The sequence below is a fragment of the Rhinopithecus roxellana genome, chromosome 14 (genome assembly GCF_007565055.1).
Source record: "Rhinopithecus roxellana isolate Shanxi Qingling chromosome 14, ASM756505v1, whole genome shotgun sequence".
Taxonomy (NCBI): domain Eukaryota; kingdom Metazoa; phylum Chordata; class Mammalia; order Primates; family Cercopithecidae; genus Rhinopithecus; species Rhinopithecus roxellana.
The window spans coordinates 111,953,168-112,025,256 of NC_044562.1; positions in this window are offsets into that span (position 1 = coordinate 111,953,168).

The window sequence follows — 72,089 nt, forward strand, 5'->3', positions numbered from 1 at the left end:
CGTTTTTATCTGAGGATATTTCCTGTTTCACCATGGGCCCTTATGGGCTACCAAATCTCACTTTGCAGATTCCACGAAAAGAGTGTTAACAAACTGCTTCCTGAGAACTCAGCTGTAACGCTGTGAGAGGAATTCACAGATCACAAAGAAGTTTTTCAGATAGCTTCTTTCACATTTTGAACTGATCATATTTCTTTTATCAGCGTAGGCCTCAAGGAGATCCAAAGAAGTCTTTCTCAGTTTCTTCAAAAACAGTGATAATGGACTGCTGCATGAAACATAAGTGTAACTCTGTGAGATGTATCCACACATCACTAAGAAGTTTCAACGAAAGCTTCTTCATAGTTTTCATCTGAGGATATTTCCTTTGTCACCTCAAGCTACATTGCGTTCCAAGTATCCCATTGCAGATTTCCAGAAAACTGTGTCAGCAAACAGAACACTGAAGGGAAACGTGTAACTCTGGGAGTTGAATTCACACATCGAAATGCAGTTTCTCAGAAGGCTTCTATCCAGTTTTGATCTGAGGATATTTCCTTTTTCACCGTAGCCTTCAATGCGCTCCTATATATCACTTTGCAGAACACAAGATAACAGAGTTAGCACACTGTTCCAAGTTTGAAGGGTGGAACTCTGTGTGATGAAGTCACACATCAGAAAGCAATTTCTGAGTAAGCTTCGCTCCAGTTATTATCTGAGGATATTTCCTTTTTCACCATGGGCCTCTGTGGGCTCCCAAATCTCACTTTGCAGATTCCACGAAAAGAGGGTTAGCAAACTGCTTCCTGAGAACTAAGCTGTAACTCTGTGAATGAAATTCACAGATCACAAAGAAGTTACTCAGAAAGCTTCTTTCACGTTTTGAACTGATGGTATTTCCTTTATCAGCGTAGGCCTCAATGTGATCCAATGAAGTCCTCTCAGGTTCCTCAAAAACAGTGATAAACGACTGCTGCAGGAAATATAAGTGTAACTCTGTGAGATGAATTCACACATCATCAAGAGGTTTCCAACAAAGCTTCTTTCTAGTTTTCATCTGAGGATATTTCCTTTGTCACCACAAGCATCATTGCGTTCACAAATATCCCAAAGCAGATTTCCAGAAAACTGTGATAGCAAACTGAACACTGAAGAGAAACGTGTAACTCTGGGAGTTGCATTCACACATCAAAATGCAGTTTCTCAGAAGGCTTCTTTCCAGTTTTGATCTGAGGATATTTCCTTTTTCACCATAGCCTGCAATGACCTCCCAAATATCCCTTTGCAGAACACAAGATAACAGAGTTATCAAACTGTTCCAAGAAGGGAAGGTTGGATCTCTGTGTGATGAAGTCACACATCAGAAAGCAGTCTCTAAGTAAGCTACACTCTAGTTATTATTTGAGGATATTTCCTTTTTCACCATGGGCCCCTATGGGCTCCCAAGTCTCACTTTGAAGATTCCACGAAAAGAGTGTTAGCAAACTGCTTCCTGAGAAGTCAGCTACACCTCTGTGAGAGAAATTCACAGATCAATAAGAAGTTTCTCAGAAAGCTTCTTTCACTTTTTGAACTGATGATATTTCCTTTATCAGCGTAGGAATCAATGCGATCCAAAGAAGTTCTCTGTTTCGTCAAAAAGAGTGATAATGGATTGCTGCGTCAAACATAAGTGTAACTCTCTGAGATGAATTCACAGGTCACCAAGAAGTTTCTAACAAAGCTTCTTTCTAGTTTTCATCTCAGGATATTTCCTTTGTCACCGCAAGCTTCATTGCATTCACAAGTATCCCAATGCAAATTTCCAGAAAACTGTGTTAGCAAACTGAACACTGCAGAGAAACGTGTAACTCTGTGAGTTGCATACACACATCAAAATGCAGTTTCTCACAAGGCTTCTTTCCACTTTTGATCTGAGGACATTTCCTTTTTCACCATAGCCCACAATGAGCTCCCAAATATCACTTTGCAGAACACAAGATAACAGAGTTAGCAAACTGTTCCAAGAAAGGAAGGGTGGAACTCTGTGTGATGAAGTCACACTTCAGAAAGCAATCTCTCAGTAAGTTTCTCTCCACTGATTATCTGAGGATATTTCCTTTTCACTATGGGCCCCGAGGTGCTTCCAAATCTCACTTTGCAGATTCCACGAAAAGAGTCTTATCAAACTGCTTCCTGAGAACTCAGCTGTAACTACGTGAGAGGAATTCACAGATCACAAAGAAGTTTCTCAGAAAGCTTTTTTCACGTTTTGAACTGATGATATTTCCTTTATTAGCTTAGGCCTCAATGTGGTCCATAGAAGTCCTTCTCAGGTTCCTCAGAAACAGTGATAATGGACTGCCTCATGAAACCGAAGTGTAACACTCTGAGATGAATACACACATCACAAAGAACTTTCTTACAAAGCTTCGTTATAGTTTTCATCTGAGGATATTTCCTTTGTCACCGCAAGCTGCACTGTGTTCAAAAGTATCAAATTGAAGATTTCCCGAACACTGTGTTAGCACACTGAACAGTGAAGAGAAACGTGTAACTCTGTGAGTTGCTTTCACACATCGAATTGCAGTATCTCAGAAGACTTCTTTTCAGTTTTGATCTGAGGATATTTCCTTTTTCACCATTGCCCTCAATGAGCTCCCAAATATCACTTTGCAGAACACAATATAACAGAGTAAGCAAACTGTTCCAAGAAGGGAAGGGTGGACCTCTGTGTGATGAAGTCACACATCAGAAAGCATTCTCTCAGGAAGCTTCTCTCCAGTTATTATCTGACGATATTTCCTTTTTCACCATGGGCCCCTATGGGCTCCGAAATCTCACTTTGCAGATTCCACGAAAAGAGTGTTAACAAACTGCTTCCTGAGAACTCAGCTGTAACTCTGTGGGAGGAATTCACAGATCACAAGGAAGTTTCTCAGAAAGCTTCTTTCACGTTTAGAACAGATGATATTTCCTTTATCACCGTAAGCCTCAATGCGATCCAAAGAAGTCCTTCTCAGGTTCCTCAAAAACAGTGATAATGGACTGCTGCATGAAACATAAGTGTAACTCTGTGAGATGAATTCACACATCACCAAGAAGTTTCTAACAAATCTTCTTACTACTTTCATCTGAGGATATTTCCTTTGTCACCGTAAGCTTCATTGTGTTCACAAGTATCCCAATGCAGATTTCCAGAAAACTGTTTTAGCAAACTGAACACAGCACAGAAACGTGTACCTCTGTGAGTAGCATTCACGCATCGAAATGCAGTTTCTGAGAAGGCTTCTTTCCAGTTTCGATCTGAGGCTATTTCCTCTTTCTCCATAGCCCTCAATGAGCTCGGAAATATCACTTTGCAGAACTCAAGATAACAGAGTTAGGAAACTGTTCAAGAATCGAAGGGTGGAACTCTGTGTCATGAAGTCACACACCAGAAAGCAATCTCTGTAACCTTCTCTCCAGTTATTATCTGAGGATATTTCCTTTTTCCCCATGGGCCCCTTTGGGCTCCCAAATATCACTTTGCAGATTCTACGAAAAGAGTTTTAGCAAACTGCTTCCTGAGAACTGAGCTGTAACACTGTGATAGGAATTCACAGATCACAAAGAAGTTTCTCAGAAAGCTTCTTTCTGGTTTGGAACTGATGATATTTCCTTTATCTCTGTAGGCCTCAATGCGATCCAAATAATTCCTCTCAAGTTCCTCAAAAACAGTGATAATGGACTGCTGCCTGAAACTTACAGTAACTCTGTGAGATGAATTCACACATAAACAAGAAGTTTACAACAAAGGTTCTCTCTAGTTTTCATCTGAGGATATTTCCTTTGTCACCGCAAGCTTCATTGCGTTCAGAAGTATCCCACTGCAGATTTCCAGAAAACTGTGTTAGTAAACTGAACACTGAAGAGAAATGTGTAACTCTGTGAGTTGCATTCACACATCGAAATGCAGTTTCACAGAAGGCTTCTATCCAGTTTTCATCTGAAGATGTTTTCTTTTTCACTATAGCCCTCAGTGAGCTAATCAAATATCACTTTGCAGAACACAAGATACCAGAGTTATCAAACTGTTCCAAGAATGGAAGGGTGGAACTCTGTGTGATGAAGTCACACATCAGAAAGCAATCTCTTAGTAAGCTTCTCTCTTTTTATTATATGAGGATATTTCCTTTTTCACCATTGGCCCCTTTCGGCACCCAAATCTCACATTGTATATTCCAAGAAAAAGTGTTAGCAAACTGCTTACTGAGAACTAAGCTGTAACTCTGTGAATGGAATTCACAAATCACAAAGAAGTTTCTCAGAAAGCTTCTTTCAAGGTTTGAAGTGATATTTCCATTATCAGCATAGGCCTCATTGCTATCCAAAGAAGTCCTTCTCAGGGCCCTCAAAAACAATGATAATGGAATACTGCATGAAACATAAGTGTAACTCTGTGAGATGAATTCACACATCACCAAGAAGTTTCTAACAAAGCTTCTTTCTAGTTTTCATCTGGGGATTTGTCCTTTGTCACCGCAAGCGTCATTGCGTTCACAGGAATTCCAATACAGATTTCCAGAAAACTGTGTTAGCAATCTGAACACTGAAGAGAAACTTGTAACATTGTGAGTTGCATTCACACATAGAAATGCAGTTTCTAAGAAGGCTTCTTTCCAGTTTTGATGTGAGGATATTTCCTTTTCACTATAGCCCTCAATGAACTCCCAAATATCACTTTGCAGAACACAACATAACAGAGTTAGGAAAATGATCCAAGAAGGGAAGGGTGGAACTCAGTGTGATAAAGTCACACACCAGAAAGCAATCTCTCAGTAAGCTTCTCTCCAGCTATTATCTGAGGATATTTCCTTTTTCACCATTGGCCCATATGGGCTCCCAAATCTCACTTTGCAGATTCCACGAAAAGAGTGTTAGCAACCTGCTTCCTGAGAACTCAGCTGTAACGCTGTGAGAGGAAATCACAAATCACAAAGAAGTTTCTCAGAAAGCTTATTTCACGTTTCGAACTGATGATATTTCCTGTGTCAGTGTAGGCCTCAATGCGAACTAAAGAAGTCCTCTCAGATTCCTCAAAAAAGGTGATAATGGACTGCTTCATGAAATATAACTGTAACTCTGTGAGATGAAATCACACATCACCAAGAGGTTTCTAACAAAGCTTCTTTGCAGTTTTCATCTGAGGATATTTCCTTTGTCACCGCAAGCTTCATTGAGTTCACAAGTATCCCAATGCAGATTTCCAGAAAACTGTGTTAGCAAACTGAACACTGAAGAGAAACGTGTAACTCTGGGAGTTGCATTCACACATCGAAATGCAGACTCACAGAAGGCTTCTTTCCAGTTTTGATCTGAGGATATTTCCGTTTTCACCATAGCCTGCAATGCGCTCCTAAATATCACTTTGCAGAACACAAGATAACAGCGTTAGCCAACAGTTCCAAGAAGGGAAGGGTGGAATTCTGTGTGATGAATTCACACATCAGAAAGCAATATCTCAGTAACCTTACCTCTATTTATTATCTGAGGATATTTCCTTTTTCTCCATGGGCCCCTACGGCTCCCACATCTCACCTTGTAGATTACATGAAAAGAGTGTTAGCAAACTGCTTCCTGAGAACAAAGCTGTAACTCTGTGAATGGAATTCACAGATCACAAAGAAGTTTCTCAGAAAACTTCTTTCACGTTTTGAACTGATGATATTTCCTTAATCAGCGTAGGCCTCAATGTGATTCAAAGAAGTCCTTCTCAGGTTCCTGAAAAACAGTGATAATGGACTGCTGCATGAAACATAATTGTAACTCGGTGAGATGAATTCACACTTCACCAAGAGGTTTCTAACAAAGCTTCTTTCTAGTTTTCATCTGTGGATATTTCCATTGTCACCGTAAGCTTCTTTGCGTTCACAAGTATCTCAATGTAGATTTCCAGAAAACTGTGTTAGCATACTGAACACTGAAGAGAAACCTGTAACTCTGTGAGTTGCATTCACACATCGAAATGCAGTTTCTCAGAAGGCTTCTTTCCAGTTTTGATCTGAGGATAATTCCTTTTTCACCTTAGCCCTCAATGAGCTGCCAAATATCACTTTGCAGAATACAAGATAACAGAGTTAGCAATCTGTTAAAAGAAGGGAAGGGTGGAATTCTGTGTGATGAAGTCACACATCAGAAAGCAATCTTTTCAGGAAACTTCTCTCTAGTTATTATTTGAGGATATATCCATTTTCACCATGGGCTCTATGGGCTCCCACATATCACTTTGCAGATTCCACGAAAAGAGTGTTAGCAAACTGCTTCCTGAGAACTAAGCTGTAACTCTGTGAGAGGAATTCACAGATCACAAAGAAGTTTCTCAGAAAGCTTCTTTCAGATTTTGAACTGATGATATTTCCTTTATCAGCGTAGGTCTCAATGGGATTCAAAGAATTCCTTCTCAGGTTCCGTAAATACAGTGATAATGGACTGCTGCATGAAACATAAGTGTCACTCTGTGAGATGAATTCACATATCACTAAGAAGTATCTACCAAAGCTTCTTTCTAGTTTACATCTCAGATTATTTTCTTTGACACCGTAAGCTTCGTTGCGTTCAGAAATATCCCATTGCAGATTTCCGGAAAACTGTGTTAGCAAACTGAACACTGAAGAGAAACGTGGAACTCTGTGAGCTGCATTCACACAGCGAATTGGAGTTTCTCAGAGGGTTCTTTCCAGATTTGATCTGAGGATATTTCCTTTTTCACCTTTGCCCAAAATGAGCTCCCAAATATCACTTTGCAGAACTCAAGGTAACAGAGTTAGCAAACTGTTCCAAGAAGCGAAGGGTACAACTCTGTGTGATGAAGTCACACATCAGAAAGCAATCTCTCAGTAATCTTCTCTCTAGTTATTATCTGAGCATATTTCCTTTTTCACCATGGTCACCTTTGGGCTCACAAATCTCACTCTGCAGATTCCACGAAAAGAGCGTGTAAGAAAACTGAACACGAAGAGAAACGTGTAACTCTGTGAGTTGCATTTAGACATGGAAATGCGGTTTCTCGGAAGGCTTCTTTCCAGTGTTGATCTGAGGATATCTCCTTTTTCACCCTAGCCTTCAATACGCTCCTAAATATCACTTTAGAAACAAAGATAAAAGATTTAGCACACTGTTCCAAGAAGGGAAGGGTGGAACTATGTGTGATGAAGTCACACATCAGAAAGCAAAATTTCAGTAAGCTTCTCTCTTGTTGTTATCTGAGGATATTTCCTTTATCACCATGGGCCCCTATGGGCTACCAAATCTCACTTTGCAGATTCCACGAAATGAGTGTTAGCAAACTGCTTCCTGAGAACTCAGCTGTAACTCTGTGAGAGGAATTCAACGATCACAAAGAAGCTTCTCAGAAAGCTTCTTTCACATTTTGAACTGATATTTCCTTTTCAGCGTAGGCATCAATGCGATCCAAAGAAGTCCTTCTCGGGTTCCTCAAAAACAGTGATAATGGACTGCTGCATGAAATATAAGTGTAACTTTGTGAGATGAATTCACACATCACCAAGAAGTTTCTACGAAAGCTTCTTTCTCGTTTTCATCTGAGGACATTTCCTTTGTCACCGTAAGCTTCATTGCTTTCAGAAGTATCCCATTACAAATTTTCAGAAAACGGTGTTAGCAAACTGAACACTGAAGAGAAACATGTAACTCTGTGATTTGCATTCACACATAGAAATGCAGTTTCTGAGAAGTCTTCTTTCCAGTTTTGATCTGAGGATATTTCCTTTTTCACCATAGCCCTCAAAGAGCTCCCAAATATCACTTTGCAGAACACAAGATAATAGAGTTATCAAACTGTTCCAAGAAGGGAAGGGTGGAACTCTCTGTGATGAATTCACACATCAGAAAACAATCTCTCAGTAAGCTTCTCTAAAGTTATTATCTGAGGATATTTAATTTTTCAACTTGGGCCCCTATGGGCTCCCAAATCTCACTTTGCAGATTCCACGAAAGGAGTGTTCGGAAACTGCTTCCTGAGAACTAAGCTGTAACTCTGTAAATGGAATTCACCGATCACAACGAAGTTTCTCAGAAAGCTTCTTTCACGTTTTGAACTGATGATATTTCCTTTATCAGCGTAGGCCTCAATGCGATTCAAAGAAGTCCTTCCTAGGTTCCTCAAAAACAGTGATAATGGAATGCTGCATGAAACATAAGTGTAACTCTGTGAGATGAATTCACACATCACCAAGAAGTTTCTAAGAAAGCGTCTTTCTAGTTTTCATCTGAGGATATTTCCTTTCACTCCACAAGCTTCATTGCGTTCAGAAGTATCCCACTACAGATTTCCAGAAAACTGTGTCAGCAAACGAACACTGAAGAGAAACGTGTAACTCTGGGAGTTGCATTCACACATGGAAATTCAGTTTCACAGAAAGCTTCTTTCCAGTTTTTATCTGAGGACATTTCCTTTTACCCCTTAGGCCTCAATGAGCTCCCAAATATCACTTTGCAGAACACAAGATAACAGAGTTAGCAAACTGCTCCAAGAAGGGAAGGGTGGAACCCAGTGTGATGAAGTCACACATCAGAAAGCAATCTCTCAGCAAGCTTCTCTCTAGTTATTATCTCAGGATACTTCCTTTTTCTCCATGGGCCATGGGCTCCCAAATATCACTTTGCAGATTCCACATAAAGAGGGTTAGGAAACTGCTTCCTAAGAACTCAGCTGTAACACTGTGAGAGGAATTTACATATCACAAAGAAGTTTCTCAGAAAGCATCTTTCACGTTTTGAACTGGTGATATTCCCTTTGTCAGCGTAGGCCTCCGTGTCATCCATAGAAGTCCTTCTCAGTTTCCTCAAAAACAGTGATAATGGACTGCTGTATGAAACAAAAGTGTAACTCTGTGAGTTGCATTCACACATGGAAATGCAGCTACTAAGAAGGCTTCTTTCCAGTTTTGATCTGAGGATATTTCCTTTTTTACCATAGCCCTCAGTGGGCTCCCAAATACCACTTTGCAGAAACGAAGATAACAGAGTTAGCAAACTGTTCCAAGAAGGGAAGGGTGGAACTCTGTGTGATGAAGTCACACACCAGAAAGCAATATCTCAGTAAGCTTCTCTCCAGTTATTATCTGAGGATATATCCTTTTTTACCGTGGGCCCCTGAGGGCTCCCAAATCTCACTTTGCAGATTCCACGAAAAGAGTGTTAGCAAACTGCTTCCTGAAAACTAAGCTGAACCTCTGTGGGAGGAATTCACAGATCAAAAAGATGTTTCCCAGAAAGCTTCTTTCACGTTTTGAACTGGTGATATTTCCTTTCTCAGCGTAGGCATCAATGCGATCCAAAGGTGTCCTTCTGAGGTTCCTGAAAAACCGTGATAATGGACTGCTGCATGAAACGTAAGTGTAACTCTGTGAGATGAATTCATACATCACGAAGAAATTTCTAACAAAGCTTCTTTCTAGTTTTCATCTGAGAATATTTCCTTTGTCACCGTAAGCTTCATTGCGTTCAGAAGTAACCCATTGCAGATATCCTGAAAACTGTGTTAGCAAACGGAACACTGAAGAGAAACGTCTAACTCTGTGAGTTGCATTCACACATCGAAATGCAGTTCCTCAGAAGGCTTCTTTCCACTTTTGATCTGAGGATATTTCCTTTTTCAACATAGCCCTCAAATAGCTTCCAAATATCACTTTGCAGAACACAAGATAACAGAGGTAGCAAACTGTTCCAAGAAGGGATGCGTGGAATTCTGTGTGATGAAGTCACACATCAGAAAGCAATCTCTCAGTAAGCTTCTCTCTAGTTATTGTCTCAGGATATTTCCTTTATCACCATGGGCCCCTATGGGCTCCCAAATCTCACTTTGCAGATTCCACGAAAAGAGTGTTTGCAAACTGCTTCCTGAGAAGTAAGCTGTAACTCTTAGAGGAATTCACAGATCACAAAGAAGTTTCTCAGAAAGCTTCTTTTACGTTTTGAAATGATGATATTTCCTTTATCAGCGTAGGCCTCAATACGATCCAAAGGTGTCCTTCTCAGGTTCCTCAAAAACAGTGATAATGGACTGCTTCATGAAACGGAAGTGTAATTCTGTGAGATGAATTCACACATCACCAAGAAGTTTCTAAAGAACTTCTTTCTAATTTTCATCTGAGGATATTTCCTTTGTCACTGTAAGCTTCATTGCGTTCAGAAATATCCCATTGCAGATTTCCAGAAAACTGTGTCAGAAAACTGAACACGGAAGAGAAACTTGTAACTCTGTGAGTTGCATTCACGCATCGATATGCAATTTCACAGAAGGCTTCTTTCCGATTGTGATCTGAGGGTATTTCTTTCTTCACCATAGCCCTCTATGGGCTCCCAAAAATAAACTTTGCAGAACACAAGATAACAGAGATAGCAAACTGTTCCAAGAAGGGAAGGGTGGAACTCTGTGTGATTAAGTCACACATCTGGAAGCAAACTCTCAGCAAACTTCTCTCTAGTTATTATCTGAGGATATCTCCTTTTTCATCATGGGCCCCTACGGGCTCGCAAATCTCACTTTGCAGATTCCACGAAAAGAGTGTTAGCAAACTGCTTCCTAAGAACTAAGCTGAAACTCTGTGAGAGGAATTCACGGATCACAAAGAAGTTCCTCAGAAAGCTTCTTTCACGTTTTGAACTGATGATAGTTCCCTTATCAACCTCGGCCTCTATGCGATCCAGAGAAGCCTTTCTAAGGTTCCTCAAAAACAGTGATAATGGACTGCTGTATGAAATATAAGTGTAATTTTGTGAGATGAATTCACACATCACCAAGAAGTTTCTAACAAGGCTTCTTTCTAGTTTTCATCTGAGGATATTTCCTTTGTCACCGCAAGCTTCACTGAGTTCAGAAGTATCCCATTGCAGATTTCCAGAAAACTGTGTTAGCAAACTGAACACTGAAGAGAAACGTGTAGCTAGGTGAGATGCATTCACACAGCGAAATGCAGTTTCTCAGAAGGCTTCATTCCAGGTTCGATCTGAGGATATTTCCTTTTTCACCATAGCCCTCAGTGAGCTCCCAAACATCACTTTGCAGAACACAAGATAACAGAGTTAGCAAACTGTTCCAAGAAGGGTAGGGTGGAACTCTATGTGATGAAGTCACACAGCAGTAAGCAATCTCTCACTAAGCTTCTCTACAGTTATTATCTGAGGATATTTCCTTTTCCACCATGGGCCCCTATGAGCTCCCATATCTCACTTTGCAGATTCCAAGAAAAGAGTGTTAGCAAACTGCTACCTGAGAACTAAGTTGTAACTCTGTGAGAGGAATTCACAGATCACAAAGAAGTTTCTCAGAAAGGTTCTTTCACGTTTTAAACTGATGATATTTCCTTTATCAGCGTAGGCCTCAATGCGATCCAAAGAAGTCCTTCTCTGGTTCCTCAAAAACAGTGATAATTGACTGCTGCATGAAACATAAATGTAACACTGTGAGATGAATTCACACATCACCAAGAAGTTTCTAACAAAGCTTCCTTCAAGTTTTCATCTGAGGAGATTTCCTTTGTCAACGCAAGCTTCATTGTGTTCACAAGTACCCCATTGCAGATTTCCAGAAAACTGTGTTAGCAAACTGAACACGGAAGAGAAACGTGTAATTCTGTGAGTTGCATTCATGCATCGATATGCAATTTCACATAAGGCTTCTTTCCGGTTGTGATCTGAGGATATTTCTTTTTTCACCATAGCCCTCAATGAGCTCCCAAACATCACTTTGCAGAACACAAGATAACAGAGTTAGCAAACTTTCCAAGAAGCAAGGGTGGAACTCTGTGTGAATAAGTCACTCATCAGAAAGCAATCGCTCATTAAGCTACTCTCCAGTTATTATCTGAGGATATATTCTTTTTCACCATGGGCCCCTATGGGCTCCCAAATCTCACTTTGCATATTCCACGAAAAGAGTGTTAGCAAACTGCTTCCTGAGAACTAAGCTGTAACTCTGTGAGAGAAATTCACAGATCACCTAAAAGTTTCTCAGAAAAATTCTTTCACGTTTTGAACTGATGATATTTACTTTATCAGCGTAGTCCTCAATGCGATCCAAAAAAGTCCATCTCAGGTTCCTCAAAAAAATTGATAATGACTGCTGCATGAAACATAAGTGTAACTCTGTGAGATGAATTCACACATCACCACGAGGTTTCTCAGAAAGCTTCTTTCTAGTTTTCATCTGAGGATATTTCCTTTGTCACCGCAGGCTTCATTGCCTTCACAGGAATCCCATTGCAGATTTCCAGAAAACTGTGTCAGAAAACTGAACACTGAAGGGAAACGTGTCACTCTGGGAGTTGATTTCACACATTGAAAAGCAGTTTCTCAGAAGTCTTCTTTCCAGTTTTGATCAGAGGATATTTCCTTTTTCACCATAGCCATCAAAGCGCTCCTAAATATCACTTTGCAGAACACATGATAACAGATTTAGCAAACTGTTCCAAGAAGGGAAGGGTGGAACTCTGTGTGATGAAGTCACACACCAGAAAGCAACCTCTCAGTAAGCTTCTCTCCACTTATTATCTGAGTATACTACCTGTTTCACCATGGGCCCCTATGGGTTACAAAATCTCAGTTTGCCGAGTCCACGAAAAGAGTGTTAGCCAACTGCTTCCTGAGAACTCAGCTGAGCGCTGTGAGAGGAATTCACAGATCACAAAGACGTTTTTCAGAAAGCTTCTTTCACGTTTTGAACTGATGATATTTCCTTTATCAGCGTAGGCCTCAAGGCGATCCAAAGAATTCCTTCTCAGGTTCCTCAAAAACAGTGATAATGGACTGTTTCGTGAAACATAAGTGTAACTCTGTGAGATGAATTCTCACATCACTAAGAAGTTTCTAAAAAAGTTTCTTTCTAGTTTTCATCTGAGGATATTTCCTTTGTCACCGCAAGCTTCATTGCGTTCACAAGTATCCCAATGCAGATTTCCAGAAAACTGTGTTAGCAAACAGAACCCTGAAGAGAAACGTGTAACTCTGTGAGTTGCATTCAGACATCGAAATGCAGTTTCCTAGAAGGTTTCTTTCCAGTTGATCTGAGGATATTTCCTTTTTCACCGTAGCCCTCAATGATCTCCCAAATATCACTTTGCAGAACACAAGATAACAGAGTTAGCAAACTCTTCCAAGAAGGGAAGGGTGGATCTCTGTGTTATTAAGTGACCCATCAGGAAGCAATCTCTCAGGAAGCTCCTCTCTAGTTATTATCTGAGGACACTTCATGTTTCACCATGGGCCCCTATGGGCTCCCAAATCTCACTTTGCAGATTACACGAAAAGACTCTTAGCAAACTGCTTCCTGAGAAGTAAGCTGTAACTCTGTGAATGGAATTCAGGAATCACATAGAAGTTACTCAGAAAGCTTCTTTCACGTTTGGAACCGAAGATACTTCCTTTAACCACGTAGGCCTCAATGCAATCGAAAGAAGTCCTTCTCAGGTTCCTCAAAAACTGTGATAATGGACTGCTGCATGAAACATAAGTGTAACTCTGTAAGATGAATTAACTCATCACCAAGAAGTTTCTAACAAAGCTTCTTTCTAGTTTTCATCTGAGGATATTTCGTTTTTAACCTCAAGCTTCATTGCGTTCACAAGTATCCCAATGCAGATTTCCAGAAAACTGTGTTAGCAAACTGAACACTGAAGAGAAACGTGTAACTCTGTGAGTTGCATTCACACATCGAAATGCAGGTTCTCAGAAAGCTTCTTTCCACTTTTGATCTGAGGATATTTCCTTTTTCACCATAGCCCTCAATGAGCTCCCAAATATCACTTTGCAGAACACAAGATAACAGAGTTAGCAAACCCTTCCAAGAAGGGAAGGTTGGAACTCTGTGTGATGAAGTCACACACCAGAAAGCAATCTCTCAGTGAGTTTCTCTCCAGTTATTATCTGAGCATATTACCTTTTTCACAATGGGCCCCTATAGGCTCTCAAATCTCACTTTGCAGATTCCACGAAAAGAGTGTTAGCAAACTGCTTCCTGAGAACTCAGCTGCAAATCTGTGAGAGCAATTCACAGATCACAAAGAAGTTTCTCAGAAAGCTTCTTTCACGTTTTGAACTGATGATATTTCCTTTATCAGCGTAGGTCTCAATGCGATTCAAAGTAGTCCACTCCAGTTCCTCAAAAACAGTGATAAGGGACTGCTGCATGAAACATAAGTGTGACTCTCTGATATGAATTCACACATCACCAAGAAGTTTCTACGAAAGCTTCTTTCTAGTTTTCATCTGAGGATATTTCCTTTTTCACTGTAAACTTCATTGTGTTCAGAAATATCCAACTGCAGATTTCCAGAAAACTGTGTTAGCAAACTGAACACTGAAGAGAAACGTGTAACTCTGTGATTTGCATTCACACATCGAAATGCAGTTTCACAAAGCCTTCCTTCCAGTTTTGATCTGAGGATATTTCATTTTTCACCGTAGCCCACTATGAGCTCCCAAATATCACTTTGTAGAAAACAAGATAACAGAGTCAGGAAACTGTTCCAAGAATGGAAGGGTGGAACTCTGTGTGATGGAGTCACACAACAGAAAGCAATCTCTCAGTAAGCTTCTCTCTAGTTATGATCTGAGGAAATTTCCTGTGTCACCCTGGGCCTCTATGGGCTCCCAAATATCACTTTGCAGATTCCACGAAAAGAGTGTTAGCAAACTGCTCCCTGAGAACTCAGCTGTAACTCCATGAGAGGAATTCACAAATCACAAAGAAGTTTCTCAGAAAGCTGCTTTCACGTTTTGAACTGATGATAATTCCTTTATCACTGTAGGCCTCAATGTGATCCAAAGAAGTCCTTCTCAGGTTACTCAAAAACAGTGATAATGGACTGCAGCATGAAACATAAGTGTCACTCTGTGAGATGAATTCACACATCACCAAGAAGTTTCTAAGAAAGCTTCTTTCTAATGTCCATCTCAGGATATTTCCTTTGTCACTGCAAGCTTCATTGCGTTCAGGAGTATCACATTGCAGATTTCCAGAAAACCGTGTTATCAAACTGAACACTGAAGAGAAACGTGTAATTCTGGGAGTTGAATTCACACATCGAAATGCAGTTTCTCAGAAGGCTTCATTCCATTTTCGATATGAGGTTATTTCCTTTTTTACCATAGCCCTCAATGAACTCCCAAATATCACTTGGAAGAACACAAGATAACAGAGTTAGCAAACTGTTATAAGAAGGGAAGGTTGGAACTCTGTGTGATGAAGTCGCACTTCAGAAAGCAATCTCTCAGTTAGCTTCTCTCCAGTTATTATCTGAGGACATTTCCTTTTTCACCATGGGCCCGTATGGGCTCCCAAATTTCTCTTTGCAGATTCCACGAAAAGAATGTTAGATAAGTTGCTTCCTGAGAACTTGGCTGTAACTCTGTGAGAGGAATTCACAGATCACAAAGAAGTTTCTCAGAAAGCGTCTTTCACGTTTGGAACCGATGATATTTCCTTTATCAGCGTAGGCCTCAATGCGATCCAAACTAGTCCTTCTCAGGTTCCGCAAAAACAGTGATAATGGACTGCTGCATGAAACAGAAGTGTAACTCTGTGACATGAATTCACACTTAACCAAGACGTTTCCAACAAAGCTTCTTTCTAATTTTCATCTGAGGATATTTCCTAAGTCACCGCAAGCTTCATTGCGTTCAAGAAATATCCCATTTTGCAGATTTCCAGGAAAGTGTGTTAGCAAACTGAACACTGAAGACAAACCTGTAACTCCGGGAACTGAATTCACACATCGAAATGCAGTTTCTCAGAAGGCTTCTTACCAGTTTTGATCTGAGGATATTTACTTTTACACCACAGCCTTCAATGCGCTCCTAAATGTAACTTTGCGTAACACAAGATAACAGAGTTAGTAAACTGTCCAAAGAAGGGAAGGTTGGAAATCTGAGTTATGAAGTCACACATCAGAAAGCAATCTCTCAGTAGGCTTCTCTCTAATTATTATCTGAGGATATTTCCTTTTTCACCATGGGCCCCTATTAGCTCCCAAATCTCACTTTGCAGATTCCAGGAAAAGAGTGTTAGCAAACTGCTTCCTGAGAACTAAGCTGTAACTCTGTGGAATTCACAGATCACAAACAAGATTCTCAGAAAGCTTCTTTCACGTTTTGAACTGAAGATATTTCCTTTATCAGCGCAGGCCTCAATGCGGTAAAAGAAGTCCTTCTCAGTTTACTCAAAAACAGTGATAATGGACTGCTGCATGAAACATAAGTGTAACTCTGTGAGATGAATTCACACATCACCAAGAAGTTTCTACGAAAGCTTCTTTCTATTTTTCATCTGAGGATATTTCCTTTGTCACCGCAAGATTCATTGCGTTCAGAAGTATCCCATTGCAGATTTCCAGAAATTGTTTTAGCAAACCGAACACTGAAGATAAACGTGTACCTGTTGGAGTTGCAGTCGCACATCGAAATGCAGTTTCTCAGAAGTCTTCTTTCCAGTTTTGATCTGAGGATATTTCCTTTTTCACCATAGCCTTCAATGCGCTTCTGAATATCACTTTGCAGAACACAAGATAACAGAGATAGCAAACTGTTCCAAGAAGGGAAGGGTGGAATTCTGTGTGATGAAGTCACTCATCAGAAAGCAATCTCTCAGTAAGCTTCTCTCTAGTTATTCTCTGAGGATATTTCTTTTTTCACCATGGGCCACTATGGGCTCCCAAATCTCACTTTGCAGATTCCATGAAAAAAGGTTTAGCAAACTGCTTCCTGAGAACTCAGCTGTAACCCTGTGAGAGGAATTCACAGAACACAAAGAAGTTTCTCAGAAAGCTTCTTTCACGTTTTGAGAAGATGATATTTCCTTTATCAGCGTAGGCCTCCATGCAATCCAAAAAATTCCTTCTCAGGTTCCTCAAGAACAGTGATAATGGACCGCTGCATGAAACATAAGTGTATCTCTGTGAGATGAATTCACACATCTCCAAGAACTTTCTAACAAAACTTCTTCCTAGTTTTCATCTGAGGATATTTCCTTTGTCACCGCAAGCTTCATTGCGTTCACAAGTATTCCATTGCAGATTTCCAGAAAACTGTGTTAGCAAACTGAACACTGAAGAGAAACGTGTAACTCTGTGAGTTGCATTCACACATCGAAATTCAGTTTCACAGAATGCTTCTTTCCAGTTTTGATCTGAGGATATTTCCTTTTGCACCATAACGCCCAATGAGCTCCCATATATCACTTTGCAGAACACAAGATAACAGAGTTAGCAAAATGTTCCAAGAAGGCCAAGGTTGAACCCTCTGTGATGAAGTGACACATCAGAAAACAATCTCTAAGCAAACTTCTATCTAGTTGTTATCTGAGGATATTTCCTTTTTCATCATGGGCCCGTATGGGCTCCCAAATAACACTTTGCAGATTCCACAAAAAGGGTGTTAGCAAACTGCTACCAGAGAAATCAGCTGGAACCTCTGTGAGAGGAATTCACAGATAACAAAGAAGATTCTCAGAAAGCTTCTTTCAGGTTTTGAAAAGATATTTCCTTTAAGCCCGTAGGCCTCCATGCGATCCAACATTTCCTTCTCAGGTTCCTCAAAAACAGTGATAATGGACTGCTACATGAAACATAAGTGTTACTCTGTGAGTTGAATTCACACATCAGCAAGATATTTCTAACAAAGCTTCTTTCTAGTTTTCATCTGAGGATATTTCCTTTGTCACCGCAAGCTTCATTGCATTCACAAGTATTAGAATGCAGATTTCCAGAAAAATGTGTTAGCAAACTGAACACTGAAGAGAAACGTGTAACTCTGTGAGTTGCATTCACACATAGAAATACAGTTTCACAGAAGGCTTCTTTCCAATTTTGACCTGAGGATATTTCCTTTTTCACCATAACGCTCAATGAGCTCCCAAATATCAATTTACAGAACATAAGATAACAGAGTTAACAAACTGTTCCAAGAAGGGAAATGTGGAACTCCGTGTGATGAAGTGACACGTCAGAAAGCAATCTTTCAGCAAATTTCTCTCTAGTTATTATCTGAGGATATTTCCTTTTTCACCATGGGCCCCTATGGGCTCCCATGTCTCACTTTTCAGATTCCACGAAAAGAGTGTTAGCAAACTGCTTCCTGACAACTGAGCTGGAACTCTGTGATAGGAATTCTAAGATCAGAAAGAAGATTCTCAGAAAGCTTCTTTCACGTTTTGAACTGATGATATTTCATTTATCAGCGTAGGCCTCAATGCGATACATAGAAGTCTTTCTCAGGTTCATCAAAAACAGTGATCATGGACTGCTGCATGAAACATAAGTGTAACTCTGTGAGATGAATTCACACATCACCAAGAAGTTTCTACGAAACTTCTTTCTATTTTTCATCTCAGGATATTTTTTTTTGTCACCACAACCTTCATTGCGCTCAGAAGTATCCCACTGCAGATTTCCAGAAATTGTTTTAGCAAACTGAACACTGAAGAGAAACGTGTAACTCTGGGAGTTGCAGTCGCACATCGAAATGCAGTTTCTCAGAAGGCTTCTTTCCAGTTTTGATCTGAGGATATTTCCTTCTTCACCGTAGCCTTCAATGCGCTCCTAAATATCACTTTGCAAACACAAAATAACAGAGATAGCAAACTGTTCCAAGAAGGGAAGAGTGGAACTCTGTGTGATGAAGTCACACATCAGAAAGCAATCTCTCAGCAACCTTCTCTCTAGTTATTATCTGAGGATATTTCCTTTTTCACCATGGGCCCTTATAGGCTCCCAAATCTGACTTTTCAGATTCCATGAAAAGAGTGTTTGCAAACTGATTCCTGAGATCTAAGCTGTAACTCTGTGAGAGGACTTCACAGATCACAAAGAATTTTCTCAGAAAGCTTCTTTCATGTTTTGAACTGATGATATTTCCTTTATTAGCATAGGCCTTAAAGTGATCCAAAAAATTCCTTCTCAGGTTCCTCAAAAACAGTGATAATGGACTGCTGCGTGAATCATAAGTGTAACTCTCTGAGATGAATTCACACATCACCAAGAAGTTTCTAACAAAGGTTCTTTCTTGTTTTCATCTGAGGATATTTCCTTTGCCACCGCAAGCTTCATTGCATTCACAAGTATCCCAAAGCAGATTTCCAGAAAACTGTGTTAGCAAACTGAACACTGAAGAGAAACGTGTGACTCTGTGAGTTGTATTCACACATCAAAATGCAGTTTCTCAGAAGGCTTCTTTCCAGTTTTGATCTGAGGATATTTCCTTTTTCACCGTAGAACTCAATGAGCTCCCAAATATCACTTTGCAGAACACAGGATAACAGAGTTAACCAAGTGTACCAAGAAGTGAAGGGTGGAATTCGGTGTGATGAAGTCACACATCAGAAAGCAATCTCTCAGTAAGTTTCTCTCCAGTTATTATCTGAGCATATTTCCTTTTTCACCATGGGCCCCTATGTGCTCCCTAATCTCACTTTGCAGATTCCACGAAAAGAGACTTTTCAAACTGCTTCCTGAGAACTCAGCTGTAACTCCGTGAGAGGAATTCACAGATCACAAAGAAGTTTCTCAGAACGTTTCATTTACGTTTTGAACTGATGATATATCCTTTATTAGCGTAGGCCTCAATGTGATGGATCAAAAAAAGACCTTCTCAGGTTCCTCAGAAACAATCATAATGGACTGCCTCATGAAATAAAAGTGTAACTCTCTGAGAGGAATACACACATCACCAAGTAGTTTCTAAAAATGCTTCTTTATAGTTTTCATCTGAGGATATTTCCATTGTCACCGGAAGCTTCATTGCGTTCACAAGTATCCCAAAGCAGATTTTCAGAAAACTGTGTTAGCAGACTGAAAACTGAAGAGAAACGTGCAACTCTGTGAGTTGCATTCACACATCGAAATGCAGTTTCTCAGAAGGCTTGTTTCCAGTTTTGATCTGAGGATATTTCCTTTTTCACCACAGCCTTCACTGTGCCCCTAAATATCACTTTGCAGAACACAAGATAACAGAGTTAACAAACTGTTTCAAGAAGGGAAGGGTGGAATTCTGTGTGATGAAGTCACACATCAGAAAGCAATCTCTCAGTAAGCTTCTCTCTTGTTATTATCTGAGGATATTTCCTTTTTCACCAAGGGCCCCTATAGGCTCCAAAATCGCACTTTGCAGATTCCACGAAAAAGTGTTAGCCAACTGCTTCCTGAGAACTCAGCTGTACCTCTAAGAGAGGAATTCACAGATCACAAAGAAGTTTCTCAGAAAGCTTCTTTCACCTTTTGAACTGATGATATTTCCTTAATCAGCGTAGGCCTCAATGCGATCCAAAGTAGTCGTCTCAGGTTCCTCAAAAACAGTGATAATGGACTGCTGCATGAAACATAAGTGTAACTCTGTGAGATGAATTCACACATCACCACGAGGTTTCTTACAAAGCTTCCTTCTACTTTTCATCTGAGGATATTTCCTTTGTCACTGCAAGCTTCATTGCGTTCACAAGTATCCCAAAGCAGATTTCCAGAAAACTGTGTTGGCACACTGAACGCTGAAGAGAAACTTGTAACTCTGTGAGTTGCATTCACACATCGAAATGCAGTTTCTCAGAAGGCTTTTTTCCAGTTTTGATCTGAGGACATTTCCTTTTTCACCATAGCCCGCAATGAGCTCCCAAATACCACTTTGCAGAACACAAGATAACAGAGTTTGCGAACTGTTCCAAGAAGGGAAGGGTGGAACTCTGTTTGATGAAGTCACCCATCAGAAAGCAATCTCACAGTAAGCTTCTCTCTAGTTATTATCTGAGGATACTTCCTTTTTCACCATTGGCCCCTATGGTCTCCCAAATCTCATTTTGCATATTCGACGAAAAGAGTGTTAGCAAACTGATTCCTTAGAACTAAGCTGTAACAGTTTGAGAGGGATTCACAGATCACAAAGAAGTTTCGCAGAAAGTTTTTTCACGTTTTCAACTGATGATATTTCCTTTATCAGCGTAGGCCACAATGCGATCCAAAGAAGTCCTCTCAGGTTCCTCAAAAACAGTGATAATGGACTGCTGCATGAAACATAAGTGGAACTCTATGAGGTGAATTCACACATCACCAAGAAGTTTCTAACAAAGCCTCTATCTATTTTTCATCTCAGGATATTTCCTTTGTCACCGTAAGCTTCATTGCGATCACATGTATCCCATTGCAGATTTCCAGAAAACTGTGTTAGCAAACTGAACACTGTGGAGAAACGTGTAACTCTGTGAGTTGCCTTCACACATCGCAATGCAGTTTCTCAGAAGGTTTCCTTCCAGGTTTGATCTGAGGACATTTCCTTTTTCACCATAGCTCTAAATGAGCTCCCAAATGTCACTTTGCAGAACACAAGATAACAGAGTTGGCAAACTATTCCAAGAAGGGAAGCGTGGAACTCTGTGTGATGAAGTCACACATCAGAAAGCAATCTCTCAGCAAGCTTCTCTCTAGTTATTATCTGAGGATATTTCCTTTTTCTTTTTTTTTTTTTTTTTTTTGAGACGGAGTCGCCCAGGCTGGAGTGCAGTGGCCAGATCTCAGCTCACTGCAAGCTCCACCTCCCAGGTTTACACCATTCTCCTGCCTCAGCCTCCCAAGTAGCTGGGACTAGAGGCACCTGCCACCTCGCCCGGCTAGCTTTTTGTATTTCTTAGTAGAGACGGGGTTTCACTTGGTTAGCCAGGTTTGTCTCGAACTCCTGACCTTGTGATCCGCCCATCTCGGCCTCCCAAAGTGCTGGGATTACAGGCTTGAGCCACCACGCCCGGCCGATATTTCCTTTTTCACCATGGTCCCATATGGGCTCCCAAATCTCACTTTGCAGATTCCACAATAAGAGTGTTAGCAAACTGCTTCCTGAGAAATCTGCGGTAACTGTGAGAGGAATTCACAGGTGACAAAGAAGTTTCTCAGAAAGCTTCTTTCACGTTTTAAACTGATGATATTTCTTTTATCAGCGTAGTCCTCAATGCGATCCAAAGAAGTCCTTCGTAGTTTCCTCAAAAGCAGTGATAATGGACTACTGCATGAAATATAAGTGTAACTCTGTGAGAAGAATTCACACATCACCAAGAAGTTTCTAACAAAGCTTCTTTCTAATTTTCATCTGATGATATTTCCTTTGTCATCGCAAGCTTCATTGCGTTCACAATTATCCCATTGCAGATTTCAGAAAACTGTGTTAGCAAACTGAACACTGAAGAGAAACTTGTAACTCTGTGAGTTGCATTCACACATCGAAATGCATTTTCATAGAAAGCTTCTTTCCAGTATTGCTCTGAGGATTCTTACTGTTACACCATAGCCCTCAATGAGCTCCCAAATATCACTTTGCAGAACATAAGATAACAGAATTAGCAAACTGTTCCAAGAAGAGAGTGGTGGAACTCTGTGTGATGAAGTCACACACCAGAAAGCAGTCTCTCAGTAAGCTTCTCTCTAGTTATTATCTGAGGATATTTCCTTTTCACCATGGGTCCCTAAGGGCTCAGAAAACTCACTTTGCAGATTCCACGAAAAGAGGGTTAGCAAACTGCCTCCTGAGAACTCAGCTGTAACTCTGTGAATGGAATTCACAGATCACAAAGAGGTTTCTCAAAAAGCTTCTTTCACGTTTTGAACTGATGATATTTCCTTTATCAGCGTAGGCCTCAACGTGATCCAAAGAAGTCCTTCTCAGGTTCCTCAAAAAGAGTGATAATGGACTGCTGCATGAATCATAAGTGTAACTTTGTGAGATGAATTCACACATCACAAAGAAGTTTCAAACAAAGCTTCTTACTAGTTTTCATCTGAGGATATTTCCTTTGTCACCACAAGCTTCATTGCGTTCAGAAGTATCCCACTGCAGATTTCCACAAAACTCTGTTAGCAAACTGAACAATGAAGAGAAACGTGTAACTATGGGAGTTGTATACACCCACCGAAATGTAGTTTCTCATAAGGCTTCTTTCCAGTTTTGTTCTGAGGATATTTCGTTTTTCACCATAGCCCTCAAATAGCTCCCAAATATCACATTGTAGAACACAAGATAAGAGAGTTAGCAAACTGTTCCAAGAAGGGAAGGGTGGAACTCTATGTGATGAAGTCACACATCAGAAAGCAATCTCTCAGTAAGCTTCTCTATAGTTATTATCTGAGGATATCTCCTTTTTCCCCATGGGCCCCTATGGGCTCCCAAATCTCACTTTGCAGATTCCACGAAAAGAGTGTTAGCAAACTGCTTCCTGAGAACAAAGCTGTAACTCTGTGAGATGAATTCACAGATCACAAACATGTTTCTCAGAAAGGTTCTTTCACAGTTTGAACTGATGCTATTTCATTTATCAGAGTAGGCCTCAATGCGATACAAAGAAATCCTTTTCAGGTTCTTCAAACACAGTGATAATGGACTGCTGCATGAAACATAAGTGCAACTCTGTGAGATGAATTCACACATCACCAAGAGTTTTCTAAGAAAGCTTATTTCTAGCTTTCATCTGAGGTTATTTCCTTTTTCACCGCAAGCTTCATTGCGTTCAGAAGTATCCCATTGCAGATTTCCAGAAAACTGTGTTATCAAACTGAACAATGAAGAGAAACGTGTAACTCTATGAGTTGCATTCAGACTTTGAAATGCAGTTTCTCAGAAGGCTTCCTTCCAGTTTTGATCTGAGGATATTTCCTTTTTCACCATAGCCTTCAATGTGCTCCTAAATATCACATTGCAGAACACAAGATAACAGAGTTAGCAAACTGTTCCAAGAAGGGAAGTATGGAACTCTGTGTGATGAAGTCACACATCATAAAGCAATCTCTCAGTAATCTTCTCTCTAGTTATTATCTGAGGATATTTCCTTTTTCACGATGGGTCCCTATGGGCTCCCAAATCTCACTTTGCAGATTCCAAAAAAGAGTGTTAGGAAACTGCTTTTTGGGAACTAAGCTGAAACACTGTGAGAGGAACGCAGATCACAAAGCAGTTTCTCAGAAAGTTTCTTTCACGTTTTGAACTGACGATATTTCCTTTATCAGCATAAGCCTCAATGTGATCCAAAGAAGTCCTTCTCAGGTTCCTCAAAAACGTTGATAATGCACTGTTGCATGAAACATAAGTGTAACTCTGTGAGGTGAGTTCACACATCACCAAGAATTTTCTAACAAAGCTTCTTTCTAGTTTTCATCTGAGGATATTTCCTATGTCAACACAAGCTTAATTGCATTCAGAATTATCCCAATGCAGATTTCCAGAAAACTGTGTTTGCAAACTGAGCACTAAAGAGAAACGTGTAACACTGTGAATTGCATTCACACATCGAAATGCCGTTTCTCAGAAGGCTTCTTTCCAGTTTTGATCTGAGGATATTTCCTTTTTCACCATAGCCCTCAATGAGCTCCCAAATATCATTTTGCAAAACACAAGATAACAGAGTTACCAAACTGTTCCAAGAAGAGAAGGGTGGAACTCTGTGTGATGAAGTCACTCAACAGAAAGCAATCTCTCAGTAAGCTTCTCTCTTGTTATTATCTGAGTATATTTCCTTTTTCACCAAGGGCCCCTAAAGGCTCCAAAATCGCACTTTGCAGATTCCACGAAAAAGTGTTAGCCAACTGCTTCCTGAAAACTCAGCTGTACCTCTAAGAGAGGAATTCACAGATCACAAAGAAGTTTCTCAGAAAGCTTCTTTCACCTTTTGAACTGATGATATTTCCTTTATCAGCGTAGGCCTCAATGCGATCCAAAGTAGTCCTCTCAGGTTCCTCAAAAACAGTGATAATGGACTGCTGCATGAAACATAAGTGTAACTCTGTGAGATGAATTCACACATCACGAAGAAATTACTAAGAAAGCTTCTTTCTACTTTTCATCTGAGGATATTTCCTTTGTCACCGCAAGCTTCATTGCGTTCAGAAGTATCAAAATGCAGATTTCCAGAAATCTGTGTTAGCAAACTGAACACTGAAGAGAAACGTGTAACTCTGTGAGTTGCATTCACACATCGAAATGCAGTTCCTTGGAAGGCTTCTTTCCAGTTATGATCTGAGGATATTTCCTTTTACACCATAGGCCTCAAGGAGCTCCGAAATATCACTTTGCAGAACACAAGATAACAGAGTTAGCAAACTGTTCCAAGAAGGGAAGTGTGGAAGTCTGTGTGATGAAGTCACACAACAGAACAATCTCTCAGTAAGCTTCTCCACAGTTATTATCTGAGGATATTTCCTTTTTCAGCATAGGCCCCTATGGGCTCCCAAATCTCACTTTGCAGATTCCACGAGAAGAGTGTTAGCTAACTGCTTCCTTAGAACTAAGCTGTAACTCTGTGAATGGAATTCACAGATCACAAAGAAGTCTCTCAGAAAGCTTCTTTCAAGTTTTGAACAGATGATATTTACTTTATCAGGGTAGGCCTCAATGCGATCCAAAGAAATCCTTCCCAGGTTCCTCAAAAAGAGTGATAATGGACTGCTGCTTGAAACATAAGTGTAACTCTGTGAGATGAATTCACACATCAAAAGAAGTTTCTATTAAAGTCTTTCTAGTTTTCATCCAAGGATATTTCCTTTGTAACCGCAAGCTTCATTGCGTTCAGAAGTATACCAATGCAGATTTCCAGAAAACTGTGTTAGCAAACTGAACGCTGAAGAGAAACGTGTAACTCTGTGAGTTGCATCCACACATCGAAATGCAGTTTTTCAGAAGGCTTCTTTCCAGTTTTGATCTGAGGATATTTCCTTTTTTACCATAGCTCTCAACGAGCTCCCAAATATCACTTTGCAGAACAGAAGATAAGAGAGTTAGGAAACTTTTCCCAGAAGGTAGGTTGAAACACTGTATGATGAAGTCACACACCAGAAAGCAATCTCTGAGTAAGCTTCTCTCCAGTTATTATCTGAGGATATTTCCTTTTTCAGCAGGGTCCCCTGGGGGCTCCCAAATCTCACGTTGCAGATTCCACGAAAAGAGTGTTAGCAAACTGCTTCCTGAGGACTCAGCAGTAACTCTGTGGGAGGATTTCACAGATCACAAAGAAGTTTCTCAGAATGCTTCTTTTACGTTTTGAACTGATGATATTTCCTTTATCAGCATAGGCCAATATGCACTCCAAAGAAGTCCTTCTCTGGTTCCTCAAAAACAGTGATAATGGACTACTGCATGAAACATAAGTATAACTCTCTGAGATGAATTCACACATCACCAAGAACTTTCTAACGGAGCTTTCTTCTAGTTTTCATCTGAGGATATTTCCTTTGTCAACGCAAGCTTCATTGTGTTCACAAGTATCCCATTGCAGATTACCAGAAAACTGTGTTAGCAAAGTGAACACGGAAGAGAAACGTGTAAATCTGTGAGCTGTACTCACGCATCAAAAAGCAATTTCCCTGAAGACAGTTTTCCAGAAAACTGTGTTAGCACACTGAACACTGAAGAGAGACGTGTAACTCTGTGAGTTGCATTCACACATCGAAATGCAGTTTCTCAGAAGGCTTCTTTACAGTTTTCATCTGAGGATATTTCCTTTTTAACCGTAGCCCTCAATGAGCTCCAAAATATCACCTTGCAGAACACAAGATAACAGAGTTAGTAAACTGTTCCAAGAAGGGAAGGATGGAACTCTGTGTGATTAAGTCACACTTCAGAGAGGAATCTCTCAGTAAGCTTCTCTCTAGTTATATCTGAGGATATTTCCTTTTTCACCAAAGCCTTCAATGCGCTGCTAAATATCACTTTGCAGAAAGCAAGATAATAGCGTTAGCAAACTGTTCCAAGAATGGAAGGGTGGAATTTTGTATGATGATGTCACACATCAGAAAGCAATCTCTCAGTAAGCTTCTCTCTAGTTATTACCTGAGGATATTTCCTTTTTCACCATGGGCAAATATGGGCTCCCAAATCTCACTTTGCGGATTCCACGAAAAGACTGTTAGCTAACTGCTTCCTGAGAACTAAGCTGGAACTCTCTGAATGGAATTAACAGACGACAATGAAGTATCTCAGAACGCTTCTTTCACGTTTTGAACTGATGATATTTCCTTTATCAGAGTAGGCCTCAATGTGAACCAAAGAAGTCCTCTCAGGTTCCTCAAAAACAGTGATAATGGACTGCTGAATGAAACATAAGTGTAACTCAGTGAGATGAATTCAGAAATCATCAGGAACGTTCTAAGAAAGCTTTTTTTAGTTTTTATCTGAGGATATTTCCTTTGTCACCGAAAGCTTCATTGCGTTCACAAGTTTCCCATTTCAGATTTCCAGAAAACTCTGTTAGCACACTGAATACTGAAGGGAAACGTGTAAGTCTGTGAGTTGCATTCACACATCGAATTGCAGTTTCTCAGAAGGCTTCTTTCCAGTTTTGATCTGAGGATATTTCGTTTTTCACCGTAGCCCACATAGAACTCCCAAATATTACTTTGCGGAACACAAGATAACAGAGTTAGTAAACTGTTCCAAGAAGGGAAGGGTGGAATTCTGTGTGATGAAGTCACTCAACTGAAAGCAATCACTCAGTAAGCTTCTCTCCTTTTATTACCTGAGGATATTTCCTTTTTCACCATAAGTCCCTATGGGCTCCCAATTCTCACTTTGCAGATTCCATGAAAAGAGTGTTCGCAAACTGCTTCCTGAGAACTCAGCTCTAACTCTATGAGAGGAATTCACAGAACACAAAGAAGTTTCTCAGAAAGCTTCTTTCACGTTTTGAACTGATGATATTTCCTTTATCAGTGTAGGCCTCAATGCGATTGAAAGAAGTCCTTCTCACGTTCCTCAAAAACAGTGATAATGGACTGCTGCATCAAACATAAGTGTAACTCTGTGAGAGGAATTCACACATCACCAAGAAGTTTCTAAGAAAGCTTCTTTCTAGTTTTCATCTGAGGATATGTAATTAGTCACCACAAGCTTCATTGCGTTCACAAGTTTCCCATTGCAGATTTCCTGAAAACTGTATTAGCAAACTGAACACTGAAGAGTAACGTGTAACTCTGTGAGTTGCATTCACACATCCAAATGCAGTTTCTCAGAAGGCTTCTTTCCTGTTTTGATCTGAGGATATTTCCTTTTTCACCATGAGCCACTACGGGCACCCAAATCTCACTTTGCAGATTCCAAGAAAAGAGTGTTAGCTAACTGCTTCCTGAGAACTAAGCTGTAACTCTGTGAATGGAATTCACAGATCACAAAGAAGTTTCGCAGAAAGCTTCATTCATGTTTTGAACTGATGATATTTCCTTTATCAGCGTAGCCCACAATGCGATCCAAAGAAGTGCTCTCAGGTTCCTCAAAAACAGTGAAAATGGACTGCTGCATGAAACATAAGTGTAACTCTGGGATATGAAATCACACATCACCAAGAAGTTTCTAACAAAGCTTCTTTCTAGTTGTCATCTGAGGATATTTCCTGTCACCGCAAGCTTCATTGCGTTCAAAAGTTTCCCATTGAAGTTTTCCAGAAAACTGTATTAGCAAAATGAACACTGAAGAGAAGCCTGTAACTCTTGGAGTTGCAATCACACATCGAAATGCAGTTTCTCAGAAGGCTTCTTTCCAGTTTTGATCTGAGCATATTTCCTTTTTCACCATAGCCTTCAATGCGCTCCTAAATATCACTTTGCAGAAAGCAAGATAATAGCGTTAGCAAACTGTTCCAAGAAGGGAAGGGTGGAACTCTGTATGATGAAGTCACACATCAGAAAGCAATCTCTCAGTAAGCTTCTCTCTAGTTATTATCTGAGGATATTTCCTTTATCACCATGGGCCAATATGGGCTCCCAAATCTCACTTTGCAGATTCCACGAAAAAAGTGTTAGCTACCTGCTTACTGAGAACTAAGCTGGAAGTCTCTGAACGGAATTCACAGACGACAATGAAGTTTCTCAGAAAGCTTCTTTCACGTTTTGAACTGATGATATTTCCTTTATCAGCATAGGCCTCAATGTGAACCAAAGAAGTCCTCTCAGGTTCCTCAAAAACAGTGATAATGGACTGCTGCATGAAACATAAGTGTAACTCTGGGAGATGAATTCACATATCACCAAGAAGTTTCTAACAAAGCTTCCTTCTAGTTTTCATCCGAGAATATTTCCCTTGTCAACGCAAGCTTCATTGAGTTCAAAATATCCCATTGAAGATTACCAGAAAACTGTGTTAGCCAACTGAACACAGAAGACAAACGTGTAACTCTTTGAGTTGTACTCTCACATCAAAATGCAATTTCACAGAAGGCTTCTTTCTGGTTTTGATCTGAGGATATTTACTTTTTCACCATAGCCCTCAAGGAGCTCCCAAATATCACTTTGCAGAACACAAGACAACAGAGTTAGCAAACTGTTCCAAGAAGGGAAGGGTGGAATTCTGTGTGATGAAGTCACACACCAGAAAGCAATCTCTCAGTAAGCTTCTCTCCAGTTATTATCTGAGGAAAATTCCTTTTTCACCAGGGGCCCCTTGGGGCTCCCAAATCTCACTTTGCAGATTCCATGAAAAGAGTGTTTGCAAACTGCTTCCTGAGAACTCAGCAGTAACACTGTGGAAGGAATTCTCAGAACACAAAGAAGTTTCTCAGAAAGTTTCTTTCACGTATTGAAGTGACGATATTTCCTTTATCAGCCTAGGCCAATATGCGATCCAAAGAAGTCCTACACTGGTTCCTCAAAAACAGTGATAATGGACTGCTTCATGAAACATAAGTGTAACTCTGTGAGATGAATTCACACATCACCAAGATTTTCTAACGAAGCTTCCTTCTAGTTTTCATCCGAGGATATTTCCTTTGTCAACGCAAGCTTCATTGTGTTCACAAGTATCCCATTGCAGATTTCCAGAAAACTGTGTTAGCAAACTGAACACGGAAGAGAAACGTGTAACTCTGTGAGTTGCATTCACACCTCGAAATGCAGTTTCACTGAAGGCTTCTTTCCGCTTATGATCTGAGGATATTTCCTTTTGCACCATAGCCCTCAATGAGCTCCCAAATATCACTTTGCAGACACAAGATAACAGACTTAGCAAAATGTTCCAAGAAGGAAAGGGTGGAATTCTGTGTGATGAAATCACACACCAGAAAGCAATCTCTCAGTAACCTTCTCTCCAGTTATCATCTGAGGATATTTCCTTTTTCACAGTGGGCCCCTATGGGCTCCCAAATCACACTTTGCAGATTCCACGAAAAGAGTGTTAGCTAACTGCTTCCTGAGAACTAAGCTGTATGTATGTGAGCGGAATTCAGAAATCACAAAGAAATTTCTCAGAAAGCTTCTTTCACGTTTTGAACTGCTGATATTTTCTTCCTCAGCGAAGGCCTCAATGCGATCCAAAGTAGTCCTTCTCAGGTTCCTCAGGAACAGTGATAATGGACTGCTGCATGAAACTTAAGTGTAACTTTTGAGATGAATTCACACACCACCAAGAATTTTATAACAAAGCTTCTGTCTAGTTTTCATTTGAGGATATTTCCTTTGTCACCATAAGCTTCATTGCGTTCAGACGTATCCCATTGCAGATTTCCAGAAAACTGTTTTAGCAAGCTGCACACTGAAGAGAAACGTGTAACTCTGTGAGTTGCCTTCACACATCGAAATGCAATTTTCAGAAGGCTTCTTTCCAGTTTTGATCTGAGGATATTTCCTATTTCACCGTAGCCCTCATTGAGCTCCCAAATATCACTTTGCAGAACACAAGAAATGAGAATTACCAAACTGTTCCAGGAAGGAAAGGGTGGAATACTGTGTGATGAAGTCACACAAAAGAAAGCAATCTCTCAGTAAGCCTCTCTCCAGTTATTATCTGAGCATATTTCCTTTTTCACCATGGGCCCCTAGGGGCTCCCAAATCTCACTTTACGGATTCCACGAACAGAGTGTTAGCAAACTGTTTCCGGAGAACTAAACTGTAACCTGTGAGAGGAATTCACAGTACACAAAGAAGTTTCTCAGAAAGCTTCTTTCACGTTTTGAACTGATGATATTTCCTTTATCAGCAAAGGCCTCAATGCGATCCAAAGAAGTCCTCTCAAGTTCTTCAAAAACAGTGATAATGGACTGCTGCATGAAACATAAGTGTAACTCTGTGAGATGAATTCACACATCACCAAGAAGTTTCTAACAAAGCTTCTTTCTAGTTTTCATCAGAAGATATTTCCCTTGTCACCGTAAGCTTCATTGCGGTCACAAGTATCCCAAAGCAGATTTCCAGAAAACTGTGCTAGCAAACTGAACACTTAAGAGAAACGTGTGAATCTGTGAGTTGCATTCAGACATCGAAATGCAGTTTCTCAGAAGGCTTCCTTCCAGTTTGGATCTGAGGATATTTCCTTTTTCAAAGTAGACCTCAATGAGCTCCCAAATATCACGGCATATCACTAGATAACAGAGTTAGCTAACTGATCCAAGAAGGGAAGGGTGGAACTCTGTGTGATGAAGTCACACATCAGAAAGCAATCTCTCAGTAAGCTTCTCTCCAGTTATTATCTGAGGATATTTCCTTTCTCACCATGGGCCCCTATGGGCTCCCAAATCTCACTTTGCAGATTACACGAAAAGAGTGTTAGCAAACTGCATTCTGAGAATTTAGCTGTTACTCTGTGAGAAGAAACCACAGATCACAAAGAAGGTTCTCAGAAAACTTCTTTCCCGTTTTGAACTGATGATATTTCCTTTATCAGCGTACGCCGCAATGCGATCCAAAGAAGACCTCTCAGGATCCTCAAAAACAGTGAAAATGGACTGCTGCATGAAATATAAGTGTAACTCTGTGAGATGAATTCACACATCTCCAAGAGGTTTCGAACAATGCTTCTTTCTAGTTTTCATCTGAGGATATTTCATCTGTCACCAAAGCTTCTTTGCGTTCACAAATATCCCATTGCAGATTTCCAGAAAACTGTGTTAGCAAACAGAACACTGAAGAGAAACGTGTAACTCTGTGAGTTGCATTCACAAATCGAAATGCAGTTTCTCAGAGGGCTTCTTTCCAGTTTTGATCTGAGGATATTTCCTTTTTCACCATAGCCCTCAATGACATCTCAAATATCACTCTGCAGAACACAAGATAACAGAGTTAGCAAACTCTTCCAAGAAGGGAGGTGTGGAATTCTGTGTGATGAAGGGACACATCAGAAAGCAATCTCTCAGTAAGCTTCTCTCCAGTTATTATCTCAGGACATTTTCCTTTTCACGGTGGACCCTATGGGCTCCCATATCTCACTTTGCAGTTTCCATAAAAAGAGTGTTAGCAAACTGTGTCCAGAGAACTAAGCTGTAACTCTGTGAGAGGAATTCACAGATCACAAAGAAGTTTCTCAGAAAGCTTCTTTCACATTTTGAACTGATGATATTTCCTTTATCAGGGTAGGCCTCAATGCGATACAAACAAATCCTTCTCAGGTTCCTCAAAAACAGTGATAATGGACTGCTGCATGAAACATAAGTGTAACTCTGTGAGATGAATTCACACATCACCAAGAATTTTCCAGGAAAGCTTCTTTCCAGTTTTCATCTGAGGATATTTAATTTGTTACTGCAAGCTCCAGTGTGTTCAGAAGTATCCCATTGCAGATTTCCAGAAAACTGTGCTAGCAATCTGAACACTGAAGAGAAACGTGTAACTCTGTGAGTTGCATTCACACATCGAAATGCAGTTTCTCAGAAGGCTTCTTTCCAGTTTTGATCTGAGGATATATCCTTTTTCAACATAGCCTTCAATAAGTTCCCAAATATCACTTTGCAGAACACAAGAAAACAGAGTTAGCAAACTGTAGCAAGAAGGGAAGGGTGGATCTCTAATATGATGAAGTCGCACAGCAGAAAGCCATCTGTCAGCAATCTTCTCTCCAGTTATTGTCTGAAGATATTTCCTTTTTCACCATGGGCCCCTATGGGCTCCCAAATCTAACTGTGCAGATTCCACGAAAAGAGTGTTAGCAAACGGGCTTCCTGAGAACTAAGCTGTAACTCTGTGAGAGGAATTCACAGATCAAAAAGAAGTTTCTCAGAAAGCTTCTTTCACGTTTGGAACCGATGATATTTCCTTTATTAGAGTAGGCTTCAATGCGATCCAACGAAGTCCTCTCAGGTTCCTCAAAAACAGTGATACTGGACTGGTGCATGAAACATAAGTGTAACTCTGTGAGATGAAATGACACACCAACAAGAAGTTTCTAACAAAGCTTCTTTCTAGTTTTCATCTGAGGATATTTCCTTTGTCACCACAAGCTTCATTTCGTTCACAAGAATCCCATTGCAGATTTCCAGAAAACTGTGTTAGGAAACTGAACACTGAATAGAAACGTGTAACTCTGGGAGTTGCATTCACACATCGAAATGCAGTTTCTCAGAAGGCTTCTTTCCAGTTTTGATCTGAGGATATTTCCTTTTTCACCGTAGCCCTCAATGCGCTCCTAAATATCACTTTACCAAACAAAGATAAAAGCGTTTGCAAACTGTTCAAAGAAGGGAAGCGTGGAACTCTGTGTGCTGAAGTCACACATCAGAAAGCAAAATCTCAGTAAGCTTCTCTCTAGTTGTTATCTGAGGATGTTTCCTTTTTCACCTTGGGCCCCGATGGGCCCCAAATGTCACTTGCAGATTCCACTAAAAGAGTGTTAGCAAACTGCTTCCTGAGAATTCAGCTGTAAATCTGTGTGAGGAATTCACCGATCACGAGGAAGTTTCTCAGAAAGCTTCTTTCATGTTTTGAACTGATATTTCCTTTATCACCGTATGCCTCAATGCGATCCAAAAAGTGCTTCTCAGGTTAGTCAAAAACAGTGATAATGGACTGCTGCATGAAACATAAGTGTAACTCTGTGAGATGAATTCGCACATCACAAAAAAGTTTCTACGAAAGCTTCTTTCTAGTTTTCATCTAAGGATATTTCCTTTGTCACCAAAAGCTGCACTGCGTTCACAAGTATCAAATTGAAGATTTCCCGATAACTGTGTTAGCAAACTGGACACAGAAGAGGAACATGTAACTCTGGGAGTTGCACTCACACATCGAAATGCTGTTTCACAGAAGGCTTCTTTCCACTTTTGATCTGAGGATATTTCCTTTTTCACCATAGCCTTCAATGCGCTCCTAAATACCACTTTGCAGAACACAAGATAACACAGTTAGCAAACTCTTCCAGGAAGGGAAGGGTGGAACTCTGTGTGATGAAGTCACATATCAGAAAGCAATCTCTCAGTAAGTTTCTCTCTACTTATTATCTGAGGATATTTCCTTTTTCACCATGCGCCCCTATGGGCTCCCAAATCTCTCTTTGCAGATTATAGGAAAAGAGTGTTAGCAAACTGCTTCCTGAGAACCAAGCTATAACCCTATGGGAGGAATTCACTGATCACAAAGAAGTTTCTCAGAAAGCTTCTTTCACGTTTTGAAATGATGTTATTTCCTTTATCAGCATAGGTCTAAATGCGATCCAAAGAAGTCCTCTCAGGTTCCTCAAAAACTGTGATAATGGACTGCTGCATGAAACATATGTGTAACTCTGTGAAATGAATGCACTCATTAACAAGAAGTTTCAAACAAAGCTTCTTTTCAGTTTACATCTGAGGAGCTTTCCTTCGTCACCCCAAGTTTCATTGCGTTCAGAAGTATCCCATTGCAGATTTCCAGAAAACTGTGTTAGCAAACTGAACACTGAAGAGATACTTGGAACTCTGTGAGTTGCATTCACACATCGAAATGCAGTTTCTCAGAAGGCTTCTTTCCAGTTTTGATCTGAGGACATTTCCTTTTTCACCATAGCCCAGAATGGGCTCCCAAATATCACTTTGCAGAACACAAGATAAGTGAGATAGCAAACTGTTCAAAGAAGGGAATTGTGGAAATCTGTGTGATGAAGTAACACATCAGAAAGCAATCTTTCAGTAAGCTTCTCTCTAGTTATTATCTGAGGATATTTCGTTTTTCACAATGGGCCCCTATGGGCTCCCAAATCTCACTTTGCAGATTCCAAGAAAAGAGTGTTAGCAAAATGCTTCCTGAGAACTAAGCTGTAAATCTGTGAGAGGAATTCACAGATCACAAAGAAGTTTCTCAGATAGCTTCCTTCACGTTTGTACTGATGATATTTCGTTTTTAAGCATAGGCCTCAAGGCGATCCAAAGAAGTCCTTCTAAGGTTCCTCAAAAACAGTGATAATGGACTGCCTCATGAAACATAAGTGTAACTCTGTGAGATTAATTCACACATCACCAAGAAGTTTCTACAAAAGCTGCTTTCTAGTTTTCATCTAAGGATATTTCTTTTGTCACCGCAAGCTTCATTGCGTTCAGAAGTATCCCACTGCAGATTTCTAGAAAACTGTGTTAGCAAACTGAACAATGAAGAGAAACGTGTAACTCTGTGAGTTGCATTCACACATCGAAATCCAGTTTCTCAAAAGCCTTCTTTCCAGTGTTGATCCGAGGATATTTCCTTTTTCACTATAATCTTCAATGCCCTCCTAAGTATCGTTGTACAAAACAAAGATAAAAGACTTTGCAAACTGTTCCAGGAAGGGAAGGGTGGAACTCTGTGTGATGAAGTCACACATCAGAAAGCAATCTCTCAGCAACCTTCTCTGTAGTTATTATCTGTGGATATTACGTTTTTTACAATGGGCCCCTATGGGCTCCCAAATCTCACTTTGCAGATTACAAGAAAAGAGTGTTAGCAAAAAGCTTCCTGAGATCTAAGCGGTAAATCTGTGAGTGGAATTCACAGATCACAAAGAAGTTTCTCAGAAAGCTTCTTTCACGTTTTGAACTGATGGTATTTCGTTTTTCAGCGTAGACCTCAAGGCGATCCAAAGAAATCCTTCTCATGTTCCTGAAAAACAGTGATAATGGACTGCTGCGTGAAACATAAGTGTAACACTGTGAGATGAATTCACATGTCCCAAAGAAGTTTCTAACAAAGATTCTTTCTAGTTTTCATTTGAGGATATTTCCTTTGTCACCGCAAGATTCGTTGCGTTGACAAGTATCCCATTTCAGATTTCCAGAAAACTGTTTTAGTAAACTGAACACTGAAGAGAAACGTTTAACTCTTTGAGTTGCATTCGCACATCAAAATGCAGTTTCTCAGAAGGCTTCTTTCCAGTTTTGATCTGAGGATATTTCCTTTTTCACCATAGCCCTCAATGAGCTCCTAAATATCACTTTGCAGAACACAAGATAACAGAGTTAGCAAACTGTTCCAAGAAGGGAAGGGTGGAACCCTGTGTGATGAAGTCACACATCAGAAAGCAATCTCTCAGGAAGCTTCTCTCAAATTATAATCTGAGGATATTTCCTTTTTCACCATGGGCCCCTATGGGCTCCCAAATCTCACTTTGCAGATTCGACGAAAAGAGCGTTAGCAAACTGCTTCCAGAGAACGCAGCTGTAACTCTGTGAGAAGAATTCACAGAACACAAAGAAATTTCTCAGAAAGCTTCTTTCACGTTTTAAACTGATGATATTTCCTTTATCCTCGTAGGCCTCAATGCGATTAAAAGAAGTCCTTCTCAGGTTCCTTAAAAACAGTGAGAATGGATTGCTGCATGAAACATAAGTGTAACTCTGTGAGATGAATTCACACATCACCAAGAATTTTCTAACAAGGATTCTTTCTAGTTTTTATCTGAGAATATTTCTTTTGTCACCGCAAGCTTCATTGCATTCAGAAGTATCAAATTGCAGATTTCCAGAAAACTGTGTTAGCAAACTGAACACTGAAGAGAAACTCGTAACTCTGTGAGATGCATTCACACATCGAAATGCATTTACTCAGAAGGCTTCATTCCAGTTTCGATCTGAGGATATTTCCTTTTTCACCACAGCCCTCAATGAGCTCTCAAATATCACTTTGCAGAACACAAGATAACAGAGATAGCAAACTGTTCCAAGAAGGGAAGGGTGGAACTCTGTGTATAGAAGTCACATATCAGAAAGCAATCTCTCAGTAAGCTTCTCTCTAGTTATTATCTGAGGATATTTCCTTTTTCACCATGAGTCCCTATGGGCTCCCAAATCTCACTTTGCAGATTCCACGAAAAGAGAGTTAGCAAACTGCTTCCTGAGAACTAAGCTGTAACACTGTGAGAGGAATTTACAAATCATAGAGAAGTTTCTCGGGAAACTTCTTTCATGTTTTGTACTGATGATATTTCCTTCATCAGCGTAGGCCTCAAAGAGATCCAAAAAAGTCCTTCTCAGGTTCCTCAAAACAGTGATAATGGATTGCTGCATGAAACATAAGTGTAACTCTGTGGGATGAATTCACAGTTCACCAAGGAGTTTGTAACAAAGCTTCTATCTAGTATTCCTCTGAGGATATTTCCTTTGTCACCGCCAGCTTCATTGGGTTCACATGTATCCCATTGCAGATTTAAAGAAAACTTTGTTACCAAACTGAACACTGAAAAGATACGTGTAACTCTGTGAGTTGCATTCACACATCGAAATGCATTTTCTCAGAGGGCTTCTTTCCAGTTTTGATCTGAGTACACTTCCTTTTTCACCATAGCCCTCAATGAGTTCCCAAATATCACTTTGCAGAACACAAGAAAACAGAGTTAGCAAACATTTCGAAGAAGGGAAAAGTGGAACGCTGTGTGCTGACGTCACAAATCAGAAAGCAATCTCTCAGTCAGCTTCTCTCTACTTATTATCTGAGGATATTTCCTTTTTCACCATGGGCCCCTATGGGCTCCCAAATCTCATTTTGCAGATTCCAAGAAAAGTGTTAGCAAACTGCTTCCTGAGAACTAAGCTGTAACTCTGTGAACGGAATTCACAGATCACAAAAAAGTTTCTCAGAAAGCTTTTTTCACGTTTCGAACTGAGGACATTTCCTTTATCAGCGTAGGCCTCAATGCGATCCAAAGAAGTCCTCTCAGGTTCCTCAAAAACAGTGATAATGGACTGCTGCATGAAACATAAGTGTAACTCTGTGAGATGAATTGACACACCACCAAGGAGTTTCTAACAAAGCTTCTTTCTAGTTTTCATCTGAGGATATTTCCTTTGTCACCACAAGCTTCATTGCGTTCACAAGTTCCCCATTGCAGATTTCCAGAAAACTGTGTTAGCAAACTGAACACTGAAGGGAAACGTGTAACTCTGTGAGTTGAATTCACACATCGAAATTCAGTTTCACAGAATGCTTCTTTCCAGTTTTGATCTGAGGATATTTCCTTTTGCACCATAACGCCCAATGAGCTCCCAAATATCACTTTGCAGAACACAAGATAACAGAGTTAGCAAACTGTTCCAAGAAGGGAAGGGTGGAACTATGTGTGATGAAGTCACACTTCAGAAAGCAATCTCTCAGTAAGCTTCTCCCCAGTTATTATCTGAGGATATTTCCTTTTTCACCATGGACCCCTATGGGCTCTCAAATCTCACTTTGCAGATTCCACGAAAAGAGTGTTAGCAAACTGCTTCCTGAGAACTCAGCTGTAACTCTGTGAGAGGAATTCACAGATCACAAAGAAGTTTCTCAGAAAGCTTCTTTCACGTTTTGAACGGATATTTCCTTTATCAGCGTAGGCCTCAATGCGATCCAAAGAAGTCCTCTCATGTTCCTGATAAACAGTGATAATGGACTGCTGCATGAAACATAAGTGTAACTCTGTGAGATGAATTCACACATCACCAAGAAGTTTCTAACAAATCTTCTTTCTAGTTTTCATGTGACCATATTTTCTTTGTCACCGTAAGCTTCATTGCGTTCACAAGTATCCCATTGCAGACTTCCAGAAAACTGTGTTAGCCCAGTGAACACTGAAGAGAAACGTGTAACTCTGTCAGTTGCATTCACACATCGAAATGTAATTTCTCAGAAGCCTTCTTTCCAGGATTGATCTGAGGATATTTCCTTTTTCACGATAGCTCTCAATGAGCTCCCAAATATCACTTTGCAGAACACAAGATAACAGAGTTAGCAAACTCTTCCAAGAAGGGAAGGGTGGAATTCTGTGTGATGAAGTCACACATTAGAAAGCAATTTCTCAGTAAGCTTCTCTCCAGTTATCGTGTGAGGATATTTCCTTTTTCACCATGGGCCCCTAAGGGCTCCCAAATCTCACTTTGCAGATTCCACGAAAAGAGCGTTAGCAAACTGCTTCCTAAGAAATCAGCTGTAACTCTGTGAGAGGAAGTCACAGATCACAAAGAAGTTTCTCAGAAAGATTTTGTCACGTTTTGAACTGATGATATTTCCTTTATCAGTGTAGGACTCCATGCGATCCAAACAAGTCCTTCTCAGGTTCCTCAAAAACAGTGATAATGGACTGCTGCATGAAACATCAGTGTAACTCTGTGAGATGAATTCATACATCACGAAGAAATTTCTAACAAAACTTCTTTCTAGTTTTCATCTGAGGATATTTCCTTTGTCACCGCAAGCTTCATTGCGTTCAGAAGTATCCCAATGCAGATTTCCAGAAAACTGTGTTAGCAAACTGAGCACTGAAGAGAAACGTGTAACTCTGTGACTTGCATTCACACATCGAAATGCAGTTTCTCAGAAAGCTTCTTTCCAGTTTTGATCTGAGGATATATCCTTTTTCACCATAGCCTTCAATGCGCTCCTAAATATCACTTTGCAGAACACAAGATAACAGAGTTAGCAAACTGTTCCAAGAAGGGAAGGGTGGAACTCTGTGTGATGAAGTCACACACCAGAAAGAAATCTCTCAGTAAGCTTCTCTCCAGTTATTATCTGAGGATATTTCCTTTTTCACCATGGGCCCCTATGGGATCCCAAATCTCACTTTGCAGATTCCACGAAAAGAGGGTTAGCGACCTGCTTCTTGAGAACAAAGCTGTAACTGTGTCAGAGGAATTCACGGATCACAAAGATGTTTCTCAGAAAGGTTCTTCCACAGTTTGAACTGATGATATTTCCTTTGTCAGCAGAGGCCTCAATGCAATCCAAAAAATCCTTCTCAGGTTCCTCAAAAACAGTGATAATGGATTGCTGCATGAAACGTAAGTGTAACTCTGTGAAATGAATTAACACATCACCAAGAAATTTCTAACAAAGCTTCTTTCTACTTTTCGTCTGAGGATATTCCCTTTGTCACCACAAGCTTCATTGCATTCACAAGTTTCCCATTGCAGATTTCCAGAAAACTGTCTTAGCAAACGGAACACTGAAGAGAAAAGTGTAACTATGTGAGTTGCATTCACACTTCGAAATGCAGTTTCTCAGAAAGCTTCTTTCCAGTTTTGCTCTGAGGATATTTCCTTTTTCATCAACGCCTTCAATGCGCTCCTAAATATCACCTTGCAGAACAGAAGATAACAGATTTAGGAACTGTTCCAAGAAGGTAAATGTGGAAATCTGTGTGATGAAGTCACACATCAGGAAGCAATCTGTCAGTAAGCTTCTCTCTTGTTATTATCTGAGGATATTTCCATTTTCACCATGGGCCCCTATGGGCACCCATATCTCACTTTGTAGATTCCATGAAAGGAGTGGTAGCAAACTGCTTCCTGAGAACGAAGCTGTAACTCTGCGATAGGAATTCACAGATCACAAAGATGTTTCTCAGAAAGGTTCTTTCACAGTTTGAACTGATGATATTTCCTTTATCAGCATAGGCCTCAAAGCGATCCAAAGACGTCCTTCAGAGGTTCCTCAAATACAGTGATAATGGACTGCTGCATGAAACATAAGTGTAACTCTGTGAGGTGAATTCACACATCACCAAGAAGTTTGTAACAAAGCATCTTTCTAGTTTTCATCTGAGGATATTTCCTTTGTCACCGCAAGCTTCATTGAGTTCACAAGTATCCCATTGCAGATTTCCAGAAAACTGTGTTAGCAAACTAAACGCTGAAGAGATACGTGTAACACTGTGAGTTGCATGCACACATCGAAATGCAGTTTCTCAGAAGGCTTCTTTCCAGTTTCAATCTGAGGATATTTCCTTTTTCACCATAGCCCTCAATGAGCTCCCAAATATCACTTTGCAGAACACAAGATAACAGAGCTAGCAAACTGTAGCAAGAAGGGAAGGGTTGAACTCTGTGTGATGAAGTCGCACTTCAGAAAGCAATCTCTCAGTAAGCTTCTCTCCAGTTATTATCTGAGCATATTTCCTTTTTCACCATGGTCCCATATGGGCTCCCAAATCTCACTTTGCAGATTCCACAAAAAGAGCGTTAGCAAACTGCTTCCTGAGAACTAACCTGTAACTATGTGAATGGAATTCACAGATCACAAAGAAGTTTCTCAGAAAGCTTCTTTCACGTTTTGAACTGATGATATTTCCCTTATAAGCGTAGGCCACAATGCGATCCAAAGAAGTCCTCTCAGCTTCCTCAAAAACAGTGATAATGGACTGCTGCATGAAACATAAGTGTAACTCTGTGAGATGAATTGACACACCACCAAGGAGTTTCTAACAAAGCTTCTTTCTAGTTTTCATCTGAGGATATTTCCTTTGTCACAACAAGCTTCATTGCGTTCACAAGTTCCCCATTGCAGATTTCCAGAAAACTGTGTTAGCAAACTGAACACTGAAGGGAAACGTGTAACTCTGTGAGTTGAATTCACACATCGAAATGCAGTTCCTCAGAAGGCTTCTTTCCAGTTTTGATCTAAGGATATTTACTTTTTCACCATATCCTTCAATGTGCTCCGAAATATCACTTTGCAGAACACAAGATAACAGAGTTAGCAAACTGTTCCAAGAAGGGAAGGGTGGAACTATGTGTGATGAAGTCACACTTCAGAAAGCAATCTCTCAGTAAGCTTCTCTCCAGTTATTATCTGAGGATATTTCCTTTTTCACCATGGACCCCTATGGGCTCTCAAATCTCACTTTGCAGATTCCACGAAAAGAGTGTTAGCAAACTACTTCCTGAGAACTCAGCTGTAACTCTGTGAGAGGAATTCACAGATCACAAAGAAGTTTCTCAGAAAGCTTCTTTCACGTTTTGAACGGATATTTCCTTTATCAGCGTAGGCCTCAATGCGATCCAAAGAAGTCCTCTCATGTTCCTGATAAACAGTGATAATGGACTGCTGCATGAAACATAAGTGTAACTCTGTGAGATGAATTCACACATCACCAAGAAGTTTCTAACAAAGCTTCTTTCTAGTTTTCATGTGACCATATTTTCTTTGTCACCGTAAGCTTCATTGCGTTCACAAGTATCCCATTGCAGACTTCCAGAAAACTGTGTTACCCAGTGAACACTGAAGAGAAACGTGTAACTCTGTCAGTTGCATTCACACATCGAAATGCAATTTCTCAGAAGCCTTCTTTCCAGGTTTGATCTGAGGATATTTCCTATTTCACGATAGCTCTCAATGAGCTCCCAAATATCACTTTGCAGAACACAAGATAACAGAGTTAGCAAACTCTTCCAAGAAGGGAAGGGTGGAACTCTGTGTGATGAAGTCACACATTAGAAAGCAATTTCTCAGTAAGCTTCTCTCCAGTTATCGTGTGAGGATATTTCCTTTTTCACCTTGGGCCCCTAAGGGCTCCCAAATCTCACTTTGCAGATTCCACGAAAAGAGCTGTTAGCAAACTGCTTCCTAAGAAATCAGCTGTAACTCTGTGAGAGGAAGTCACAGATCACAAAGAAGTTTCTCAGAAAGATTTTGTCACGTTTTGAACTGATGATATTTCCTTTATCAGTGTAGGACTCCATGCGATCCAAACAAGTCCTTCTCAGGTTCCTCAAAAACAGTGATAATGGACTGCTGCATGAAACATAAGTGTAACTCTGTGAGATGAATTCATACATCACGAAGAAATTTCTAACAAAGCTTCTTTCTAGTTTTCATCTGAGGATATTTCCTTTGTCACCGCAAGCTTCATTGCGTTCAGAAGTATCCCAATGCAGATTTCCAGAAAACTGTGTTAGCAAACTGAGCACTGAAGAGAAACGTGTAACTCTGTGACTTGCATTCACACATCGAAATGCAGTTTCTCAGAAAGCTTCTTTCCAGTTTTGATCTGAGGATATATCCTTTTTCACCATAGCCTTCAATGCGCTCCTAAATATCACTTTGCAGAACACAAGATAACAGAGTTAGCAAACTGTTCCAAGAAGGGAAGGGTGGAACTCTGTGTGATGAAGTCACACACCAGAAAGAAATCTCTCAGTAAGCTTCTCTCCAGTTATTATCTGAGGATATTTCCTTTTTCACCATGGGCCCCTATGGGATCCCAAATCTCACTTTGCAGATTCCACGAAAAGAGTGTTAGCGACCTGCTTCTTGAGAACAAAGCTGTAACTGTGTCAGAGGAATTCACAGATCACAAAGATGTTTCTCAGAAAGGTTCTTCCACAGTTTGAACTGATGACATTTCCTTTGTCAGCATAGGCCTCAATGCAATCCAAAAAATCCTTCTCAGGTTCCTCAAAAACAGTGATAATGGATTGCTGCATGAAAAGTAAGTGTAACTCTGTGAAATGAGTTAACACATCACCAAGAAATTTCTAACAAAGCTTCTTTCTACTTTTCGTCTGAGGATATTCCCTTTGTCACCACAAGCTTCATTGCATTCACAAGTATCCCATTGCAGATTTCCAGAAAACTGTGTTAGCAAACTAAACGCCGAAGAGATACGTGTAACACTGTGAGTTGCATGCACACATCGAAATGCAGTTTCTCAGAAGGCTTCTTTCCAGTTTTAATCTGAGGATATTTCCTTTTTCACCATAGCCCTCAGTGAGCTCCCAAATATCACTTTGCAGAAAACAAGATAACAGAGCTAGCAAACTGTAGCAAGAATGGAAGGGTTGAACTCTGTGTGATGAAGTCGCACTTCAGAAAGCAATCTCTCAGTAAGCTTCTCTCCAGTTATTATCTGAGCATATTTCCTTTTTCACCATTGGCCCCTATGGGCTCCCATATCTCACTTTGCAGATTCCACAAAAAGAGCGTTAGCAAACTGCTTCCTGAGAACTAACCTGTAACTCTGTGAATGGAATTCACAGATCACAAAGAAGTTTCTCAGAAAGCTTCTTTCACGTTTTGAACTGATGATATTTCCCTTATAAGCGTAGGCCACAATGTGATCAAAAGAAGTCCTCTCAGCTTCCTCAAAAACAGTGATAATGGACTGCTGCATGAAACATAAGTGTTACTCTGTGAGATGAATTCACACATCACCAAGAAGTTTCTAACAAAGCTTCTTTGTAGTTTTCATCTGAGGATATTTCCTTTGTCACCGCAAGCTTCATTGCGTTCACAAGTATCCCAATGCAGATTTCCAGAAAACTGTGTTAGCAAACTGAACACTGAAGAGAAAGGTGTAACTCTGGGAATTCCTTTCACACAATGAAATGCAGTTTCTCAGAAGGCTTCTTTCTAGTTTTGATCTGAGGATATTTCCTTTTTCACCATGTCCCTCAATGAGCTCTCAAGAATCACTTTGTAGAACACAAGATAATAGAGTTAGTAAAATGTTCAAAGAATTGAAGGGTGTAACTCTGTGTGATGAAGTCATACATAAGAAAACAATCTCTCAGGAAGCTTCTCTCTAGTTATTATCTGAGGATATATCCTTTTTCACCATGGGCCCCTATGGGCTTCCCAATCACACCTTGCAGATTCCATGAAAAGAGTGCTAGCAAACTGCTTCCTGAGAACTAAGCTGTAACTCTGTGAATGGAATTCACACATCACACAGAAGTTTCTCAGAAAGCTTCTTTCACTTTTGGAACCGATGATATTTCCTTTATCAGCGTAGGACTCAAAGTGATCCAAATAAGTCCTTCTCAGGTTCCTGAAAAAAAGTATAATGGACTGCTGCATGAAACATAAGTGTAACTCTGTGAGATGAATTCACACATCACCAAGAAGTTTCTACGAAAGTTTCTTTCTAGTTTTCATCTGAGGATATTTCCTTTGTCAGAGAAAGCTTCATTGCGTTCAGAAGTATCCCATTGAAGATTTCCAGAAAGCTGTGTTAGCAAACTGAACACTGAAGAGAGACATGTAACTCTGGGAGTTGCTTTCACACAACGAAATGCAGTTTCTCAGAAGGCTTCTTTCTAGTTTGATCTGAGGATATTTCCTTTTTCACCATGGCCCTCAATGAGCTCTCAAGTATCACTTTGCAGAACACAAGATAACAGAGTTAGCAAAATGTTCAAAGAATTGAAGGGTGTAACTCTGTGCGATGAAGTCACACATAAGAAAACAATCTCTCAGGAAGCTTCTCTCTAGCTATTATCTGAGGATATATCCTTTTTCACCATGGGCCCCTATGGGCTTCCCAATCACAGCTTGCAGATTCCATGAAAAGAGTGTTAGCAAACTGCTTCCTGAGGACTAAACTGTAACTCTGTGAATGGAATTCACACATCACACAAAAGTTTCTCAGAAAGTTTCTTTCACTTTTGGAACCGATGATATTTCCTTTATCAGCGTAGGCCTCAAAGTGATCCAAAGCAGTCCTTCTCAGGTTCCTGAAAAACAGTGATAATTGGACTGCTGCATGAAACATAAGTGTAACTCTGTGAGATGAAGTCACACATCACCAAGAAGTTTCTACGAAAGATTCTTTCTAGTTTTCATCTGAGGATATTTCCTTTGTCAGAGAAAGCTTCATTGCATTTAGATGTATCCCATTGAAGATTTCCAGAAAGCTGTGTTAGCAAACTGAACACTGAAGAGAAACGTGTAACTCTGGGAGTTGCATTCACACATTGAAACGCAGTTTTTCCCAAGGCTTCTTTCCATTTTCGTTCTGAGGATATTTCCTTTTTCACCATAGCCCTCAATGAGCCCCCAAAGATAACTTTGCAGAACACAAGATAACAGAGTTAACACACTGGACCAAGAAGGGAAGGGTGGAACTCTGTGTGATGAAGTCACACATCGGAAAGCAATCTCTAAGTAAGCTTCTCTCTAGTTAATATGTGAGGATATTTCCTTTTTCACCGTGGGCCCCAACTGTCTCCCAAATCTCACTTTGCAGATTCCACGAACAGAGTGTTAGCAAACTGCTTCTTGAGAACTAAGCTGTAACTCTGTGAGAGGAATTCACAGATCACAAAGAAGTTTCTCAGAAAGCTTCTTTCACGTTTGGAACCAATGATATTTCCTTTATCAGCGTAGGCCTCAATGCGATCCAAAAAGTCCTTCTCAGGTTCCTCAAAAACAGTGATAATGGACTGCTGCATGAAACATAAGTGTAACTCTGTGAGATGAATTCACACATCACCAAGAAGTTTCTAACAACGCTTCTTTCTAGTTTTCATCTGAGGATATCTCCTTTGTCACCGTAAGCTTCATTGCGTTCAGAAGTATCCCATTGCAGATTTCCAGAAAACTGTGTTAGCAAACTGAACACTGAAGAGAAACGTGTAACTCTGTGAGTTGCATTCACACACCGAAATGCAGTTTCTTGGAAGGATTCTTTCCAGTTTTGATCTGTGGATATTTCCTTTTTCACCATAGCCCTCAAAGAGCTCCCAAATATCACTATGCAGAACACAAGATAACAGAGTTAACAAACTGTTCCAAGAAGGGAAGGGTGGAACTCTGTGTGATGAAGTCACACATCAGAAAGCAATCTCTCAGTAAGCTTCTCTCTTGTTATTATCTGAGGATATTTCCTTTTTCACCATGGGCCCCTATGGGCTCCCAAGTCTCAATTTGCAGATTCCACGAAAAGAGTGTTAGGAAACTGCCTCCTGAGAACTCCGCTGTAACTTTGTGAATGGAATTCACAGATCACAAAGAAGTTTCCCAGAAAGCTATTTTCACGTTTTAAACTGATGATATTTCCTTTATCAGCTTAGGCCAATATGCGATCCAAAAAGTCCTCTCAGGTTCCTCAAAAACAGTGATAATGGACTGCTGCATGAAACATAAGTGTAACTCTGGGAGAAGAATTCACAAATCAACAAGAAGTTTCTAACAAAGCTTCTTTCTAGTTTTCATCTGAGGATATTTCCTTTCTCAACGCAAGCTTCATTGCGTTCAGAAGTATCCCATTGCAGATTTCCAGAAAACTGTGTTAACAAACTGGACACTGAAGAGAAACGTGTAACTCTGTGAGTTGCATTCACCCATCGAAATGCAGTTCCTCAGCAGTGTACTTTCCAGTTTTGATCTGAGGATATTTCCTTTTTCATCATAGCCTTCGACGCCCTTCTAAATATCACATTGCAGAACACAAGATAACAGAGTTAGCAAACTGTTCTAAGAAGGGAAGGGTGGAACTCTGTGTGATGAAGTCACACATCAGAAATCAATCTCACAGTAAGCTTCTCTGTAGTTATTATCTGAGGATATTTCCTTTTTCACCATGGACCCCTGTGGACTCCCAAATCTCACTTTGCAGATTCCACGAAAAGAGTGTTAGCTAACTGCTTACAGAGAACTCAGCTGTAACGCTGGGAATGGAATTCACAGATCATAAAGATGTTTCTCAGAAAGCTTCTTCTACGTTTTGAACTGATGACATTTCCTTTATCAGCGTAGGTCTCAATGCGATCCAAAGAAGTCCTTCTCAGGTTCCTCAAAAACAGTGATAATGGACTGCTGCGTGAAACATAAGTGTAACTCTGTGAGATGAATTCTCACATCACCAAGAAGTTTCTAACAAAGCTTCTTTCTAGTTTTAATCTGAGGATATTTCCTTTGCCAACGTAAGCTTCATTGAGTTCAAAAGTATCGCATTGCAGATTTCCGAAAAAATGTGTTAGCAAACTGAACATTGAAGAGAAACGTTTAACTCTGCGAGTTGCATTCACACATCGAAATGCAGTTTCTCAGAAAGCTTCTTTCCAGTTTTCATCTGAGGATATTTCCTTTTTCACGATAGCCTTCAATGCGCTTCTAAGTATCACTTTGCAGAACACAGGATAACAGAGTTAGCAAACTGTTCCAAGAAGGGAAGGGTGGAACTGTGTGTGATGAATTCACACATCAGAAAGCAATCTCTCAGTAAGCTTCTCTCCAGTAATTATCTGAGGATATTTCCTTTTTCATCATGGGCCACTATGGGCTCCCAAATCTCACTTTGGAGATTCCACGAAAAGAGTGTTAGCAAACTGCTTCCTGAGAACTCAGCTGTAACTCTGTGAATGGAATTCACAGATTACAATGAAGTTTCTCAGAAAGCTTCTTTCACGTTTTGAACTGATGATATTTCCTTTATCAGCGTAGGCCTCATTGTGATCCAAAGAAGTCCTTTTCAGGTTCCTCAAAACAGTGATAATGGACTGCTGCATGAAACATAAGTATAACACTGTGAGATGAATTTACACATCACCAAGATATTTCTAACAAAGCTTCTTTCTAGTTTTCATCTGAGGATATTTCCTTTGTCACCTCAAGCTTCATTGCGTTCACAGCTATCCCATTGCAGATTTCCAGAAAACTGTGTAGCAAACTGAACACTGAAGAGAACCGTGTAACTCTTGTGAGTTGAATTCACACATCGAAAAGGCAGTTCTCAGAAGGTTCTTTCCAGTTTTGATCTGAGGATATTCATTTTTCACCATAGCCTCGTTGCACTCCTAAATATCACTTTGCAGAACACGACGATAACAGAGTTAGCAAAGACTGTCCTAGAAGGGAAGGTGTGGAACTCTGTGTGATGAAGTCACACTCAGAAAGCAATCTTCAGTAAGCTTCTCTCTCATATTATTATCTGAGGATATTTCCTCTTTTCACCATGGGCCCCTATGGCTCCTAATCTCACTTTGCAGAATTCCAGTAAAGAAGTGTTAGCAACTGCTTCCTGAGAACTCAAGCTGTCACTCTGTGAGAGGAATTCACAGATCACAAAGAAGTCTCAGAAAGTTTCTTTCACTTTTTGAACTGATTATATTTCCTTTATCAGCGTAGGCCTCAATGCGATCCAAAGAAGTCCTCTCAGGTTCCTTAAAAACAGTGATAATGGACTGCTGCATGAAAGATAAGTGAAACTCTGTGAGATGATTTCACACATCACCAAGAAGTTTCTACGAAAGCTTCTTTCTAGTTTTTTTCTGAGATATTTCCTTTGTCACCGCAAGCTTCATTGGGTTCAGAAGTATCCCATTGCAGATTTCCGGAAAACTGTGTGACCAAACTGTACACTGAAGAGAAACGTGTATCTCTGTGAGTTGCATTCACACATCGAAACGCAATTTCTCAGAAGGCTTCCTTCCAGTTTTGATCTGAGGATATTTCCTTTTTCACCATAGCCCTCAATGAGCTCCCAAATATCACTTTGCAGAACACAAGATAACAGAGATAGCAAATGCTTTCAAGAGCGGTAGGGTGGAACTCGGGGTAATGAAGTCACACAGCAGAAAGCAATCTCTCAGTAAGCTTCTCTCCAGTTATTATCTGAGAACATTTCCTTTTCCACCATGGGCCCCTACGGGCTCCCAAATCTCACTTTGCAGATTCCAGGAAAAGAGTGTTAGCAAACTGCGCACTGAGAAATCAGCTGTAACTCTGTGAATGGAATTCACAAATCACAAACAAGTTTCTCAGAAAGCTTCTTTCACTTTTTGAACTGATGATATTTCCTTTATCCGCGTAGGCCTCAATGCGATCCAAAGAGGTCCTTCTCAGGTTCCTCAAACACAGTGATAATGGTCTGCTGCATGAAATATAGTGTAATTCTGTGAGATGAATTCACACATCACCAAGAAGTCTCTACGAAAGCTACTTTCTAGTTTTCATCTGAGGATATTTTCTTGGTCTCCGCAAGCTTCATTGCGTTCAGAAGTATACCATTGCAGATTTTCAGAAAACTGTGTAACCAAACTGAACACTGAAGAGAAACGTGTATCTTTGTGAGTTGCATTCACACATCAAAACGCAGTTTCTCAGAAGGCTTCTTTCCAGTTTTGTTCTGAGGATATTTCCTTTTTCACCATAGCCTTCAATGCGTTCCTACATATCACTTTGCAGAACACAAGATAACAGAGTTAGCAAACTCTTCCAAGAAGGGAAGGGTGGAACTCTGTGTTATTAAGTCACCCATCAGAAAGCAATCTCTCAGTAAGCTCCTCTCTAGTTATTATCTGAGGATAGTTCCTTTTTCACCATGGGCCCCTATGGGCTCCCAAATGTCACTTTGCAGATTACACGAAAATACTGTTAGCAAACTGCTTCCTGAGAACTAAGCTGTAACTCTGTGAATGGAATTCACAATACACCAAGAAGTTACTCAGAAAGCTTCTTTCACGTTTGGAACTGAAGACATTTCCTTTATCCACGTAGGCCTCAATGTGATCGAAAGAAGTCCTTCTCAGGTTTCTCAAAAACAGTGATAATGGACTGCTGCATGAAACATATGTGTAACTCTGTGAGATGAATTCACACATCACCACGAAGTTTCTAACAAACTTTCTTTCTAGTTTTCATCTGAGGATATTTCCTTTGTCACCGCAAACTTCATTGCGTTCACAAGTATCCCAATGCAGATTTCCAGAAAACTGTATTAGCAAACTGAACACTGAAGAGAAACGTGTAACCTGTGAGAAACAGTCACACATTGAAATGCAGTTTCTCAGAAGGCTTCTTTCCAGTTTTGATCTGAGGGTATTTCCTTTTTCACCATAGCAATCAATGAGCTTCCAAATATCACTTTGCAGAACACACGATAACAGAGTTAGCAAACTCTTCAAAGAAGGGAAGGTTGGAACTCTGTGTGATGAAGTCGCACTTCAGAAACCAATCTCTCAGTAGGCTTCTCTCCAGTTATTATCTGAGGATATTTCCTTTTTCACCATGGGCCCCTAGGAGCTCCCAAATCTCACTTTACAGATTACACGAAAAGAGTGTTAGCAAACTGCTTCCTGAGAACTCAGCTGTAACTCTGTGAGAGGAATTCACAGATCACAAAGAAATTTCTCAGAAAGCTTCTTTCACGTTGTGAAACGATGATATTTCCTTTTCAGAGTAGGCCTCAGTGCAATCCAAAGAAGTCCTTCTCACGTTCCTCAAAAACAGTGATAAGGTACTGCTGCATGAAACAGAAGTGTAACTCTGTGAGATGAATTCACACATCACCAAAACGTTTCTAACAAAGCTTCTATCTAGTTTTCATCTGAGGATATTTCCTTTGTCACCGCAAGCTTCATTGCGTTCACAAGTTTCCCACTGCAGATTTCCAGAAAACTGTGTTAGCATATTGAACACTGAAGAGAAACGTGTAACTCCGGTAGTTGAATTCACACATCGAAATGCACTTTCTCAGAAGGCTTCTTTCCAGTTTTGATCTGAGGATATTTCCTTTTTCACCCTAGCTTTCAATGCTCTCCTAAATATCACTTTGCAGAACACAAGAAAACAGAGTTAGCAATCTGTTCCAAGAAGGGAAGGGTAGAACTCTGTGTGATGAAGTCACACATCAGAAAGCAATCTCTCAGTAATCTTCTCTCTAGTTATTATCTGAGGATATTTTCTTTTTCACCATGGGCCCCTATGGGATCCCAAATCTCACTTTGCAGATTCCGCGAAAAGAGTGTTAGCAATCTGCTTCCTGAGAACTAAGCTGTAACACTGTCAATAGAATTCACAGATCAGAAAGAAGTTTCTCAGAAAGCTTCTTTCTCGTTTTGAACTGATGATATTTCCTTTATCAGCGTAGGCCTCAATGCGATCCAAATAATTCCTTCTCAGGTTCCTCAAAAACAGTGATAATGGACTGCTGCCTGAAACATAAGTGTCACTTTTGAGATGAATTCCCACATCATCACGAAGTTTCCAACAAAGCTTCTCTCTAGTTTTCATCTGAGGATATTTCCGTTGTCACCAAAAGCTTCATTGCGTTCACAAGTATCCCATTGCAGATCTCAAGAAAACTGTGTTAGCCAACAGAACACTGAAGAGAAACGTGTATCTCTGTCAGTTGCATTCACACATCGAATCGCAGTTTCTCCGAAGGTCTTCTTTCCAGTTTTGATCTGAGGATATTTCCTTTTTCACCATAGCTTCAATGATGCTCCTAAATATCACTTTGCAGAACACAAGATAACAGAGTTAGCAAACTGTTCCAAGAAGGGAAGGGTGGAACTCTGTGTGATGAGTCACCATCAGAAAGCAATCTCTCAGTAAGCTTCTCTCCTAGTTATTATCTGAGGATATTTCCTTTTTCACCATGGGCCCCTATGGGCTCCCAAATCTCACTTTGCAGATTCCACGAAAAGAGTGTTAGCAAATCTGCTCCTGAGAACTCAGCTGTAACTCTGTGAATGGAATTCACAGATCACAAAGAAGTTTCTCAGAAAGCTTCTTTCTCGTTTTGAACTGATGATATTTCCTTTATTCGCGTAGGCTTCAAAGCGATCCAAAGAAGTCCTTGTCAGTTTCCTCAAAAACAGTGATAATGGACTGCTGCATGAAACAAGAGTGTAACTCTGTGAGATGAATTCACACATCACCAAGAAGTTTCTAAGAAAGTTTCTTTCTAGTTTTCATCTCAGGATATTTCCTTTGTCACCGCAAGCTTCATTGCGTTCAGAAGTGTCCCATTGCAGATTCACAGAAAACTGTGTTAGGAAACTGAACACTGAAGAGAAACGTGTAACTCTAGGAGTTGAATTCACACATCGAAATGCAGTTTCTCTGAAGGTTTCTTTCCAGCTTTGGTCTGAGGATATTTCCTTTTACACCACAGCCTTCAATGTGCTCCTAAATATCACTTTGTAGAATACAAGATAACAGAGTAAGCAAACTGTACCAAGAAGGGAAGGGTGGCACTCTGTGTGATGAATTCACACATCAGAAAGCAATCTCTCAGTAAGCTACTCTCTAGTTATTATCTGAGGATATTTCCTTTTTCAACATGGGCAACTATGGGCTCCCAAATCTCACTTTGCAGATTCCAAGAAGAGCGTGTTAGCTAACTGCTTCCTGAGGACTAAGCTGTAACTCTGTGAAAGGAATTCACAGATCACAAACAAGTTTACCTGAAAGCTTTTTTCACGTTTTGAACTGATGATATTTCGTTTATCAGCGTAGGCCTCAATGCGATTCAAATAAGTAATTCTCAGGTTCCTCAAAAACAGTGATAAAGGACTGCTGCAAGAAAGATAAGTGTAACTCTGTGGGATTAATTCACACATCACCAAGAAGTTTCTAACAAAGTTTCTTTCTAGTTTTCTTCTGAGGATATTTCCTTTGTCACCGTAAGCTTCATTGCGTTCAGAAGTATCCCATTGGAGATTTCCAGAAAACTGTGTTAGCAAAATGAATGCTGAAGAGAAACGTGTAAATCTGTGACTTGCATTCACACATCGAAATGCAGTTTCTCAGAAGGCTTATTTCAAGGTTTGATCTGAGGATATTTCCTTTTTCACCATAACCCTCAATGAGCTCCCAAATATCACTTTGCAGAACACAAGATAACAGAGTTAGCACACTGTTCCAAGAAGGGAAGGGTGGAACTCTGTTTGATGAAGTCACGCATCAGAAAGGAACCTCTCCGTAAGCTTCTCTCTAGTTATTATCTGAGGAAATATCCTTTTTCACCATGGGCCCCTATGGGCTCCCAATTCTCACTTTGCAGATTCCACGAAAAGAGGGTCAGCAAACTGCTTCCTGAGAAGTAAGCTGTAACTCTGTGAGAGGAATTCACAGGTCACAAAGAAGTTTCCCAAAAGCATCATTCACGTTTTGAACTGATGAGATTTCCTTTATAGGCGTAGGCATCAATGCAATCCAAAGAACTCCTCCTCAGGCTCCTCAAAAACACTGATAATGGACTGCTGCATGAAACATAAGTGTATCTCTGTGAGATGAATTCACACATCACCAAGAAGTTTCTAACAAAGCTTCTTTCTAGTTTTCATCTGAGGATATTTCCTTTGTCACCGTAAGCTTCGTTGCGTTCAGAAGTATCCCATTGCAGATTTCCAGAAAACTGTGTTAGGAAACTGAACACTGAAGAGAAACGTGTACCACTGTGAGTTGCATTCACACATCGCAATGCAGTTTCTCAGAAGGTTTCTTTCCAGTTTTGATCTGAGGATATTTCCTTTTACACCATAGCCTTCAATGCGCTCTTAAATATCACTTTGCAGAACACAAGATAACAGAGTTAGCAAACTGTACCGAGAAGGGAAGGGTGGAACTCTGTGTGATGAAATCATTCATCACAAAGCAATCTCTCAGTAAGCTTCTATCTAGTTATTATCTGAGGATACATGCTTTTTCACCCTGGACCCCTATGGGCTCACAAATCTCACTTTGCAGATTACACAAAAAGACTGCTGGCTAACTGCTTCCTGAGAACTAAGCTGTAACTCTGTGACTGGAATTCACAGATCACAAACAAGTTTCCCTGAAAGCTTTTTTCACGTTTTGAACTGATGATATTTCCTTTATCAGCATAGGCCTCAATGCGATCCAAAGAAGTCCTCTCAGGTTCCTCAAAAACAGGGATAATGGACTCATGCATGAAACATAAGTGTAACTCTGTGAGTCGAATTCACACATCACCAAGAAGTTTCTAACAAAGCTTCTTTCTAGTTTTCATCTGAGGATATTTCCTTTATCACCGCAAGTTTCATTGCATTCAAATGTATCCCAATGCAGATTTCCAGAAATCTGTGTTAGAAAACTGAACACTGAAGAGGAACGTGTAACTCTGTGATTTGCATTCACACATCGAAATGCAGTTTCTCAGAAGGCTTTTTCCAGTTTTGATCTGAGGATATTTCCTTTTTCAACAGAGCCTTCAATGCGCTCCTAAATATCACTTTGCAGAACACAAGATAACAGGGTTAGCAAACTGTTCTAAGAAGGAAAATGTGGAACTCTGTGTGATGAAGTCACACATCAGAAAGCAATCTCTCAGTAAGATTCTCTCTAGTGATTATCTGAGAATATTTCCTTTTTCACCATGGGCCCCTATGGGCTCCCAAATCTCACTTTGCAGATACCACGAAAAGAGTGTTAGCAAACTGCTTCCTGAGAACTAAGCTGTAACTCAGTGAATGGAATTCACAGATCACAAAGAAGTTTCTCAGGAAGGTTTTTCACGTTTTGAATAGATGATATTTCCTTTATGAGTGTAGGCCTCAATGCGATACAAAGAAGTCCTTCTCAGGTTCCTGAAACACAGTGATAATGGACTGCTGCATGAAACATAAGTGTAACTCTGTGAGATGGATTCACACATCACCAAGAAGTTTCTAAGAAAGCTTCTTTCTAGTTTTCATCTGAGGATATTTCCATTGTCAACGCAAGCTTCATTGCGTTCAAGAGTATTCCATTTCAGATTTCCAGAAAACTGTGTTAGCAAAGTGAACAGGGAAGAGAAACGTGTAAATCTGTGAGTTGCATTCACACATTGATATGCAATTTCTCAGAAGGCTTCTTTCCAGTTTTGATCTGAGGATATTTCCTTTTTCACCATACCCCTCAATGAGATCCCCAATATCACTTGCAGGACACCAGATAACAGAGTTAGCAAACTGTTCCCAGAAAGGATGGGTGGAATTCTGTGTGTTGAAGTCAAACATCAGAAAGCAGTCTCTCAGTAATTTTCTCTCTAGTTATTAACTGAAAATATTTCCTTTTTCACCATGGGCCCCTATGGGCTCCCAAATCTCACTTTGCAGATTCCACGCAAAGAGTGTTTGCAAACTGCTTCCTGAGAACTCAGCTGTAACTCTGTGAGAGGAATTCACAGATCACAAAGAAGTTTCTCAGAAAGCTTCTTTCACGTTTTGAACTGATGATATTTCCTTTATCAGCGCAGGCGTCATTGCGATCCAATGAAGTCCTCTCAGGTTCCTCAAAAACAATGATAATGGACTGCTGCATGAAACATAAGTGTAACTCTGTGAGATGAATTCACATATCACAAAGAAGTTTCTAACAAAGCTTCTTTCTAGTTTTCATCTGAGGGTATTTCCTTTGTCAACGCAAGCTTCTTTGCGATCAGAAGTATCCCACTGCAGATTTCCAGAAAACTGTGTTAGCCCACTGAACACTGAAGAGAAACGTGTAACTCTGTGAGTTGCATTCACACATGGAAATGCCGTTTCTAAGAAGACTTCTTTCCAGTTTTGATCTGAGGATATTTCCTTTTCCACCATAGCCCTCAAGGAGCTCCCAAATATCACTTTGCAGAACACAACATAACAGAGTAAGCAAACTGCTCCAAGAAGGGTAGGTTGGAACTCTGTGTGATGAAGTCACACAACAGAAAGCAATATCTCAGTAAACTTTCCTGCAGTTATTACATGAGGATATTTCCTTTTTCACCATGGGCCCGTCTGGGCTCCCAAATCTCACTTTGCTGATTCCACGAAAATAGTGTTCGCAAACTGCTTCCTGAGTACTAAGCTGTAACTCTGTGAGAGGAATTCACAGATCACAGAGAACTTTCTCAGAAAGCTTCTTTCACGTTTTGAACTGATGAAATTTCCTTTATCAGTGTAGGCCTCAATGCGATCCAAAGAAGTCCTTCTCAGGTTCCTGAAAAACAGTGAGAATGGACTCCTGCATGACATTAGTGTAACTGTGTTAGATGAACTCAAACATCACCAAGAAGTTTTAAGAAAGCTTCTTTCTAGTTTTCATCAGAGGATATTCATTTGTCCCCTCAAGATTCATTGGTTTCACAAGTATCCCATTGCAGATTTCCAGAAAACTGTGTTAGCAATCTGAACACTGAAGAGAAACGTGTAACTCTCTGAGTTGCATTTGCACATCGAAATGCAGTTTCTCAGAAGGCTTCTTTCCAGTTTTGATGTGAGGATATTTCCTTTTTCACCATAGAAGGAATGAGATCACAAATATCACTTTGCAGAACACAAGATAACAGAGTTAGCAAACTGTTCCTAGAATGGAATGGAGGAACTCTCTGTGATGAAGTCACACTTCAGTAAACAATCTCTCAGTAACCTTCTATCCAGTTATTATCTGAGGATATTTCCTTTTTCACCATGGACCCCTATGGGCTCCCAAATCTCACTTTGCAGATTCCACGAAAAGAGTGTTAGCAAACTGCTTCCTGAGAACTCAGCTGTAACTCTGTGAGAGGAATTCACAGATCACAAAGAAGTTTCTCAGAAAGCTTCTTTCACGTTTTCAACTGATGATATTTACTTTATCAACATAGGCCTCTATGCGATCCAAAGAAGTCCTTCTCAGCTTCCTCAAAAACAGTGATAATGGACGGCTGCAGGAAACATAAGTGTAACTCTGTGAGATGAATTCACACATCACCAAGAGTTTGTAACAAAGCTTCTTTCTAGTTTTCATCTGAGGATATTTCCTTTGTCACCGCAAGCTTTATTGCGTTCAGAAGTATCCCATTGCAGATTTCCAGAAAACTGTGTTAACAAACTGAACACTGAAGAGAAACGTGTTACTCTGGAGTTTAATTCACAAATCGAAATGCAGTTTCTCAGAAGGCTTTTTTCCAGTTTTCATCTGAGGATATTTCCTTTTTCACCGTAGCCTTCAATGAGATCCCCAATATCACTTTGCAGAACACAAGATAACAGAGTAAGCAAACGGTTTCAAGAAGGAAGGGTGGAAATCTGTGTGATGAACTCACACATCAGAAAGCAATCTCTCAGTAAGCTTCTCTCTAGTTATTATCTGAGGATACAACCTTTTTCACCATGGGCCCCTATGGGTTTCCAAATCTCACTTTGCAGATTCCAGGAAAAGAGTGTTAGCAAACTGTTTCCTGAGAACTACGCTGCAACTCTGTTAGAGGAATTCACAGATCACAAAGAAGTTTCTCAGAAAGCTTCTTTCACGTTTTGAACTGATGATATTTCCTTTATCAGGGTAGGCCTCAATGAGATCCAAAGAAGTCCCTCTCAGTTCCCTGAAAAACAGTGATCATGGACTGCTGCATGAAACAAAACTGTAACTCTATGAGATGAATTCACACATCATCAAGATGTTTCTACCAAAGCTTCTGTGTAGTTTTCTTCTGAGGATATTTCCTTTGTCACCATAAGCTTCATTGCGTTCAGAAGTATCCCATTGCAGATTTCCAGAAAACTTCGTTAGGAAGCTGAACACTGAAGAGAAAGGTGTAACTCTGTGAGTTGCATTCACACATCGAAATGCAGTTTCTTAGAAGGCTTCTTTCCAGTTTAGATCTGAGGATATTTCCTTTTTCACCATAGCCCTCAATGAGCTCCCAAATGTCACTTAACAGAACACAAGATAACAGAGTTAGCAAACTGCTCCAAGAAGGGAAGGGTGGAACTCTGTGTGATGAAGTCATTCATAAGAAAGCAATCTCTCAGTAAGCTTCTCTCCAGTTATTATCTGAGGATATATCCTTTTTCACCATGGAACCCTATGGGCTCCCAAATCTCACGTTGCAGTTTCCACGAAAATAGTGTTAGCAAACTACTTCCTGAGAACTAAGCTGTAACTCTGTGAGAGGAATTCACAGATCACCAAGAGGTTTCCCAGAAAGTTCTTTCACGTTTTGAACTGATGATACTTCCGTTTTCAGCGTAGGCCTCAATGCGATACAAGAAAGTCCTTCTCAGTTTCCTCAAAAACTGTGGTAATGGAATGCTGCATGAAACATAAGTGTAACTCTGTGAGATGAATTCACACATCACCAAGGAGTTTCTAACAAAGTTTCTTTCTAGTTTTCATCTGAGCATATTTCCTTTTTCACCGTAAGCTTCATTGCATTCTGAAAAATCCCATTGCAGATTTTCAGAAAACTGTGTTAGCAAACTGAAGACTGAAGAGAAACGTGTAACTTTGTGAGTTGCATTCACACGTCGAAGTGCAGTTTTTCAGAAGGCTTCTTTCCAGTTTTGACCTGAGGATATTTCCTTTTTCACCATAGCCCTCAATGAGATCCCAAATGTCACTTTGCAGAACACAAGATAAGAGAGTTAGCAAACTGTTCCAAGTAGGGACGGGTGAAACTCTGTGTGATGAAGTCACACATCAGAAAGAAATCTCTCAGTAAGCTTCTCTCTAGTTCTTATCTGAGGATATTTCCTTTTTCACCATGGGCCCCTATGGGCTCCCAAATCTCACTTTGCAGATTTCACGAAAAGAGTGTTAACAAACTGCTTCCTGAGAACTAAGCTGTAACTCTGTTAGAGGAATTCACAGAACACAAAGAAGGTTCTCAGAAAGCTTCTTTCAGGTTTTCAACAGATGATATTTCCTTTATCAGCGTTGGCCTCAATGCGACCCAAAGAAGTCCTTCTCAGGTTCCTCAAAAACAGTGATTATGGACTGCTGCATGAAACATAAGTGTAACACTGTGAGAGGAATTCACACTTCACCAAGACGTTCCTAACAAAGCTTTTTCTAGTTTTCATCTGAGGATATTTCCTTTGTCATCGTAAGCTTCTTTGAGTTCAGAAGTATCCCATCGCAGATTTCCAGAAAACTGTGGTAGCAAACAGAACACTGAAGACAAACATGTAACTCTGTGAGTTGCATTCACACATCGAAATGCAGTTTCTCAGAAGGCTTCTTTCCCGTTTTGATATGGGGTATTTCCTTTTTCACCATAGCCCTCAAGGAGCTCCCAAATATCACTTTGAAGAACTCAAGATAACAGAGTTAACAAACTGTTAAAAGAAGGGACGGGTGGAACTCCGTGTGACAAAGTCACACGTCAGAAAGCAATCTCTCAGTAAGCTTCTCCCTAGCTATTATCTGAGGACATTTCCTTTTGCACCATGTGCCCCTATGGGCTCCCATATATCACTTTGCAGATTCCACGAAAAGAGTGTTAGTAAACTGCTTCCTGAGAACTAAGCTGTAACTGTGTGAGAGGAATTCACAGATCACAAAGAAGTTTCCCAGAAGGCTTCTTTCACGTTTTGAACTGATGATATTTCCATTATCAGCGTAGGCCTCAATGCGATCCAAAGAAGTCATTCTCAGGTTCCTCAAAAACAGTGATAATGTACTGCTGCATGAAACATAAGCGTAACACTGTGAGATGAATTCACACATCATCAAGAAGTTTCTAACAAAGTTTCTTTCTAGTTTTCTTCTGAGGATATTTCCTTTGTCACCGTAAGCTTCATTGCGTTCAGAAGTATCCCATTGGAGATTTCCAGAAAACTGTGTTAGCAAAATGAATGCTGAAGAGAAACGTGTAAATCTGTGACTTGCATTCACACATCGAAATGCAGTTTCTCAGAAGGCTTATTTCAAGGTTTGATCTGAGGATATTTCCTTTTTCACCATAGCCCTCAATGAGCTCCCAAATATCACTTTGCAGAACACAAGATAACAGAGTTAGCACACTGTTCCAAGAAGGGAAGGGTGGAACTCTGTGTGATGAAGTCACGCATCAGAAAGGAACCTCTCCGTAAGCTTCTCTCTAGTTATTATCTGAGGAAATATCCTTTTTCACCATGGGCCCCTATGGGCTCCCAATTCTCACTTTGCAGATTCCACGAAAAGAGGGTCAGCAAACTGCTTCCTGAGAAGTAAGCTGTAACTCTGTGAGAGGAATTCACAGGTCACAAAGAAGTTTCCCAAAAGCATCATTCACGTTTTGAACTGATGAGATTTCCTTTATAGGCGTAGGCATCAATGCAATCCAAAGAACTCCTCCTCAGGCTCCTCAAAAACACTGATAATGGACTGCTGGATGAAACATAAGTGTAACTCTGTGAGATGAATTCACACATCACCAAGAAGTTTCTAACAAAGCTTCTTTCTAGTTTTCATCTGAGGATATTTCCTTTGTCACCGTAAGCTTCGTTGCGTTCAGAAGTATCCCATTGCAGATTTCCAGAAAACTGTGTTAGCAAACTGAACATTGAAGAGAAACGTGTAACTCTGTGAGTTGCATTCACACAGCGAAATGCAGTTTCTCAGAAGGCTTCTTTCCAGTTTTCATCTGAGGATATTTCCTATTTCTCCATAGCCCTCAATGAGCTCCCTAATGTCCCTTTGCAGAACACAAGATAACAGAGTTTACAAACTGTTCCAAGGAGGAAAGGGTGGATCTCTGTGTGATGAAGTCACACAACAGAAAGAAATCTCTCAGTAAGCTTCTCTCTAGTTGTTGTCTGAGAATATTTCCTTTTTCACCATGTTCCCCTAGAGCTCCCAAATCTCACGTTGCAGATTCCACGAAAAGAGTGTCAGCAAAGTGCATCCTGAGAAATACGCTGAAACACTGTGAGAGGAAATCACAGATCACAAAGAAGATTCTCAGAAAGCTTATTTCACGTTTTGAACTGATGACATTTCCTTTATCAGCGTAGGCCTCAACGCGATCCAAAGAAGTCCTTCTCAGGTTCCTCAAAAACAGTGATAACGGAATGCTGCGTGAAACATAAGTGTAACTCTGTGAAAGGTGTTCACACATCACCAAGAAGTTTCTATCAAAGCTTCTTTCTAGTTTCCATCTCAGGATATTTCCTATGTTACTGTAAGCTTCATTCCATTCAGAAGTATCCCATTGAAGATTTCCAGAAAACTGTGTTAGCAAACTGTACACTGAAGAGAAACGTGTAACTCTGTGAGTTGCATTCACACATCGAAATGCAGTTTCTCAGAATGCTTCTTTCCATTTTGATCTGAGGATATTTCCTGTTTCACCATAGCCCTCAGTGGGCTCCCAAATCTCACTTTGCAGATTCCACAAAAAGAGTGTCAGCAAACTGCTTCCTGAGGACTAAGCTGTAACTCTGTGAGAGGATTTCACAGATCACAAAGAAATTTCTCAGAAAGCTTCTTTCACTTTTTGAACTGATGATATTTCCTTTAACAGCGTAAGCCTCAAGGCAATCCAAAGAAGTCCTTCTCAGGTTCCTCAAAGAGAGTGTTAATGAAATGCTGCATGAAACATAAGTGTAACTTTGTGAGATGAATTCACACATCACCAAGATGTTTCTAAGACACCCTCTTTCTAGTTTTCATCTGAGGATATTTCCTTTGTGACCGTAAGCTTCATTGGGTTAAGAAGTAACCCATATCAGATTTCCAGAAAACTGTGTTACCAAACTGAACACTGAAGAGAAACATGTAACTCTGTGAATTGCATTCACACATCGAAATGCAGTTTCTCAAAAGGATTCTTTCCAGTTTTGATCTGAGGATATTTACTTGTTCACCATGGACCCCTAGGGGCTCCCTAATCTCACTTTGCAGATTCCACGAAAAGAGTGTTAGCAAACTGCTTCCTGATAACTAAGCTGTAACTCTGAAAGGAATTCGCAGATCACAAAGAAGTTTCTCAGAAAGATTCTTTCACTTTTGGAACCGATGATATTTCCTTTATCAGTGTATGCCTCAATGCGATCCAAAGAAGTCCTTCTCAGGTTCCTCAAAAACACTGATAATGGACCGCTGCATGATACATAAGTGTAAATCGGTGAGATGAATTCACACCTCATCAAGAAGTTTCTTCAAAAGCTTCTTTCTAGTTTTCATCTGAGGGTATTTCCTTTGTCCCCGCAAGCTTCATTGCGTTCACAAGAATCCCATTGCAGACTTCCAGAAAACTGTGTTAGCACACTGAACACTGAAGAAAACGTGTAACTCTGTGAGTTGCATTCACACATCGAAATGCATTTTCTCAGAAGGCTCCTTTCCAGTTTTGATCTGAGGATATTTCCTTTTTCACCATAGCCTTCAAAGTGCTCCCAAATATCACTTTGCAGAACACAAGATAACAGAGTTAGCAAACTGTTCCACGAAGGGAAGGGTTCAACTCTGTGTGATGAAGTCACAAATCAGAAAGCAATCTCTCAGTAAGCTTCTCTCTAGTTATTATCTGAGGATATATCCTTTTACACCATGGGCCCCTATGGTCTCCCATATCTCACTTTGCAGATTCCACGAAAAGAGTGTTAGCAAACTGCCTCCTGAGAACTCAACTGTAACTCTGTGAATGGAATTCACAGATCACAAAGAAGTTTCCCAGAAAGCTTCTTTCAAGTTTTGAACCGATGTTATTTCCTTTATCAGCTTAGGCCTCAATGCGATCCAACGAAGTTTTCTCAGGTTCCTCAAAAAGAGTGATAATGGACTCTTGCATGAAATATAAGTGTAACTCTGTGAGATGAATTCACACATCACCAAGAAGTTTCTAACATAGCTTCTTTCTAGTTTTCATCTGAGGATATTTCCGTTGTCAAGGTCAGCTTCATTGCGTTCACAAGTATCCCATTGCAGATTTCCAGAAATTTGTGTTGACAAACTGAACACTGAAGAGAAACGTGTAACTCTGTGAGTTGTATTCACACATCGAAGTGCAGTTTCTAAGAAGGCTTCTTTCGAGTTTTGATCTGAGGATATTTCCTTTTTCACCATAGATTTCAATGCGCTCCTAAATATCACTTTGCAGAACACAAGATAAGAGAGTTAATAAACTGTACCAAGAAGGGAAGGGTGGAACTCTGTGTGATGAAGTCACCCATCAGAAAACAATCTCTCAGTAGGCTTCTTTCTAGCTATTAACTGAGGATATTTTCTTTTTCACCATGGGCCCCTATGGGTGCCCAAATCTCACTTGGCAGATTCCACGAAAAGAGTGTTAGGAAACTGCCTCCTGTGAACTCCCATGTAACTGTGTGAATGGAATTCACAGATCACAAAGAAGTTTCCCAGAAAGCTTTTCGCACGTTTTGAACTGATGATATTTCCTTTATCAGCGTAGGCCACAAGGCGATCCAAAGAAATCCTCTCAGGTTCCTCAAAAACATGGATAATGGACTGCTGCAAACAACATAAGTGTAACTCTGTGAGACGAATGCACACATCACCAAGAAGTTTCTAACAACGCTTCTTTCTAGTTTTCATCTGAGGATATTCCCTTTGTTACCGCAAGCTTCATTGCATTCGCAAGTATCCCATTGCAGATTTCCAGAAAACTGTGTTAGCAAACTGAACACTGAAGAGAAACGTGTAACTCTGTGAGTTGCATTCACACATCGACATGCAGTTTCTCAGAAGGCTTCTTTCCTGTTTTGATCTGAGGATATTTCCTTTTTCACCATAGCCTTCAATGCGCTACTAAATATCACTTTGCAGAACACAAGATAACAGAGTTAGCAAACTGTTCCAAGAAGGGAAGGTTGGAACTATGTGTGATGAAGGCCCACATCGGAAAGCAATCTCTCAGTAAGCTTCTTTCTAGTTATCATCTGAGGATATTACCTTTTTCACCGTGGGCCCCCTAGGGAACTCCCAAATCTCACTTTGCAGATTCCACGAAAAGAGTGTTAGCAAACTGCTTCCTGAGAACTCAGCTGTAACTCTGTGAGAGGAATTCACAGATCACAAAGAAGTTTCTCAGAAAGCTTCTTTCACGTTTTGCAATGATGATATTTCCTTTATCAGTGTAGGCCTCAATGCGATCCCAAGAAGTCCTCGTCAGGTTCCTCAAAAACACTGTTAATGGACTGCTGCATGAAACATAAGTGTAACTCTGTGACATGAATTCACACATCACCAAGAAGTTTCTACGAAGTTTCTTTCTAGTTTTCATTTGAGGATATTTCCTTTGTCACTGCAAGATTCGTTGCGTTCAGAAGTATTCCATTGCAGATTTCCAGAAAACTGTGTTAGCAAACTGAACACTGAAGAGAAACGTTTAAATCTGGGATGTGAATTCACACATCGAAATGCAGTTTCTCGGAATGTTTCTTTCCAGTTTTGATCTGAAGATATTTCCCTTTTCTCCATAGCCTTCCATGCGCTCCTTAATATCACTTTGCAGAACACATGATAACAGAGTTAGCAAAATGTTCCAAGAAGGGAAGGGTGGAACTCTGTGTGATGAAGTCACACATCAGAAAGCAATCTCTCAGTAAGCTTCTCTCTAGTTATTATCTGAGGATATTTCCTTTTTACACTATGGGCCCCTATGGGCTCCTAAATCTCACTTTGCAGATTCCACGAAAAGAGTGTTAGCAAACTGCTTCCTGAGAACTAAGCTGTAACTCTGTGAATGGAATTCACAGATCACAAAGAAGTTACTCAGAAAGCTTCTTTCACGTTTGGACCGATGATATTTCCTTTATCAGCGTAGGCCTCAATGCAATCCAAAGAAGTCCTTCTCAGTTCCTCAAAAACATGTGATAATGGACTGCTGCATGAAACATAAGTGTAACTCTGTGAGATGAATTCACACATCACCAAGAAGATTCTAACAAAGCTTCTTTCTAGTTTTCATCTGAGGATATTTCCTTTTTCACCGCAAGCTTTCATTACGTTCACAAGTATCCCAATACAGATTTCCAGAAAACTGTGTTAGCAAACTGAACACTGAAGAGAAACGTGTAACTCTCTGAGTTGCATTCACACATCGCAATGCAGGTTCTCAGAAGGCTTCTTTTCAGTTTTGATCTGAGGACATTTCCTTTTTCACCCTACCCCTCAATGAGATCCCAAAAATCACTTTCAGAACACAAGATAACAGTGTTTGCAAACTGTACCAAGAAGGGAAGGGTGGAACTCTGTGTGACGAAGTCACACATCGGAAAGCAATCTCTCAGCAACCTTCTCTCTACTTATTATCTGAGGATATTTCCTTTTTCACCATGGGCCCCTGTGGGCTCCCAAATCTGACTTTGCAGATTCCACGAAAAGAGTGTTAGCAAACTGCTTCAGGAGAACTAAGCTGTAACTCTCTGAGAGGAATTCACAGATCACAAAGAAGTTTCTCAGAAAGCTTCTTTCACGTTTGGAACTGATGATATTTCCTTTATCAACGTTGGCCTCAGTGCGATGCAATTTAGTCCTTTCAGGTTCCTCAGAAACAGTGGTAATGGACTCTGCATGAAACATAAGTGTAACTCTGTGTGATGAATTCACACATCACCAAGATTTTTCTAACAAACCTTCTTTCTAGTTTTCATCTGAGGATATTTCCTTTGTCACCGTAAGCTTCACTGCGTTCAGAAGTATCCATTTGCAAGTTTCCAGAAAACAGTGTTAGCAAACTGAACACTGAAGAGAAAAGTGTAACTAACTCTGTGAGTTGCATTCTCACATCGAAATGCAGTTTCTCAGAAGGCTTCTTTCCAGTTTTGATCTGAGGATATTTCCTTTTTCACCATAGCCCTCAGTGAGCTCCAAATATCACATTGCAGAACACAAGATAACAGAGTTAGCAAACTGTTCCAAGAAGGGAAGGGTGGAACTCCGTGTGAGGAAGTCACACATCAGAAAGCAATCTCTCAGTAAGCTTCTCTCTAGTTATTATCTGAGGATATATCCTTTTTCACCATGGGCCCCTATGGGCTCCCAAATCTCACTTTGCAGATTCCACGAAAAGAGTGTTAGCAAACTGCTTCCTGACAACTAAGCTGTAACTCTGTGAGAGGGATTCACAGATCACAAAGAAGTTTCTCAGAAAGCTTCTTTCACGTTTTGAACTGATGATATTTCCTTTATCAGCGTAGGCCTCAATGCGATCCAAAGAAGTCCTTCTCAGGTTCCTCAAAAACAGTGATAATGGACTGCTGCATGAAACATAAGTGTAACTCTGTGAGATGAATTCACACATCACCAAGAAGTTTCTAAGAAGTCTTCTTTCTAGTTTTCATCTGAGGATATTTCCTTTGTCACCGTAAGCTTCATTGCGTTCACAAGTATCCCATTGCAGATTTCCAGAAAACTGTGTTAGCAAACTGAACACTGAAGAGAAACGTGTAACTCTGTGAGTTGCATTCACACATCGAAATGCAGTTTCTCAGAAGGCTTCTTTCCAGTTTTGATCTGAGGATATTTCCTTTTTCACCATAGCCCTCAATGAGCTCCCAAATATCACTTTGCAGAACACAAAATAACAGAGTTAGCAAACTGTTCCAAGAAGGGAAGGGTGGAACTCTGTGTGATGAAGTCACACATTAGAAAGCAATCTCTCAGTAAGCTTCTCTCTAGTTATTATCTGAGGATATTTCCTTTTTCACCTTGGGGCCCTATGGTCTCCCAAATCTCACTTTGCAGATTCGACGAAACGAGTGTTAGCAAACTGCTTCCTGAGAACTAAACTGTAACTCTGTGAATGGAATTCACAGATCACACAAAGTCTCTCAGAAAGCTTCTTTCACTTTTTGAACTGATGATATTTTCTTTATCAGCATTGGACTCAATGCGATCCAATGATATCCTTCTCAGGTTCCACAAAAACAGTGATAATGGACGCTGCATGAAACGTAAGTGTAACTCTGTGAGATGAATTCACACATCACCAAGAAGTTTCTAACAAAGCTTCTTTCTCGTTTTCATCTGAGGATATTTCCTTTGTCTCCGCAAGCTGCATTGCGTTCACAAGTATCCAAATGCAGATTTCCAGAAAACTGTGTTAGCTAAAGGAACGCTGAAGAGAAACGTGTAACTCTGTGAGTTGCATTCACACATCGAAATGCAGTTTCTCAGAGGGCTTCTTTCCACTTTTGATCTGAGGATATTTCTTCTTTCACCATAGCACTCAATGAGCTCCCAAATATCACTTTGCAGAACACAGGATAACAGAGTTAGCAAACTGTTCTCAGAAGGGAAGGTTGGAACTCGGTGTGATGAAGTCACACATCAGAAAGCAATCTCTCAGTAAGCTTCTCTCCAGTTATTATCTGAGGATATTCCTTTTTCACCATGGGCCCCTATGGGCTCCCAAATCTCACTTTGCAGATTCCACAAAAGAGTGTTAGCAAACTGCTTCCTGAGCACTAAGTTGTACCTCTGTGAGAGGAATTCACAGGTCACAAAGAAGTTTCTCAGAAAGCTTCTTTCATGTTTTGACTGATGATATTTCCGTAATCAAAGTAGGCCTCAATGCAATCCAAAGAAGTCCTTCTCAGGTTCCTCAAAAACAGTGATAATGGACTGCTGCATGTAACATATGTGTAACTCTGTGAGATGAATTCACACATCACCAAGAAGTTTCTAACAAAGCATCTTTCTAGTTTTCATCTGAGGATATTTCCTTTGTTTCCGTAAGCTTCATTGTGTTCAGAAGTATCCCATTGTATATTTCCAGAAAACTGTGTTAGCAAAATGAATACTGAAGAGAAACGTGTAACTCTGTGACTTGCATTCACACATCGAAATGCAGTTTCTCAGAAGGCTTCTTTCCAGTTTTGATCTGAGGATATTTCCTTTTTCACCGTAACCCTCAATGAGCTCCCAATTATCACTTTGCAGAACACAAGATAACAGAGTTAGCACACTATTCAAAGAAGGGAAGGGTGGAACTCTGTGTGATGAAGTCACACATTAGAAAGCAACCTCTCAGTAAGCTTCTCTCTAGTTATTATCTGAGGATATATCCTTTTTCACCATGGGCCCCTATGGGCTCCCAAATCTCACTTTTTAGATTCCACGCAAAGAGTGTCAGCAAATTGCTTCCTGAGAACTAAGGTGTAACACTGTGAGAGGGATTCACAGATAACAAGGAAGTTTTCCAGAAAGCTTCTTTCACGTTTTGAACTGATGATATTTCCTTTATCAGCGTAGGCCTAAATGCGATCCAAAAAGTCCTTCTCAGGTTCCTCAAAAACAGTGATAATGGACTGCTGCATGAAACGTAAGTGTAATTCTGTGAGATGAATTCACACACCACCAAGAAGTTTCTATCAAGGCTTCTTTCTAGTTTTCATCTGAGTTTATTTCCTTTGTCACCGTAAGCTTCATTGCGTTCAGAAGAATCCCATTGCAGATATCCAGAAAACTGTGTTAGCAAGCTGAACACTGAAAAGAAACGTGTAACTCTGTGAGTTGCATTCACACATCGAAATGCAGTTTCTCAGAAGGCTTCTTTCCAGTTTTGATCTGAGGATACTTCCTTTTTCACCATAGCCTTCAATGAACTCCCAAAAGTCACTTTGCAGAACACAAGATAACAGAGTTAGATAAACTCTTCCAAGAAGGGAAGTGTGGAACTCTGTGTGATGAAGTCGCACATCAGAAAGCAATCTCTCAGTAAGCTTCTCTCCAGTAATTATCTGAGGATATATCCTTTTTCACCATGGACCCTATGGGCTCCCAAATCTCACGTTGCAGATTTCCACGAAAATAGTGTTAGCAAACTACTTCCTGAGAACTAAGCTGTAACTCTGTGAGAGGAATTCACAGATCACCAAGAGGTTTCCCAGAAAGCTTCTTTCACGTTTTGAACTGATGATACTTCCGTTTTCAGCGTAGGCCTCAATGCGATACAAGAAGTCCTTCTCAGTTTCCTCAAAAACTGTGTAATGGAATGCTGCATGAAACATAAGTGTAACTCTGTGAGATGAATTCACACATCACCAAGAGTTTCTAACAAAGCTTTCTTTCTAGTTTTCATCTGAGCATATTTCCTTTTTCACCGTAAGCTTCATTGCATTCTGAAAAATCCCATTGCAGATTTCAGAAAACTGTGTTAGCAAACTGAAGCACTGAAGAGAAACGTGTAACTCTGTGAGTTGCATTCACACATCGAAAGTGCAGTTTCTCAGAAGGCTTCTTTCCAGTTTTGATCTGAGGATATTTCCTTTTTCACCATAGCCCTCAATGACCTCCCAAATATCACTTTGCAGAACACAAGATAAGAGAGTTAGCAAACTGTTCCAAGAAGGGACGGGTGGAACTCCTGTGTGATGAAGTCACACATCAGAAAGCAATCTCTCAGTAAGCTTCTCTCTAGTTATTATCTGAGGATATTTCCTTTTTCACCATGGGCCCCTATGGGCTCCCAAATCTCACTTTGCAGATTCCACGAAAAGAGTGTTAGCAAACTGCTTCCTGAGAACTAAGCTGTAACTCTGTGAGAGGAATTCACAGATCACAAAGAAGTTTCTCAGAAAGCTTCTTTCACGTTTTGAACTGATGATATTTCCTTTATCAGCGTTGGCCTCAATGCGACCCAAAGAAGTCCTTCTCAGGTTCCTCAAAAACAGTGATTATGGACTGCTGCATGAAACATAAGTGTAACACTGTGAGATGAATTCACACTTCACCAAGACGTTCCTAACAAAGCTTTTTCTAGTTTTCATCTGAGGATATTTCCTTTGTCATCGTAAGCTTCTTTGAGTTCTGAAGTATCCCATTGCAGATTTCCAGAAAACTGTGTTAGCAAACAGAACACTGAAGAGAAACATGTAACTCTGTGAGTTGCATTCACACATCGAAATGCAGTTTCTCAGAAGGCTTCTTTCCCGTTTTGATATGGGATATTTCCTTTTCACCATAGCCCTCAAGGAGCTCCCAAATATCACTTTGAAGAACACAAGATAACAGAGTTAGACAAACTGTTCAAAGAAGGGAAGGGTGGAACTCTGTGTGACTGAAGTCACACATCAGAAAGCAATCTCTCAGTAAGCTTCTCTCTAGCTATTATCTGAGGACATTTCCTTTTTCACCATGTGCCCCTATGGGCTCCCAAATCTCACTTTGCAGATTCCACGAAAAGAGTGTTAGCAAACTGCTTCCTGAGAACTAAGCTGTAACTCTGTGAGAGGAATTCACAGATCACAAAGAAGTTTCCCAGAAATCTTCTTTCACGTTTTGAACTGATGATATTTCCTTTATCAGCGTAGGCCTCAATGCGATCCAAAGAAGTCCTTCTCAGGTTCCTCAAAAACAGTGATAATGGACTGCTGCATGAAACATAAGTGTAACTCTGTGAGATGAATTCACACATCACCAAGAAGTTTCTAACAAAGCTTCTTTCTAGTTTTCATCTGAGGATATTTCCTTTGTCACCGTAAGCTTCATTGCGTTCAGAAGTATCCCATTGCAGATTTCCAGAAAACTGTGTTAGCAAACTGAACACTGAAGAGAAACGTGTAACTCTGTGAGTTGCATTCACACGTCGAAATTCAGTTTCTCAGAAGGCTTCTTTCCAGTTTTGATCTGAGAATATTTCCTTTTTCACCATAGCCCTCAATGAGTTCCCAAATATCACTTTGCAGAACACAAGATAACAGAGTTAGCAAACTGTTCCAAGAAGGGAAGGGTGGAACTCTGTGTGATGAAGTCACAGCATCAGAAAGCAACCTCTCAGTAAGCTTCTCTCTAGTTATTATCTGAGGATATATCCTTTTTCACCATGGGCCCCTATGGGCTCCCAAATCTCACTTTGCAGATTCCACGAAAAGAGTGTCAGCAAACTGCTTCCTGAGAAGTAAGCTGTAACTCTGTGAGAGGAATTCACAGGTCACAAAGAAGTTTCCCAAAAGCATCATTCACGTTTTGAACTGATGATATTTCCTTTATCAGGCGTAGGCATCAATGCAATCCAAAGAACTCCTCCTCAGGCTCCTCAAAAACACTGATAATGGACTGCTGCATGAAACATAAGTGTAACTCTGTGAGATGAATTCACACATCACCAAGAAGTTTCTAACAAAGGTTTTTTCTAGTTTTCATCTGAGGATATTTCCTTTGTCACTGTAACCTTCATTGCGTTCAGAAGTATCCCATTGCAGATTTCCAGAAAACTGTGTTAGCAAACTGAACAATGAAGAGAAACGTGAAACTCTGTGAGTTGCATTCACACATCGAAATGCAGTTTCTCACAAGGCTTCTTTCCAGTTTTGATCTGAGGGTATTTCCTTTTTCACCGTAGCCCTCAATGAGCTCCCAAATATCCCTTTGCGGAACACTAGATAACAGAGTTTACAAACTGTTCTAAGAAGGGAAGGGTGGAACTCTGTGTGATGAAGCCACATATCAGAAAGCAATGTCTCAGTAAGCTTCTCTCTAGTCATTATCTGAGGATATTACTTTTTCACCATAGCCCTCAATGAGCTCCGTAATATCACTTTGCAGAACACAAGATAACAGAGTTAGCAAACTGTTCCAAGAAGGGAAGGGTGGAACTCTGTGTGATGAAGTCACACATCAGAAAGCAATCTCTCAGTAAGCTTCTCTCTAGTTGTTATCTGGGGATATATCCTTTTTCACCATTGGACCCTAAGGGCTCCCAAATTTCAGTTTGCAGATTCCACGAAAAGAGTGTTAGCAAACTGCTTCCTGAGAACTAAGCTGTAGCACTTTGAGAGGAATTCACAGATCACAAAGAAGTTTCCTGAAAGCTTCTTTAATGTTTTGAAATGATGATATTTCCTTTATCAGCATAGGTCTCAATGCGATCCAAAGAAGTCCTTCTCAGGTTCCTCAAATACAGTGATAATGGACTGCTGCATGAAACATAAGTGTACTTCTGTGAGATGAATTCACACATCACCAAGAAGTTGCTAACAAAGCTTCTTTCTAATTTTCATCTAAGGATATTTCCTTTGTCACTGTAAGCTTCA